Below are 72,089 nucleotides of genomic sequence, written 5' to 3'. Positions count from 1 at the left end.
AGTAAGGAATGTGGAAAAGTCTTCAGTTGGCTCATATACTGACAACAAATGCACACTGGACTGAAATTTCATTAGTTTTCAAAATGCAAGATAGTTTAAAATTTTCACAAATTTTTCAAAGTCATGTGAAAACACACTGCAGTGAAATCCCATAAATGTCAGTAGTGTGGAAAGCCTAATGAAAATTAATTCATGTATAATACTCTAGAAATTTTGCAACGTGAAAGAAATGTGAAAGTAATTACTATATTTATCCATGCCTTATATCTTAATGTGAATCTAAGAAACATCGAGTTGAAACAGTTCTGTATGTACTCTTAAGCCAATAGTACATGAGTTTAATAGTTTTATTTTTTGGTCAGTTAATAAAAATCTTTCCCTTTTCAATTTGAAATGTGTTGTATGTGTGGGAAATTGAAATATATTGTTTATATGCAGGTAGGTTTAATTTTTATATACATTAATTGTTCATTGAGCAATATACCGTTGAAAAAGAGTCTTTGTTAATTGCTGAGATTTTTCTATTGGCCAATATGGCAGGTAGTATATTCCACCTTTATTTCTTATGGGAAAAAGAACATTTAAAAAATATCAGACAAAAAGATTGTTATTCCATTTTCACTGCTAATAAATAGTTGGCATTAATTAATTTGGAGGTATGTAATGTTCATCATTGACTATATGTTCATATGAATTCTTATTTTCATTTGTTTCCCTACAGTGTATTGGACATTCTTTTCCAATAGTACCTTAGTTAAACTATATAAGTTCACTTATGTGGTGGTAGCAAACTATAGTAAATCTTCTTTCTGAGTCAACTGAGACCATTACGTTAAGTTAAATAGTCAGAATAGAAACCTAGCCACAGACAAAGAAAGGATTACTTTTCCAGTCAAAACTTCCTTACTCAGAAAGTATGCTCTCAGTGCTAATTTAACAACATTCCTCATATACCAGGCACTGTAAGCTCAGAGCATACAAAACTAAGGACAAATAATCCAGGTACTCTAGGCTCTGGATTCAGGGGCATGAAACAAAATTTTGAAGCTTGGGTGCTTACAGTTTTGTGAGAAAAAGTCGATGGTTAACAAATGGTAAAGGTTTGGTTTCTAAGACCAAAATAAGGGGTTTGAAGGAAAGGAAATGGTGACATGTGAGATAATAAGGCAGCTGGGGTGTGTGTATAACTTTTCTGTGGAGGCTAAGTGCGTCTGAGTGAGTATGTCTTCACTGATCATTTCAGTTTCCACATCTAGTATATCTTCAACACTTTTTCAGGAATTGCTCAGGTGTGGATGTAGACACAGGGGAGCAATACAGACAGTCCTGCATTCATGGGATGAGCAGTCATGATTTCCCATAGAGATCTGTATAAATGTGCTTATCTTTATTTTTGCCATGGTTTAAAGTTTTAGATTATGTAATATGTGACCATGAGTTTGGACATGGTTGTCTGTGTCTTCAGACTTGTCATTGATTTGGCCATGAGTATTTTTGGTTTTATTTCACATGATTTGAAAAGTTTTCGAACCACCTTTTTATATTTGGCATTATTAATAGTTTTACTCTATGGACTGACAAAATATATACTCCATTGTACCATGGAATCCCTCCCAATTTGAGAAAGAGTTAACAGTCATCTACACAATGCCAGCTCATCATCAGTGGAGCGGTAGCTGTGCAAGTCTACTGTGATTTTCTGGTTGAAACACCAGAAAGAGTGATTTTAGAGGTCAGTTACCCAAATGATAGAGGTGACCTGCAGATACTACGTTTTTAGTAGTGTCCTAATATTGTGGAAAAGGAAATACCTTACAACTAGGAAAATTTTAATTTATTTTTATAAGAACAGTAGCTGGAAGCTTTGTGTTTCGGTGACCCCCCAAATTCCAAAGTCCACTTTGCTCTTCAGAAGTATCATTACCATATGCTTAGATTTTTAATACATGTTATAGAAGGTGGAGGTGGGTAGGAAGAGCATTGTTTTTTGTTAAAGAGCATAGAAAATTTAGTCTTTGCCCATTTATTCAGTTGTAACTTATATTTCCTTCACAATGTACAAAGTATCTGGTTTTTAGTATGTCATTTGATCCTCACTGACCTACAAATTGTTCCATCTTACAAATGAAGGAAGTTAATTATGGGAAGTGCAGGTCCTTCTCCAAACTCAAATAGCTCATAATGGCATCTGTCAGTGTGACAGCTGAATGTGTGCTACCTTCTGTTGTGGGCACTGTCAAAAATTTTGCACTCAGAAGAACACTGTATAATTCTACACTTTCACAAATATAGCATCAAATTTTACAAAGGAGACTCATAAGGCAAAATGATGTTCCTGTATTAGTCCGTTTTGTGTTGCTGTAACAGAAATACCTGAGACTGGGTAATTTATAAAGGAAAGAGGTTTATTTGGCTTATGATTCTGGGGAAGCTGCATCTGTCATGGGCCTCAGGCTGCTTCTACTCATGGTGGAAAGTGGCAGGCAGCCGGCGGGTACAAGCAGATCGCATGGCGAGAGGAAGCAAGAGAGAGAGAGAAGGTGCCAGGGTCTTTTTAAGCAGTGAGCTCTCGCGGGAACTAATAGAGTGAGAACTCACTCATTAATCCATTCATGAGGGATCCGCCCCCATGACTCAGTTTCCAACACTGCCACATTAGAGATCAAATTTCCACATGAGTTTTGGAGGAGACAGCACGTCCAAACTCCATCATACCGCCCCTGGCCCCCCAAAACTCATGTCACTCTCACATACAAAATACAATCATTCTATCCCAATAGTCCCAAAAGTCTTAGCTTGCTCCAGCACCAACTTAAAAGTCCAAAGTCTCATCTGAGACCAAAACCAAAAGTCCTTCCAGCTGTGAACCTGAAAAACAAAACCAAATTTATCTACTGCCAAGATACAATGGTGGAACAGACATTGGGTATACATTCCTGAAAGGACGAGTCGACACCAGTTGACGATCCACCGGAGAGAGCTCGTTTATTAGGTGGCACACACACATATATACAGGGCACTTAGGGAAGGCTGATTGGCTTAAAATACAATCCCTACTTAGCGTACCACATGGGGCTTGGGGTGAGCTGATTGGTGTGCGATTCGCGCCGGCGGGAAGGAGAGTACGGAAGAGAAGGGCAACCAGCGCCATGATGGGGTGTGGCCAAGAAGGACTTATGTGATCAGGGTGTGATCCCTTGGGGCATTTGGGTTCTTACATTGCTCCCTTTTTCTTGTTTTAGGAAAGGGGACGTTGAAGTCATCGAGCTACTTCCTGCTGAACTGGGGCGTTGTGGGGGGGGCAAAGGGAGGAAGGTACATAAATACCCATTATGAAACCCCAAAGGAGGGTGGAGAAACAAGTAATTTCAAAAGGGGAAAAGTCCATAAACATTCCTTGAAGCCACAAGTCGAATATGCACCGGTTCCATTGGTAGTTGGAGACTGGAGGGAGCAGCCAGGCATCGGTGGCAAGGACGTGTAGGAATGCGTTCCCTCTGTAAGGTGGTGTCTCTTCAGCATCGGCTGAGGTGCTCACGAGATGAGGAGGGGGATTCATCGGTACCTAGAAGCTGGTAGTTTCTAAGCAAAAGCTGGTTAAAGGCCTGATTAGAGATTTTTTTCCCACTTGGGTTTGAAGAAACCTAATGATGCAGGGCAAGAAAAGGCAGGTTATGAGGATAATGATTAGAGGTCCCAAAATGGGCCAAATCCAAGTTAGGATAGGGTTTAAGATAAAAGAAGAAAAGGGGTTAGAACTGGATGTGGTTCGTAGGCTGGAAGCTAAGTTGGTGAGTTTGATGATGTTTGTTTCTACTAGACCGGATTCATTGATATAATAACAGCATTCTTCCCCAAGGCAGATGCAAGTACCTCCTTTTTCTGCAGTGAGGAGGTCTAGTGCTCTACGGTTTTGGAGGGTGACCTGAGCTAAAGAGGTAATTTGTCTCTGTAGAGAGGAAAGAGATTCGGCAGTGGAGGTCAGAGCCCCTTCAAGTTTAGCATTTATGTCTTCGACCGCCCATAAACCGTGTCCTAAGGCTCCTCCCGACAGGCCATCTCCGACCGCTGTTGTTGTTAGGGAAATACCGACCATGATCGGGAGGAAGGCGGCCCTTTTTTTGCCTTGAGGGGGGGATGAAGAAGATGGAACAGTTCTGAACTGGTGTACAGAGTGAGTTGAGGGACGATGGTGACAAGAAGGCATGGGGCAGTAAGATTAGGCAGGATGGAGGTAGAGAGGGTTCCATTGCACCAGAAGAAAGAGCCTGGTGGGGCGTAGGTGTGGGTATGAATGGTTGTGTTAAGATTACAATAAGACGGAGGAAAAGTTAGGGAGGAAGAGTTTCCGATGAAGCAGTGACGGGGCAACAAAGTGTTATTGTGTTTGTTGTCTGGCTCCCAGAGAGGGATGTCCGGAAGGTTAAGGGGTTCTGATGGTGGGGAGGAGGTAACATCGAGAGAAAGGGAAGCATTTAAGGGGACAGCCGCCAGGAGAGGTCGCATGAGAGAGGCGCAAAGAAAACAATTTCCAGGAGAGAGAGCCGGTGAGGTGTGGTTGAGCCATATATAGGAAGGGGTCTGAAGGCTCCCTGGGTGAAGTGAAAGGAACAGGAGAAGGCCAAGGAGAAGGTTCATGTCTCCGGAATTGGGGGTAGGGCTGAGGTCCGGGATAGGCAGAGTTTGAGAGGGTCGGTAGGATGAGGGATACACTTAAAAGAATGATGTGTTAAGTTCTTTTGCAGCTTGTTATTGGAGTTCTCGGTGGCCGAGGGCGGATCCTGAGTGTAAGGCTTCAGCCTGGAAATATGAATCCATGGAGTAACATGATTACCTGGCAGGGCAAGTTTAGCAGCAGTTGGAGTGCAAAGGATGACAGGACATGGGCCTTCCCACTTAGGGGTTAGGGGGGTTTTGGGTTCCGGGGAAGTGTAGAATACTAATTGGCCTGGGCTGAGTGAAAGGTTATTTTTGGAAAGTGATGGATCTGGAAGTAGCCAGTCCTGGTACTTCCATAGCTCGGTGCGAAGGTGGGAGAGCAAGGGTAAGGCCATGGTGGGTGGTATGGGTCCTTCAGTCGCTGTGATCCCCAGGGGTAGGAGGGGCCTACCATACAAAAGGGGAAAGATTGGAGGGCCTTTTTGGGAGAGCCCTGGTCTTGAGTAGAGAGAGAGAGGTAGAAAATGGACCCAATCAAGGTGTAATTCCAGAGACAATTTAGTTAGTATGTCCTTTAAGGTTCTGTTGGTTCTCTCAACCTTTCCGGATGCCTGAGGTCAGTAAGAGCAATGTAGGTGCCAGGGGAGAGAGAGTGACTGGGAGAGTTTTTGTATTATCTGGGCGGTAAATTCAGGTCCATTGTCAGATTGAATGGAAGTGGGCATCCCAAATCGTGGGATGATTTGGGAAAGGAGAGTCTGGGCTACGGTGGAGGCCTTTTTATTGGATGTTGGGAATGCCTCTACCCATCCTGAAAAGGTATCAACAAACACCAAGAGGTATTTGAGGCGCCGGACAGAAGGCATGTGCGTAAAATCGACTTGCCAGTCGGCCGCGGGTGTGAGACCCCTGGCCTGGTGGGAGGGGTATGGCCCAGGTTTGAGAGGGGTGTTAGGATTGGTACGCTGGCAGATTGTGCGTGAGGAGGAAATTTTGTGTAAGAGGGCTTTGTCAGATGGGGTGATTGAGAAGAAGGCTTGTAAAAACTGGGATAAAGCTTGGGGGCTAGAGTGAAACAGGTCATGGAGCAAGCGAAAGAGAGAGGACTTATCATCATTAGGCGGTTGAGGCTGAGAGGGTGTCTGTGAACCTTGGGAGCCGTAAGGAAGAATGGGAAGTTGGTTTTGTGTCTGTGGGTGCCGTGCCGCAGTGCCTGTGGCGAGGTCAGCCTTACAATTCCCGCGAGTGATTGGGGAATCGTCCCTCTGGTGGGATCTGCAATGAATGAATCCTAATTTACAAGGTCCTCAATTAATGTGGAGATTAAAGCTGAGTTGGTGATTGTGTTACCCTTGGTGTTAAGCAGACCATGTTCTTTCCATATGGCGGATTGGAGAGCCTTATAGGTAAGGAGGTCTTTAAGGTGATGTGGTGAGAGAATGGTGAGAGGTGCCCCAAATGTTAATTTGGATGCCTCCTTATGCAGTAACTGCCCCGCTGCCAGGGCTCTTAAACAGGGTGCCCAGCCTCGTACAGTGGGGTCCAACTGTTTTGATAGGCATGCTTCGGGGGCAAAGGAGGGGCCATAATTCTGTCCTAGAACGCCCAGAGCTTGTCCCGTATTTTCAAGAACATAGAGGAAAAAGGGTTTAGTTAGATCAGGGAGATGAAGTGCAGGGGCTGTTAGAAGGGCCTATTGAAGCTTGAGAAAAGGGCGCTGAGGTGAGGAGAGCAAAGGTTCTTCAGGAGGACCCTTGCTCATATTATAGAGACGAAAGGCGCCATTAGGTTTTTTAACAGCGAGTATGGGAGTATTGAAAGGGGAGCGAGTGGGACGGAGATACCCCTTTTTTAATAGATCCTGAATGATGGGGCTTAACCCGAGGAGGGCTGTTGTGGTTAATGGATACTGAGCCTGACAAATATATTTGGAGGGGTCTTTTAGTTTTATGTGTACGGGGGAACACTGGGCCAGAGCGGGGCTGGCAGTGTCCCAAACTGTGGGGTTAACAAGGTGCATTAGCATGGGTAAGGACTTCTTGGGATCTTGGGCTTGAACTAGTGCTAGGAGGAAGGAAACGGGGGAAGAGGAAGAGGACAGGGGCAAAGTAATGGAGACTTGAAGCCGTGATAGAATGTCCCGACCCAACAAGAGGACGGGGCATTGTGGCATGACTAGAAAGGAATGGGAGAAAACGGATTGAGTGCCTTGAAGGCAGCAGGTTAAAAGAGGGGTTTTTTGGGGAAAGATTTGTTTACCTCCTACCCCGACTATAGGAGAGCTCCTGGAGGTGGTGGGGCCTTTATATTCCCTTAAGACCGAAAAGGTGGCTCCAGTGTCCAGGAGGAAAGATATTGGGTGGCCATCCACAACCATGGATACCCTGGGCTCCTGCTTTGTTATAGAGATGGTCGGGAAGGGCCCAAGGCTCCTTCAGTCCTCCTCAGCAGGGTGCACCATAGGTGGTATCCACGGTTCGGGGGACTGTGGGGCAGTTGGTCCCTCACCCCTTCGGGCAAGAGGGCAATCAGATCCCCAATGTCCCTTCTTTTTGCATTTTGGACAAGGAGTGGTGGGTGGCCTGGGGGTGGGGCAAGCCTTTGCCCAATGTCCTTCCCTCCCACATTTAAAGCAGGCTCCAGGGGGAGGCTTAGAGGTGGAGGCTGTGGGAGGGCGCCCAGGGGGTTTGATAAGCCGGGCCAACATCTGGAAGTTGGCGTGGTCGGCCTTTTGTTTTCGACGTTCCTTTTCCTCCTCCTGATTATGAAAAACCTTGAAGGCCACTGACAGGATTTCGGTCTGAGGGGTTGCAGGACCCTGCTCTAATTTTTTAAGTTTAGTTTTAATGTCGGGGTAGGATTGGGCCAGGAAATAGGTCATAAGGACATGCTGGCCGTCTTCTGAGTTGAGGTCTAAGTTACTGTATTGTTGAAAGGCCTGAGTTAATCTACTGAGGAACTCGGAGGGAGTTTCCTCCTTTTTTTGGACAATTTCTTGAATTTTTTGGAAATTGATGACCTTGTGAGCCGATTTTTTGAGGCCAATTATTAAGCAAGAGGCAAAACGGTGTCGAGCCTGGATTCCCTGGGCTGTGTTATAATCCCAATTAGGTTCCTGTTCTGGGACTGCTTGGGGGCCTGGTGGGTGATCTGGATTGGTACGATGGGTGTCAGTGGCATGGGTTTGGGCTGTATCCCAGACCCTGCGGCGTTCCTTGGGGAGGAGGATATTGGCTAGGAGCATGAAGATGTCATGATGTGTGAGGCTGTAGGCCTGCAGGATCCATTGGAATTCTTTAATGTAGGTGGTAGGGTCGGTAGAGAAAGAGCCTAGTCTTTTTTCTAATTCTGTAAGGTCAGCTAGGGAAAAGGGAACATGGACCCTAACTACTCCTTCAGCCCCAGCTACCTTGCATAGTGGGGCGATTGTTAAAGGGGTGGGGGGTGGTCCTCGGGAATGGGTGAAAGGGGGGCTTAGTGGGTCAGGAGTAGGTGAGGGTAAAGACGGGGGAGTGGATGACGCAGGAGGTGCAGAAGGTGACGCGGATGACGGGGGAGGAGGAGCGGATGCCGGAGGCACTGGGGGAGGAGGAGGTCGGTAGGGTGGGGTTTCATCAGGGTCGAAGGTGGAAGAATCGAGGGGTGACTGTGAAGAGGGTTTACAGGCTAAAAGGACTTGAGAGGGAGCACAGGAGGAGCAGAGGGCGGGGTTCTGAGCCAAGAGGCGAAAAGCCTCGATGTAGGGGATCTCCTTCCATTTTTTTAGGTGCTGGCAGTAGTTAAAGAGGTCTCGTAGAATGTTAGGATCTAGGGTGCCCTCAGGGGGCCATGTGTTTTGATTATCTAAAGGATAATAATGCCAATCTTGTGTACAGAATTTGGTGAGGGGTTTGGGCTCAATATCCAGCCTGAGGGAAAGGTTGGTGAGGTTTTTCAGAAGGCATTGAAGTGGAGAGTCCTCTAGGGAGGAGGAGGAAGCGCCCATTTGGTCTCTTAATGGGAATTTAGACAAATTGGACAGAGATTTAGTGATAGGACAGATCCTTCGGCCGGTTGAGAAAGGCGGGATCCTAGAGGGCGTCCCCAGTAGGTCACGTCAGTCCCGGCAGGTTCAGGTACGAACCAGGAGGAGAGAAGCGGGATGTGGGTCGTCACTCAGACCTCCACTTCTCTAGGGCAAAAGCCCGGTGCCTGAAGGAACCTAGCGCCAGGATTTTCTGGTCGGGTCCCGGACCCGGGAAGTGGAGAGAAGAGAGTGGTGGACAGGAGAGTGAAAGAGAGAAGGAGAGAACAGAATGGGGCTTTTAACCTCCAAAAATGAAAGTAAAAGTTTACCGGGGCTTTGGAACCTGTTACAGTTTGGGAATTTATGGTGGTCGTGAAGACCGTGGTGGGGTGGGGTATGGGCGTTAGGGGCTACCGGATGATCACGGCTAGACTCCCTGTGGTAGCCTGAAAAAGGGCTGGTGCCCTTTAGGAAAGGGGGCTTACCTAATGATGAGACGGTGGTGAGTGGAAGGAGCCAGCCCCAAAAAGAATGGACAAGGGTGGACCGTCAGTGGTGAGCGGTGGAAGGGAGGCCGGTCCTGGTGGGACGGAGTTCCTGAGGGGCAACTCGAAAAGTGCTGCCGCTGCGATTTGAAAAGTGTTACAGCTCGAGGGAGCCCCGAGGGGCGGCTTGGAAAGTGTTGCCGCTGCGATCCGAAAAGTGTCGCTGCTCGAGAGAAACTCCGTCCCGGGTTTCGGCACCAAATGAAAGGACGAGTGGACACCAGTTGACGATCCACTGGAGAGAGCTCGTTTATTAGGCGGCACACACATATATATAGGGCTTTTAGGGAAGGCTGATTGGCTTAAAATACAATCCCTACTTAGCATACCGCATGGGGCTTGGGGTGAGCTGATTGGTGTGCGATTCGCACCGGCGGGAAGGAGAGTACGGAAGAGAAGGGCAACCAGCGCCATGATGGGGTGTGGCCGAGAAGGGCTTATGTGATCAGGGTGTGATCCCTTGGGGCATTTGGGTTCTTACAATTCCCATTCCAAAAAGGAGGAATAGGCCAGAAGAAAGGAGAAACAGGCCCCAAACAAGCCTGAACCCCAGCAGGGCAGACATTATGTCTTAAACTTCCCAAAATAATCTTCTTTGACTCCAAGTCCTGCATCCTGGGCACAATTGGGCATCTGGGCCCCCAAAGCATCAGACACCCTTGCTCCCACAGCTCTGCCAGGTGCAGCCCAGTGGGCAGCATTGATGCCTGCAGCTTTTCCAGGCCTGTGTTGCACATTGCCAGTGGCCCTGCAGTTCTGAGGTCCTGGTGGCAGCCCCACTGCCTTGGCTCTATTAGACATTTCCCTGGTGAGGGCTCTCTGTGGGGGCTCTGACCCCACTTTCCTGCTTGGTGTTGGTCTAGTAGATGTCCTTTGCAGTGGCTCTGCCCCTGTGGCAGGTCTCTGCCTGGGCCCCCAGGCTTTTCCATACATTCTCTGGAATCTGGGTGGAGGCTGCCACGCCTCCACTGCTCTCATGTCTTGCCGGCCTGCAGACTTAACACAACAGGGACGCCACGAGGTTTTGGACCTCTACTCTCCAGGGCTACTGCATGAACCACACTTGGGGCTGCTCCAGCTGGAGCAGCTGGGATGCAGGGAGCAGGATCCTGAGGGCAGATGTGCCCCAGGTCTGTCCTGCAGAATAACTTAGTCCTTCTAGGCCTTAGGGCCTGTGATGGGTGGGGAACCCTTCCAGACTTCTCAAATGCCTTTAGGGCATTTTTTCCATTGTCCTGGTTCTTAGCATCTGGCTGCCTCACTGCCAAGATAATGTCTTTAGCAAATACTTTATCAGTTTCACCCTTGCATTTTTCTCCTGCTCTCCACTTCTCTACTGCATGGCCAGGCTGCAAATTTTCCAAAACTTTGCCCTGCTTCCCTTTTAAATTCTGGCTTTACGTTATGCCTTTGCTGCCATAACTCAGAGTAGGTTCTTAAAAGCAACCATGCAGCGTCCTTAATGTTTTGCTGCTTAGAAATTTCTTTGGCCAAATGCTCTGGTTCACAACTCTTAAGTTCCAACTTCCACAAAGTCCAAGTGCATGGACACGTTGCAGCCAGGTTCCTTGCTATGGTGTAGAAAGGGTGATCTTTTGTCCAATTACCAATAAGTCCCTCATTTCTATCTGAGACCTCATCATCCACATGGCCTTTACTGTACACATTTCTATCAGCATTCTGCTCACCACCACATAAGTCTCTAAGACATTCCAAACTTTCCCTCGTCTTTTTCTCTTCTTCTAAGTCCTCCAAACTCCTCCAACCGTTGCCCATTACCCACTTCCAAAGCTGCATCCACATTTTCAGGTATCTGCATAGCAACACCCCACTCCTCGGTACCAATTTTCTGTTTTAGTCCATTTTGTGTTGCTATAACAGAAATACCAGAGACTGGGTAATTTATAAAGGAAAGAGTTTTATTTGGCTTACAATTCTGGGACAGCTGCATCTGGCACGAGCCTCAGGCTGCTTCTACTCATGGTGGAAAGTGGCAGGGAGCTGACAGGTACAAGTAAATCACATGGTGAGAGGATGCAAGAGAGAGAGAGAGAGAAGGTGCCAGGGTCTTTTTAAGCAACGAGCTCTTGTGGGAACTAATGGAGCGAGAACTCACTCATTAATCCCCCCTCCCCCAGGGAGAGCATTAATCCATTCATGAGGGATCCGCCCCCATGACTCAATCAGTTTCCAACACTGCCACATTGGAGATCAAATTTCCACATGAGCTTTGGAGGGGACAACGCATCCAAACTCCATCAATTCCGTTTATATCACAGTCTAGTAAAGTCAAAATTATAGGAATGTAACAGATCAGTGATGAAGGGTGGAGCAGTTCTGTACAAATGGGCACCAGAAGAATCTTCTTTGGAGGTAATTCAGTGTTTTCCATCTTTTTGGGGAGAGGGGGACAGACAACTGGCTGATATGGGGATTGTTCTTCATCCTATGCTTATGTTATAACTGTACATCTGTGAAAATTCACAATTATGTTTTAGTATGTGTATGTATTAAAAATAATTAATAGAAAGCAAATAAAGGTGCTTTCATGTACTAGGACAGTATTAAGCTGACCTGAACCTTGATTTTTATGTTGCAACACTTCTTTCCAGCACCATAGGGTCCTTTATAGGAAGAATTGAAGAACTGGGGAGGAAAGGACTTGGACCCTAGCAGGCCTTTTTTGGAACTCATCTCATAATAAACACCCTCTAGGGCCACACCTGCCTTCATCTTACAAATGCAACTGGTTGGAAGTGAGGGGGATCCTGGAGTGTGTCTTAAGAGTTTACTATGGGTTTTTCAGGTCAGATATGTGGGATGCTGGGGTTCTGAAACAAACACACTCTGCCCTGTTCTCTCCAAGTAGGATCCTCTTATGGGCACCCTGATGGTTGAGCACAAATACGGTGTGTTTCCAGGACCAATCTCTTAATAGCCATTTCCACTTCTAGGCTTTCCGTTTCAAGGCCCCTCTGTCTTCTCGTGAGGAAACATCTTTGAGAATGGACAGCTGACCTATTTTTTGGAAAATTTCTCTACAGCAGCCCCAGGTAGTTGTGAGGAGAGATGGTGGAGGAAGGAGTGGCAGAACCCACGTCATGGGACTCAGCCACTGCAGTGCGCTCTGCCCCGTAGTCATTGGCTCAGCTTCCACAAGCACAGTCACACGATAATAGTCTCATATCTGAAAAAGTTCCTATGCTATCAATTCCTCTTTAGTGCTGTTTTTGGTTTGTCCTGTATGTTTTGATGTTTTGTGTTGTCAGTTTTCTTCATTTATAATTATTTTCTGATTTTCCTTTTTTTCCATCCACTAATTCTTTGAGTGTTGCTTAACTTCTCCAAATTTGTGAATCTTTGAGTCTTTCTTGTTTGTAACATTATGTTAAGGTCAGAGGGGAGGCAGTTTGTATAACATCTATTTGTATTATTTTTATCTATTAATTAGCAGCTGGCCAGTATGGGGATCTGAACCCTATGTTCTTATTATTTTTGTAGAATTTTATATTAATAGATATTATGTTTATATTTTAATACTATAAAATTTGTATTTATATGTATATGTTCCTGTACCAAATGCTTATAACGTAGAAATGGGTTTGGAACTATATAATGGGTATAGGCTGGAAGAGTTTTCAGATGGGTGCTAGAAAAAGCTGAGATTGCTTTTATGGCTCACTAGTATTCAGTTGTACATATATACCATGTTTTCTTTATCCAATCATCTATCAATGGACATTTAGATTGGTTCCATATCTTGGCTCTTGTGAATAGAGCTTCAATAAACCTGGGATTGCAGGTATTCCTTCCATGGAAAGCAATGATGCTTTCCATTCCTTTGGTTATAAACCCAGCAGTGGGATTGCTGGGTCATATGGTAGTTCTACCTGTAGTTGTTTGAAAAATCTCCATTTGACTAAGTGCATATAATTGAACGTTTTATATTATGTATTTCACTGTACGTAGTAAGAAATATATCCTCTCGTCCAGAAAAAAAAAAAAATAGCTGAGATTGTGGAAAAGAGATAAATAGAGATGGTAGCGAAGGGATAGAATACAAATGTTTATTCTACGACTGTCCTATCATTGTACTTTGAAAGCATATAATGGATTTGGTTTCACAAGTTCACAGTTGGAGAAGTTCTTTGCCTCTTTTGAATCTAAACCTGAGTCTCACTCATATCTGATTTACATGATATTGAGATGACAGTTTGGACTTCAGAGTTTAGAGTTGATGCTGAATCAAGTTAAGACTTTTGAGCCTCTTGGGATAAAATGAGACTATTTTGCATGTGAGAACATGGGAGGCCAGGAGCTAAAAGTGATGGACTATGTGTCCCCTCTAAATTCATATGTTGAAACTTCCCATTCTGATGTGATTCTATTAGGAGATGGTATCTGTGGGTGGTAGTTAGGATTTGATAGCATTGTGAGGGTGGAGCCATTGTGAGTGAGATTAGTATCCAAATAAGGTTCTGAAAGAGCTTGCTTTCACCCTCCACGTCTGATGATATGAAAGGCAGAAGTCCACAAACTAATAAGCAGGCTCTCCCCAGACAGTGAAGCTGCGAGGGCCTGGATTTGGACTTTCCAGCCGCACAGATGTGAGAAATATTGTTTAAGCCACCTAGTTTATGGTATTTTGTTTTAGCAGCTCAAGCTAATTTCAAAATGGGCAAAGGACTTAAATAGACCTTTTTCCAAAGAAGATATACACATAGCCAATAAGCACATCATATTCAACATCACCAATCATGAATAGTATCCGTTAGAATAACTACTATAAAAACATAAGAAAATAAATGCTGGCAAGGATGTGGAGTGATTGTGACCCCTTTACACTGTTGGTGGTTATGCAAAATGGTGCAACCATTGTTGGAAATGGTGTAACCGCAGATCCTCCCCAAATTAGTAATAGCATAGAATCCAGCATTTTCACTTCTAGGAATCTACCAAGAAACATTAAAGGGGAGTCTCTGTGGTATTTCTGTACCCATGTTCACATGGAAGGAAACCAAGCATCCAGCCACAGATAAATAAATAGTGAAAAGGCAGTCTATTCATAAACGGAATGTTAGCTTGAAAAAGAAAAGAAATCCTGACATATGCTACAAAAGGATAAATTGTAAGGACACCATGCTTGGTGAAATAGGCCTTTCATATAAAGACAACTACTGTATAATTCAGCTTTTGTGAGGTAACTAGAATAGTCAAATTCATAGAGAAAGTAGAATGCTGTTTGCCATGGGTTAGAGGAAGTAGGTAATGGAGAGTTATCAAGTATGGGCATAGAGTTTAAATTCTGCAAGATGTATAGAGTTCCTGACATGGACAGTGGTGATGATAAACCTCCGAGGTTGCTCCTCAAGGCAACCCGGTTTTGAGGATGCCCACAGTAACCCTGAGTGGACAGTGATGGGCAGGACTCTCTTACTTTTTCCCCCGAGCACTCCGAAGGTTAGGCTCCACTGGCTGCTGGCTGAATGCTACATTGTTTTCAGCAATGCCCTGGGGAATAAATTGCTCTACAGACTAATCCAGTTCCAACTTCTTTAAAAGAATACTTTCTGAGCTCAGTTTTAATATTTATTCCCACCCCTAGAAAGCTTTTTCAAGCTCCTTTCTTCCCCAGGTTTTCTCCTCCAAGCTGTCTGACCTGCAATTAAGGGTTATCTTAGTCTGTGCTCCTGTAACAAAATATCTAAGACTGGGTAATTTTATTTTATTTATTTTTATTTTTTTATTTTATCAATATACAATGTAATTGATTTTCGATTCCAATTGATTTTACCAATTCCTCCTTTTCCCCCCTCCCTCTCCCACCTCCTCACACCATCAATATCATATCTGTTCACTTGTCTTAACAAGTTCAAGGAATTATTAGGAGTGTTGTCTCCCCCCCCCGCTGTTTGTTTGTATATTTATTTATTTCTATTAATTCATACATATAAGTGAGAACATGTGGTGTTTCTCTTTCTGTGCCTGACTCGTTTCACTTAACATAATTTTCTCTAAGTCCATCCATGTTGCTGTGAATGGCAGTATTTCATTCGTTTTTATAGCAGAGTAGTATTCCATTGTGTAGATGTACCACATTTTCCGTATCCACTCATCTGATGATGGGCATTTGGGCTGGTTCCAACTCTTGGCTATTGTAAAGAGTGCTGCGATGAACATGGCTCTTCAGGTATCCCTTCTACATGATGATTTCCATTCCTCTGGGTATATTCCCAGCAGTGGGATAGCTGGGTCATATGGTAGATCTATCTGCAATTGTTTGAGGAACCTCCATACCATTTTCCATAGAGGCTGCACCATTTTGCAGACCCACCAACAGTGTAGGAGGGTTCCTTTTCCTCCACATCCTCTCCAGCATTTATCATTCACAGTCTTTTGGATATTAGCCTTCCTAACTGGAGTGAGATGGTATCTCAGAGTGGTTTTGATTTGCATTTCCTGAATGCTGAGTGATGTTGAGCATTTTTTCATGTGTCTGTTGGCCATTCATATATCTTCCTTTGAGAAATGCCTATTTAGCTCCTTTGCCCATTTTTTAATTAAGTTACTTGGGTTTTTTTGCTATTAAGTTGTTTCAGTTCCTTGTGTATTCTGGATATTAATCCTTTGTCAAATGTATATTTTGCAAATATTTCCTCCCACTCTGTTGGTTACCTTTTTGCTCTGTTGGTTTCTTTTGCCATGCAGAAGCTTTTTAGTTTGATATAATCCCATTTGTTTATTTGTTAATTTTTCCTTTGGTTGCCTGTGCTTTTGGGGTTGTATTCATAAAGTCTATGTCCATTCCTGCTTCCTGAAGTGTGTCCCCTCTGTTTTCATACTGAAGAGGCAGTCTTCTCCCCAGTGTGTATTCTTGGTGCCTTTGTCAAAGATCAGATGGCTGTAGGTGTGTGGGTTGATTTCTGGATTGTCTATCGGAAAGCAGCAGGCAGATGTCAGGTACAAGCAGATCACATGACGAGAGGAAGCAAGAGAGAGAAGAGGTGCCGGGGTCCTATACACAACCGGCTCCCAGAGGAACTAATAAAGTGAGAACTCACTATCCCTACCTTCAGGGAGAGCATTAATCCATTCACGATGGATCTGCCCCTATGACTCAAACACCTCCAAACACTGCCACATTGGGGATCAGATTTCTACATGAGTTTTGGGGGGACAACGCATCCAAGCTCTAACACCCACCCTCAACCTGAGCCAGCACACACCCCTCCTTGATTGCCCTCCTAAGAACAGTCTGACCTCAGGGTGAAACAGTCTCTGATCCAGGATCTGATTTTGTCACCCCCCACCACACCTCCCCTGTGTGTTCTTTCTAACCCTGTTCACTCCTGCCTATGAACGCAAATTCTTTTTCTAGCTGAACTTCGAGAATCTCGTAGATCTCACACTTGGTGCTTTCCTCTCTCACAACACTCCTTTAGAATAAGGTCACTTCTAACTTAAATCCAGATTTGTTTCATTTAACAATGTCTACCAACAGCCCCAGGACAATAACAATTACAGTCTCAGAAAAGCGTCACACTCCCCCTTCCATTTCAAACCCCACAGCATCTGTCTGTGGGTACCCAGCTGTCCAGGGCCCTGCAGCTTCTCAGTAGGAAGGCTCTGTCCGTGGTCAGCGTGGGCAGACACAACCTGCAAGGGGAGGCTCCCGGGAAGAACCAGCCGGACTTCAGTGACCTCTCTTTGCAGGCTCAAAACTGGCCTTAGCTCACAGTCACTGGACTCAGGACTCTAATCCCCGGTCAAGACTATTCACATACTTTTATTTATTTATTTGTTCGTTCTTTTTTTTTTTTTTTTTTCTCTTTTTTTTTCTATTCACTGACTTTTAATAGAGAAAATATCCAGTGTTTGAATAATCCAGCAAAATTGCTCAAACTCAGTGTTTATGTTTATGAGAGGAAAGAAAATTATAAAGCACATGTATTTTATAGCTGGAAAGGAAAAGCACAAGTATCTGTCCCTCTCAGTAAAGATGTCATTTCATTATTATTTCCATGATGACAAATCATTTGACAAATAATAAAACACTTCGTTATTGCCGTGTCCCTTCTCATTGGATTAGCATTAATGTCTGAAGTCCAGATAACAGGAAACAGAGCAGTTATTCACTGTCACGCTCTTCACCCTGGGAAGGGGAGGAACTGATGTTTTGGTGGATCTTTTTAATTCACCAATTTATCTACTACACTTTTTTGTTGAAATGTATTTTTTTTTTTTTTTTGCAGCCGTTGTAAAAGCATAATCTCCCCTATTTCTCTGAGACTTTTTCCCCAGTAGAATTCTCAAGGCTAAGCCCTGGAATTTCATTTGACATGCAACATAAAGAAGAGACCTGAGAAACTTACTACACGTGCTCTGGAAAAGAGAAAAGTGAATAAGAATTTTAAACAGATAAAATATAAAGGTAGATGTTTATTTTTCTGAAATCCACCTCTTTCTTTTCTCTTTGGAAATATTTTATCTTATCTTTCAAGCTCTAATAATAAAATAAAACACACTTTACATTTAGTGAAAAGCTGAATCTCAGATAAGTGAACAAATCTCAAGGTGACGAAGCTTCCATTGTATTTTTCTCCCTCTCTGAACCTGCCTGTTTAAGCATCTCATGTAAGTGGACCATACAATACCAGTCCTTCTGTGTCTGGCTTATTTAACATAGCCCAGTGTTTTCAAGGTTCACTCCTGTTGTAGCACACGTCAGTACTTCGTTCCTTTCTTTGGCTGAATAGTATTTCATCCTGTGGATATACCACACTTTGTTTATCCATTCATATGTTGACAAGCACTTGGGTTGTTTCCACAACAGTCCTTTACTATCGTGAGTAAGGCTGTTATAAACAATGCTGCACTGCACATGTATCTGATTGAGTCCCTGCTTTTAATTCTTTTGGATGTATACCTAGGGGTGGAATTGCTGGGTTGTGGGGTAATTCCATGTTCAACTTTTTCACGAACCACCACACTGTTTTCCACAGTGGCTGCATCTTTCACATTCTCCCCAGCAATGCACAAGGGTTTCAATTTCTACACATCTTCACCAGCATTGGTTACTCTCAATTAAAAAAAAAAAAAATACAATAGCCATTGTACCAGTGAGAATTGGTATCTCCCTGTGGATTTGATTTGCGTGTCCCGAATGATCTGGGATGTTGAGTGTTGTTTCACGTGCTTATTGGCCGTTTTTTATATATTCTCTGGACAAGTGTCCCAATTTTCGAATTGGGTTTGTTCTTGTGTTGCTGTTGTTGAATTGTAGTAGTTCTTTATATATTCTGGATATAAATACCTTATCAGATATATAATTTGCAAATATTTTATCTTATTCTGTAGGTTGTCTTTTCATTCTCTTGTGAGTGTCCTTTAGTATAACGGTGTTTTTAGTTTTGATGTAGTCCTGTTTATCTATTTTTCCTTTTTCAGCCTATGCTTTTTGTGTCATTTAAAAAATGGCTATATCCAATGTCATGAAATTTTCCATGTTTTCTTCTAAGTGTTTTATAGTTTTACCTCTTAAATTTAGGTGTTTGATTCATTTAAAGTTAGTTTTCATGTAGACTGTAAGATCTGGGTCCAAATTAACTCTTTTACAATTGGATATCCAGTTTTCCCAGCACCATTTGTTAAAATGACTGTCATTTCCCCATTGAGTGACCTTGGCACTGTTGTCAGAAATCATATGACCATGTATGTGAACATATATTTCTGGGCTTTATATTTTATTCCAGTGGCCACGTCAACAAGTCTTCTTCCTCTCACCTCACTTACTCCTACTTCTTTTCCTGTGTATATTTTTTGCATTGTACATTTTAGAAACGGAAATAATGGCTCATAGGCTTTACTGCTTTTTAAAAAACCTATGAAGAGTTAAATAATAAAATCATAAATCAATAAAAAGCAAATTGAATAGTATTACCTTTACCTCTGTAAAGTGGAATCCCCTGTATAAAAAAGTCCTCCAGAAAACTGCTTTGAGCCATTTTCCAGAAAGGAAAAGACAGTGAAGCGCCCTCTTGTGGTGAGGGTGGCACTAACATCCACACACCCTCTCTGGGGTTTTTGCTTGAGACCTCCAGCATCTATAGCAGGTAATGGGCAGTTAATAATATTCTCTGTTTGCCCTCAATGAGCAGGTGATGTAACAGGTTAGGGAGAACAGAAGCAAATAAAATGGACATGGCACTCATTCAAGATAACAGAGTCTATTTTGGAGGACAATTTCAAGTGAATAATTTAAATCAAGAGACATGAGATAGCCACTGGTGAATTCAAGCTGTGGTCAGTCAGACTGCTTGAAACTGTGCAGTTTACACAATGCTTAGGATTTAGCTACAGAAATGACTGGATGGGCCAGTGGGGGTGGGGGGTGGGATTGAGCGAGAGTTTCAAATAGGTAAATTGGACATGTACATTCTCAGACAAAGCACTTGGTAACAACATGAACTGTGAAAACTAGAGAGCTGCTGAAGCAGAGGAAAAAGGGAAGAACTCACATTTGTTTAGTTATTTTACATAAAAAGTTGTTAATATGAAGATGGTAGTTTGCTGGCATCTTTGTTTTCTCAAGGGAATAATTAATTGCCAGTTTAAAAATCCATATAAAGTATCATGAAATATTCCTCTTCTGCTTTATACATAAGCACAGGGGAAGCAGGCACTCTGCTGATTTCTTATTCAAACTGGGATTGAGGCTCTTTGTCTCATTTAACTTACCACAGTTGGAGTGAAGCAGGTGCATAACCTGGAGTGGGGAGCAGAGGCCTGAGGCCAGTGACTCCAAGCTGAGGCCAATCTTGAGCCTGCAAAAGGAGGGAAATGAAGGCTCCCTTGGTGCTTCCTGGGCAGCCTGCCCTGCCCTGTAGCTGGCCTTCAGCTTCTCAGAACAACTGCAGAAGGAGGGTGATGATGAGAAACTGCAGAGCTCTGCAAAGTAGGAGATCCAGATGCCTATGAAGTTGGGGGGGGCGCGATCTGTCCTTTTTGAAGTTGTAACTCAGTTTGTTCTGGACAGCGTTTTGATTTGGGCACTCATAGAGTTGCTGGAGTCATAATGTATTTCGTATACATGAAGAAAATCTATGAAAGTCAGACTTCAAAAAGACCCATTGGGTTGTCTCCTGGAGAAAATGTTGATGAATTTAACTGTGTGTTTAGGTGAGAACCTTATACTGACTCCAGATGACAGTTTCCTGCTGGTGAAAAATGAAGGTTGAAGGAGGGAGCGTTTTCACACAGTTTGGGGGGAAGAGGAGCGCTCGTGGAGCTCCCAGAGTTAAATCCTTAGGTTTCCCTGCCCCATCACCGGGAACTGATGTACTGTCAGGCCCCATTTCAGCAGTTGGAGTCTGGCTCCCGCTCTTGGGAATATGTTTATCCTCTGAATGTGGGTTTTTTCTTGTGAACTGTGGCTGCAGCAGGCTGACTATCTGAGCCAGTTCAAATGTTTCCTTTTTATTGCTAGATACTATATTTAATTCATTTATACTATAATGCTGCCATATAACTTCAGTCTTTCCGTGCATTTAATACTTTTATTTCCCTGTTGGCATATTTTTATTTTCATGGCCAAAGATGAGATGAGGTGTGAGGACGTCTTGGCAATGCTGCCAAAAGCCTCATCCCAAATTCCTGACCCATCAGAACATCAGGCCCTCCCTCCTATTCCAGTCCTGCCTGGCTTGGCCTGGGCTCCTGTCCTGCTGTAAAGCGAAGGGATGGCTCCATTGGAAGCTGAGTCAGGAATTCCCTACGCACATCTGTGACCCCCGTCCAGGAGGAAGAATCAGGAATGGCCCACACAGTACATAAAGAGGCCAGTGTCTGCTTTGGAGAGCCAGGGTAAAGTTCCGCTGACATGCAAATATCGCCAGGGCCAGGGCAGGGTCAAGGGCGAGGAGGAAACAGGGCCTGCAAAGGGTTGTGGCTAGAAGCTGTCATTCTGGCTCCATTCAGCCACATGACTTATCGCTTCAGCTATCATTCAAACGGAAGGGGCGGGGCCTGGACCACTGTCCAATCAGGCACGCCTCGGGGCGTGGCAACGTTCAACCCTCTCCTGGGCTCTTTGTTTCTGGCGCCCGCTGTCTTAGGTTTGGCGTCTGCGCTGTTTCCCAGAGGTTGGGGTGCCCTGCCGCCATCGCCGTGTAACCTGCGCCGGCTGCTGAGCCGTAGGGGGGACGCGGGGACATCCCGGAAGTGGGACATGGTGAGTGTGGGGCGGGCGTCCCGAGACGGGGAGCGGGGCCGGTTCCAACCGGAGCCGGCCGTGGCCGCGGGACCCGGGCCTCCCGCGCTCAGCCCGGGAGTCTGCGGCCCCGAGTCCGCCGCCGGCGCAGCGCGGCCCTCGGTCCCCTCCGGCCGCAGGGTGGGGCGGGGCCGGCGGCCGGGACCCCGGGAGTCCTGTCCCGTCCCTGCGGCGGCGACCTCGGCCCGGACCCCTCTCTGGGCAGCCCCGCGTGTCCACAGAGTGTGCGGTGACGGCGGGGTCCTCAGGGGACACCCGACTCGGGCCGTGGGGCTCGGGCGGGGTAGGAGCTGTGGTCCGGGGGTCCCCAGTTTCTTTTTTCTCCCCAGAGGGCTAGTTTCTCCTTGAGTTTTCCAAGTGTCTGGGAAGCAGCGTCTCCAATCCGCGCCCCTGTCCCCCAGCCCAGCTCTTCCTAGGGCAAGTGATAAATCTGTGAACTTTCAGATTCGTCCCCTCATTCCCAGTCACGAACTTCCTCTCTCCAATTCGCATTATCAACTCTGTGGCCTTTATTTTGCATTTCAAACAGACATTGCGTTTTAATTATTTTTCCACAAAGCAATAGGTGACTCTTTCAGAAAGACTTTGTGCCTTTTTCCGTGACAAGAGAGCAGAGAAGAATCACCTGAAACTCCGCGGTAAAAAGTCTGTGTCTCCTCTTTTCATCTTCCTTAGGAACAGACTTGTTGTCAGGACGTCTTTGGGTTGAGGTTTCCCTTAGGAAACTTCGCAGGACGACGTCCTATTCATCGGAATGTCCCATGTCATAGGATGACCTGACTTGAAGTTGTCAACCTTGTCTGTGTTCCTGGTCAGCCTCCCTGGTTTTGTCACCTTAGAAAGATTTGTTCATTTATTTGAGCTTCAGTTTTTCATTAAATGTAAAATGTATTTTTTCATTAGAACTTTGAGAGATAAGATAAAATATTCCCAAGGAGACAATAAACAGAAGCATTTTAGAAAGAAAATTGAGTATCTACCCTTATATTCTATTTGTTGAAAATTCTTGTTTACCTTTTTTATTTCATAGAGCACGTGTAGTAAGTAGAGCATGTTTTGGAGAGTGGGTTTATTCTTTTATTTTTATTGAAACATAATTGATTATACGTATTTGTGGGGTACTGAGTTGAATATCATTACCTATGTGCAGTATGTGGTGATCAAATCAGGATAATTAGTATGTTTATCATTACAAAACGTATACATTCTTTGTGACCCTCTACCAATTTCACGTTATCCTCCCCTCTTCCCCCTCCGCCTGTCCCTTTCCCACCTTTAGAAACCACAGTTTCGGGCCGAGCCCGTGGCGCACTTGGTAGAGTGCTGCGCTGGGAGCGCGGCGACGCTCCCGCGCCGTGGGTTCGGATCCTATATGGGAATGACCGGTGCACTCACTGGCTGAGTGCCGGTCATGAAAAAATGACAAAAAAAAAAAAAAAGAAACCACAGTTTCGTTCTCTCCTTTTGAAAGTTCAACATGTTGTTGTGATTGTTGTATCTTTCTTTCTTTTTTGTTTTTTAGCTCCCAATTACGAGTGAGGACATGTAATATTTCTCTTTCGGTGCCTGGCTTATTTCACTTAACATAATTTTCTCCAAGCTCATCCACATTTCTGTGAATGGAAGATTTCATTGTTTCTTACCGTTTAGTACTAGTCCATCGTGTATCTACACCACATTTTCCTTATCCAGTTGTCTTCAGTGGATTAGGTTGGTTTCATCTCTTGGCTGTTGTAAATAGAGCTGTGATAAACTTGACGATTTCCACTCCTTTGGGTATATTTGCTGAGAAACCTCCATACTGATTTCCATAATGGCTGCACTAATTTACAGTCCCACCAACAGTGTAGGAGGGTTCTCCTTTCTCTGCACCCTCACCAGCATTTGTTATTCTCTGTCGTTTTGATAATAGACAGTCTAACTGGGGTGAGATGATATCTGAATGTGGTTTTGATTTGCATTTCCCTGATGTTTAGTGACGTTTAGCATTTTTTCATCTATCTCTTGGCCATTTGTATATCTTCCTTTGAGAAATGTCTATTCAGATGTTTTGCCCATTTTAAAATCAGGTTACTTGTTTTTTTCACTGTTAAGTTGTTCAAGTTCCTTGTGTATTCTGATATTAATCCCATGTTGGATACATAGTTTGCCAAATAATTTCTCCCATTCTATAGGTTGTCCTTTCACTCTGTTGATTGTTTCTTTTGCTGTGCAGAAGCTTTTTAGTTTGATATTAATCCATTTGTTTATTTTTTCTTTTGTTGCGTGTGCTTTTGAGGTCTTATTCAGATTGTCTTTGCTCAGTCCTACATCCTGAAGAGTTTCCACTATGTTTTCTTTTAGGAGTTTTATAGTTTCAGGTCTTGTATTTAAGTCTTTAGTCTGTTTTGAGTTGATTTTGGTATATGGTGAGAGGAATGGGTCTAGTTTCATTCTTCTGCATATAGATACATAGTTTTCCCAGCATTTATTGAAGAGGCTGTCTTTTCCCCAGTGTATGTTCTTCGTGCATTTGTCAAAGATCAGTTGGCTTTAAGTATGTGGATTGATTCCTGGGTTCTGTATTCTGTTCCATTGATCCAGGAATCTGTTTTTCTGCCAGTACCATGCTGTTTTGGTTACTATAGACTTGTAGTATAGTTTGAAGTCAGGTAGTATAATGCTTCTGGTTTTATTTTCTTTTTGCTCAGGATTGCTTTGGCTATACAGGGTCTTTGTTGTTCCATATGAATGTTACAATTGTTTTTTTCTATTTCTGTGAAGAATGTCATTGATATTTTGATGGGGATTGCATTGAATCCACAGATCACTTTGGGTAGTATGGACATTTTCATGATGTTAATTCTTCCAAAACAAGAGCATGTGATGTCTCTCCATCTTTTTGTATTCTCTTTAATTTCTTTCAGCAGTGATGTGTAGTTCTCATTGTACAGATCTTTCACTACCTTGGTTAAATTTATTCCTATGTATTTAATCTTTTTGGTGGCTATTGTAAATGGGGTTCTTTCTTGATTTTTTGTTTTTCCTGGTATCTTGTTGTTGGAGTATAAAAACTACTGTTTTTTGCATGTTGATTTTGTATCCTGCAACATTACTGAAATCATTTACCAGCTCTAAAGAGTTTTTTAATAGAGTGTTTATGTTTCTCTGTATATAGGATCATCTCATCTGCAAACAGGGACAATTTTATTTTGTCTTTTCCAGTTTGGGTGCCCTTTATTTCTTTTTCTTCTCTGATTGCTCTGGCTAATATTTTAAGTACTTTGTTAAATAGAAGTGGTGAGAGTGCACCTCCTTGTCTTGTTCCTGTTCTTAGAGGGAGAAGCTTTCATCTTTTCCCCTTTCAGGATGATTTTGGTGGTGGGTTTGTCATATATGGCTTTTACTGTGTTGAGATTTTTTCCTTCTATGTCTAATTTGCTGGGAGTCTTTATCATGAAGGGATGTTGAATTTTGTCAAATGCTTTTTCTGCATCTGTTGAGATAATCATCTGGTTTTTGTCCTTGATTTTGTTGATATGGTGTATCACATTTATTGACTTGCATATGTTGAACCATTGTTGCATCCCTGAGATGAATCCCACTTGATCATGATGTATACTCTTTTTATGTGCTGTTGAATTCCATTTGCTAATATTCTTTTGAGGATTTTTGCATCTATGTTCATCAAAAATATTGGCCTGTAGTTTTCTTTTTTTGTTATATCTTTGTCTGGTTTTGGTATCAGGGTTATGCTGGCCTCATAGAATGAATTTGGGAGAATTGGCCTCTGTTTCATTTTTTGGAATAGTTTGAAAAGCATTGTTACTAATTCTTCTTTATAGGTGTATAGGTTCAGCAGTGAAGCCATCTGGTCCTGGGCTTTTCTTTGTTTGGAGGTTGCTGATACTGCTTCAGTCTTGTTGCTCATTATTGGTCTGTTCAGATTTTCTGTTTCCTCTTGGTTCAGTCTTGGCAGTTTGTATGTGTCCAGAAATTTATCCATTTCCTACAGGTTTTTTAATTTATTGGCACACAGTTGTTTATAATAATCTCTAATGATTCTTCATATTTCTGTGATATTGGTTGTAATGTCTCCTTTTTCATTTCTGATTTTTGTTATTTGGGTCTTCTCTCTTTTTCACTTAGTCTAGCTAATGGTTTGTCTATTTTGTTTATCTTCCCAGAAAACCAACTCTTTGTTTCATTGATCTTTTGTATCATTTTTCTTGTCTATTTCATTTAGAAATATTTAATATTTTTTAGTTCTGCTCTTGTCTTAATTATTTCTTTCTGTCTGCTAATTTGGGAATCTTGTTTTTCTAGTTCTTTAAGGTGTAATGTTAGGTTGTTCATTTGAATTCTTTCTGTTCTTTTCATAGAAGCATTTATTGCAATATTCTTTTCTGTTATTACTGCTTTTGCAATATCCCACAGGTTTTGGTATGATGCATCTTCATTTTCATTAGTTTCAAGAAATTTTTTGATTTCCTGTTTAATTTCTTCTTTGACCCATAGGTCATTTGACCCAGGAACATATTGTTTAATTTCCATATATTTGTAAAGTTTCCAGAGTTTTGCTTGTTATTGATTTCTAGCTTTAACCCATTGTGGTCTGAAAAGATACTTGAAATGATTTCAATTTTTAAAAATTTCTTGAGACTTGATTTTTGACCAAACATGTGGCCTGTCCTAGAGAATGTTCCATGTGCTGAAGGGAAGAATGTATATTCTTAAGTATTTTGTTGGATGAAAATTAATCAAATTAAAGTATGTTGTTGGATGAAATATTCTGTAGATGTCTGCCAACTCCATTTGATCTAACATGTAGTTTAAGTCTTGTGTTTCTCTGTTGATTTGTTGTTAGGTAGGAGTGTTGAGGTCTCCCACTATTTTTCTGTTGGGGTCTGTCTCTCTCTTTAGGTCTAGTAGTGTTTGTTCTACATATTTGGGTGCTCCAGTGTTGCATATGTATATATTTATGATTGTTATGTCTTCTTGCTGGATAAGAACTCTTTATCATTATATAATGGTCTTCTTTGTCTCTTTTTATGGCTTTTGGCTTAAAGTCTGTTTTATCTGATATAAAAATAGCTATGCTTATTTATTTTGGGTTTCCATTCATGTGGTGTATCTTTTTACATCCCTTCACTATTAGTTTGCAAGGTGGGTTTCTTGTATGCAGCATATAGTTGGGTCTAGCTTTCTAATCCAATCAGCCATCCTATGTTTTTTGAGTGAGGAATCCAATCCATTTACATTTAGGGCTTTTATTGAAATGTATTGTCTTACGCCAGGCATTTTATTAATTTTCACTTGCTTGTTTTAAGTATCTTTGGTTCTTTTTCATTCTATTTTTTGTCTTTGGTGTTTGTTGTTGGGTTTTTTTGCAGTGGTAAGGTATAGTTTCTTTCTCTTTCTTATTTGCATATCTGTTCGACCAGTGAGTTTTGTTCTTTTCATGTATTCATGGTGGTGATTGTTGTATTTTGCATTCAGATGCAGTGTTTCCTTGAGGATTTCTTATAGGTTTGGCCATGTGGTGGTGAACTCCCAGTTTTTTTTGTGGAAAACTATTCCTCCTTCATTTCTGAAGGATAGCCTTGCTGGGTATAGTATGCTTGCTTGTGGAGTACTGAACAGCAAGCTGACAAAGTCCTTCCTATTCTAGGGAAGCCAGCAAGGCTGGCATCCCTTTTGCCTACTTCTCCCTTATCCCTCCCCTTGAGGTCTGACCTTTGATGGACCCAAGACCCTGGAAGCTTTGTAAATGAGAAATTTATGTTCTTATTTTGTTGATAAGTAGTTAGATATGAATCTTTAAGTGCCGTGGCAGCTGAAAATGTTCTATACATAGCTTGGTACCAGACATAACTGATTTAATCAGTACGAGTTGTTATTTTCACTGGCTTATAAAAAGCAACCTAAAATAAACTAATATGCCTGACAGATCAGCAGCCTGAAAGGTCCTCCTGATCCCATAAAGTGTGTCTCTTCATTTCCCACCATCTCTCCTTGGGGTATTGGTTGGTGATACTTGCTGACTATAGTATTCTTGGCTGGCAGTTTTTTTCTTTTAGTACTTTGAGTATATTATCCTGTTCTCTTCTGGCCTGTAGGGTTTTTGCTGGGAAATCTGTTAGTCTGATAGGGACTCCCTTATAGGTGACTTGACTCTTTTCTCTTGCTGTTTTTAAGAGTCTTTCTTTGTCTTTGAGTTTTGCCAGTTTGACTACAATGTTTCTTAGAGAGGACCTTTTTGGATTGTATCTTTCTGTCTGGTGATCTTTGAGCCTCTTGGATCTGAAGGTCCATGTCTCTCCTAATACCTAGGAAGTTTTCCACTGTTATTTCATTGAATAGGTTTTCAATGTCTTTTCCTTTTTCCTCCCCTTCTGGAACACCCATGATTTGGATGTTTGTGCCCTTAATGTTGTCTGCTAGCTCTCCTAGATTTTCTTCATTTTTTAAAATTCTTTTTTCTTTCCATTTGTCCTCCTGGGTTTTTTTTTTTTTATTTCTTTGAACTTTATTTTATTTATATGATTGCTGGCTGGTATGGGGATCTGAACCCATGACTTTGGCGTTACAAGGCTGAGTTCTAACCAGCTGAGCCACCCAGCCATCCCCCTCCTCCTGGGTTATTTTGAAAGGACTGTCTTTGAGATTAGAAATTCTTTTTTTCTGCTTGCTCTAGCCTGCTGCTTAAGCTCTTGGTTGTGTTTTTATTTTGTGGAATGAATCCTTAAGTTCCAGGAGTTCTGCTACATTCTTTTTAAAGGTATTTCTTTCTTTGTAAATTTCCTCCTTCCTATCCTGGATAGTTTTTCTCATTTTGTTGTGTCATCTAACTGAGTCTTCTTGTATCTCATTGAGTTTCCTAAAGATTGTTGCTTGGAATTCCGTTTCAGTCATTTCAAGAGTTTCCTGCTGTGTAAGTTCTCATACTTAGAAGTATTTTGTTCCTTTGGTCATGTCATATTTTCCTGTTTTTTGTATTTCTAATATTCCTACATTGATGTCTGGTCATCTGGTAGAGCAGTTGCTTTTTCTATTACTTTGTAGTGGCTTTTGAGGAGACAGATTCTCTCCTGTAGGTGTGTTTTATATTGACCATTGAGTAGGGTGTTTTATTGTTGGTTCCAGGTAGATGCAGTGGTGTAGTCTCCTTGTGTTTACTTTGGTTGTGTTCAATGTTAGAGTGTACCTCTGTGGCCTAGGATGGAGCACTTAGTGGTTCCTTGCTGAGGTTAGTGACACTGTGCAAGGCCATTGAAGATGTGGGCAAGCTCTCAAGTTCTTGGAAGAAGTGCATAGGTGCCCTGTCACTCTTTGGCTGGGAAGGTGACCCTGGGTGGGCTTGTTGGCACCCTGGGTGCACTGGGGTATACTGGAACTCCGCAGATTGAATGGGTGACTCTGGTTGGGGTTTCTCTTTCCTCATTCCTGCAAGGAGAGGTTCCTCCTGGGTCCTTGCTTCCCCTGACTGGGAATGGGTTGGTGGTGGCTGTGAATTTCCTTCTGTACTCTAATTGACTATCCTGAGTTTCTGCATTCTCTAGTGGATCTTTGTGTGTCTCTTCCTGGCTCCAGGAAGTCAGGTGGGCTACACACATAGCTCCCTCCACCAGGTGCATGACTGTGGGGCAGCATAATTTCCCCTGTGGGTTGTACCACTGAAACATGGGTCTGCACTTGCTCACCTCTTTCTTGTGGCTTCATTTGTGACCCTCCTTGTGTCAGTGCAGTCAAGTGGGTGGTGGTGGTGGGGCCTGTGCACAGCTAGGGTACCTGGTGAGGTGGCAGTGTTGGGGTTATGTGTGGTGTGGATGGCTGCTGGCAGCTGTGACAGCAGCCGTGGTGGGGAATGTAATGAACCTCTCTGCAGGAAGGCAGGTGATGGTCCTAGGACCAGACAGTGGTGTCAGCAGCTGTGGTGGTGGTGGTAGTGGTGGTGGTGGACCAGCTGTCATCTTCTGCAGAAGGAATGCACCCTGGGCACCTCTGGTTCACCATATTGAGAAGAAAATTTTTTAGAGAATGAGTTTATAAGTTTGAGAGTTTATTATGGTTTGATATTGGGGACTGAAATCAAGGCTGTTGAAGCAGAAATAATCTTATAAAGAATTTTATAAAATAAAAAAATAATTTTATAAATTTTATATTGGAAGCCAAACGTGAAGATTGACCTAGGAAACACAAGCCAACAGAGTTGGAATGTACTCTGAAGCCTATTACAGTCTGGAAAATTTTATAGGAAAGTTTGGAAAGGAGAAGAGGACTCCTCATACCGGAGTTATCCCATTTGTATTGGTGGGTAAACATACAGAAGTTACAATCTTTGATTAAAAGTTACATCATAAAGCTGAAAATATCCATGTGCATTTCTTAGTGCATTTTCGATTCTTTTTTTTTTTTTTTTTTTTACCTTTTTTTTGGTCAGCAAGTTATAAATTAGTTACTGAATCACAGTCTAAACCACATACAATTTTTACATGTGGAACAAGAGGTGGACACTGAAATCATGAGACTCATCTCAGTGCAAGGTTTATTTTAGAAATGTGGTTTGTTTCCATCATCAACGCATAATAAAAATATATTTGGCCTTTGTCCCCAGTTTCTGATGAGAGGTTCTGAAACCCTTGGTGTTTGCTGAGTCATAGCAGTATCTTTTGTTGTTTATAATAAGCCCCTTCAGAGCATACCTGAGTTTGCTAATGAATGACTCAAGGTTGGGCTCCTAGATAGCTTCAGGATGGGACAGTCCATCTGGAGGACCAAACACATAAATTCAAGTTGGAACTTTAAGCCCCATTCACTGACCTGTGGAAGTGGAGAGGTGGGAGAATGAGTTCTGTACAAATGGCCAAAGACATTTGAACAGTTTCCACATTGATGTGCTGGGCGGGTGATGGGCCCTCAGAGGGGAAGGTTTGTGCACCCTTCTCCCTGGGCCCCTTCCTTTGCTCTATACATGTCTCCCATTTGGCTGTTCCTTCATTATATCCTTTAAAATAAAATGGTAAACTTAAGTAAAGTGTTTTGCTGAGTCTGAGTAGTTTTGGCAAATTATTGAACCTGACGTGGAGCTTGTGGGAGATCCTGATTTATAGACAGTTAGTACCGGTCAGAAGTATGAGTGGCTTCTGGGGTTTGCAGGTGGCATCCTGAACTTGTGGAGTCTGTGATAATTCTGGGTGGTGTCAGATATGAACTGTTGGACACCCAGTGGGTGTTGGAGAATTGGTTGTTGTTCTGCTTAACCTTTGGGATCTATCAGTAACTCCAGGTAGACAGTGTAAGAAGAACTGAGTTAAATTGTAGAACACGTAGTCAGTGATTACTAGAGAATTTCTTGTTGTGTGGGTAAAACCCTGCACACATCTGAGTCAGAAGTATTGTGTTGAGTGACTTTAAGAGAGTAGGGAAACACAGTTTGTTTTTTCTTCAAATATGGTATTCGTCAAATACCGTACATTTGGTGTCGGAAGAAAAGACACCATAGGTCAGAACCTTAAACTGACTCCTGGTGAGAGTTTGGTCATTGGTGAGAATTGAATCTCTGGAGGGGGAAGCATTTTTATCAATGAGGAGGGGAGAGTAGGGTGTGTGGAACTCCCAGAATTAAATCTCCTGTCTACAGAAGTTTCCCTCACTGCCTGGGAGTGGGTGGAGCAGGCTGCTTACTTGAGCTGCTTCCCATCTATTTTCTCGGAAAAATCTTGCTGCCGCTGGCTGGTTAGCTCAGTTGGTTAGAACACAGCCTTATAACACCAAGGTCATGAGTTCTGATCTCCATTCCAGCCAGCTGCAAAAAATAAAATTAAAAAGTAAAAAAAATTAAAAAATAAAAAACCTTGCTGCCATATAATTCCAAAGCATTTAAGAATTTTATTCCATGATTTAGGTAAAAGATTTTTATATTCTCAGTTGGAACCTGAGTAGATTGAGTGATAAGTTCTGAAAAAGCAAGGAGAATTTTTGAAATAAATTATTTGTTTTATGGTACATTTAAATAATAAGAACATAAACACCCATGGGACTCATCACCCAGGTAAATAAATAGGCTGTGGGTAGATCTGGTGTGTCTGTCTGATCTCACCCCCTTCTATTCCCAGAAGTGACCACAGTCCTGATTCTTTTTGTTATTCTTCATAATTTTACCTACCATCTGCTTATCATGAAGCTGAGTTTTGCGTCTTTTGGGTTTTCAGTAAATTAATATTACCATTAATATGTCATTAATATTATGCTGAAAAGATTTTTCCCTGTTTTCTTTGCAACAATCTGTTGCTCACATGCTGCTGTCTGAGGCTGTGGGTCACCCAATTTACTCACCCATTCCACTGTTTATGAGACTTGGGTTATCTCAAGTTCATTTTTTGATCTTGTCGACAGTGTCATTTTTGGTTTTGTTCCCAAGTGCTAATGCATCATATATTTTTTTACACAGTGTGAAAAATTGCTGGATTGTAGATGATGAATAAATTCAAATTTATTAGGGAATACCCATAGAGTATATGGATTAGCCAGTGTCTGGCCTTTCATGCACATATGAGGGTACTTCAAAAAGTTTGTGGAAAGATTTGTATTATCTTTTAATTCTATTTTTTCATGAGCTTTTTGAAATTTCCTCATATGTGTATTCTTGTGATCCACCAACACTTGCAAAAAAATTAATGTATTTTTGTCCATCTAGCATTAAACGGAGTCTCTGTATCATTATATATTACTTTATACTGATAACTACTGGTGTTGACCACTTTTCCTTTGTGGTTCTTCATCTTCTGTGAAATAGTTTCCAGTCATTTTCTCTTATTTAATTTATTTGTATGTTTACTGTTTTCTTTCTTTCTTTTAAACATGCTCACATGCTCTGCACACTAATACTTTTTTTTTTTTTTAAGATGACCGGTAAGGGGATTTTAACCCTTGACTTGGTGTTGTCAGCACCACACTCTCCCAAGTGAGCTAACCGGCCATCCCTATATGGGGATCTGAACCCATGGCCTTGGTGTTATCAGCACTACACTCTCCCAAGTGAGCCATGGGCTGGCCCTTAATTCTTTTTTATTTATAGGGCTTGCCAATATATTTTTCCAGATGATGATGGGAAATTATTGATTATCTGTCTTCTATTAGTTTTTAGAAGTATTCTTGCCGTTCCCCCAGTTTGACAGTAAACAAAACAAACCTGGTTGTGAATGTCATGGAATTTAATAAAACATTAGATCTATTTGTGAGAGCTTACATCATGGCAATGTTCAGTCTCCTTTCTAAGGACATATGTCATCTCTGCATTTTTTTTATACTTTGATGTCATTCAGTGTATATTTTTCCATTATAATATTTCATATCCTTCAGTAGACATACTTTAGGAAAATTAATTAATATATAATTTATAAAATTAATTGTAATAGAAATTAATTTTAATGGCTGTTAGTTTCTGAAAATTTACTTTTAGAGGCTTTTTGGTAGCAATTCAAAATATACTTAGATTTATTTATGTATTGAGTTTGCATTCTGTAACTTGCTAAAAATTTTACTTATACAGAAAACACATAAAACAATTGCATAGTCAACTGAGGCATTTTAAAGGGGAAGTTCATGTAATGATAACCATGCACTCCACTTCAAATGATTCCTAAAGCCCAAATTAGTTAATCTCTCTCCAGATGGAGCCAGTATTGTGAATTATAAGCTAATGTATTTATAGTTTTATATCCTGTGTATGCATTCCTTCGTCAGTATATTTTATTTTTGTATGTTTTTATGCAACTGATATCATCCTGTGTATTATATTGTATGTCAGGTTTCTTTTTTCCATAGTTATAAATCTCCTATGGAATGGTAGTTCATTTGATTTTTTAAAATTTAATAGTTTTTATTTTTTAGAGAAGTTTTAGTTTTACAGAAAAGTTGAGCAGGTTCTTCAGAGAGCTCCCATATACCCTTCTCCCCAGCTCATAGTTTCTCTTACTTTAAATATCTTGCCTGTGTGGCGGTGTATTTGTTACAATTATGAGCCAGTTTATTACACTTGATGATAGTGAAAATTTATGAACCAATACATTATTAACTAAAGTCCATATTTTATATTAGGGTTCACTCTTTGTGTTGTGCAGTTCCATAGGCCTTGACAAATGCATGTGTTACGTATCCACCATCACAACATTATACATAAGAGTTTCACTGCCCTGAAAATTTTCTGTGCTTCAGCTATTGTTACTCCTCCCCTTCTCTATCCCCCACCCCCTGCATCTCTGGCCACCACTAATCTTTTTACTGCCTCTAGACACTGGAGAAAGAGCATCAGTCTGTTTCACGTGAGCTCTGTAAGCTTTTCAGCAGGGCACAGTGGAGATCATATAGCGCAGTAACTGGCAGACTTGGGGTCACAGAGAATAGTAGACATCATTACCTGCTTGGGAAGAAACGTCAGACTCTCAGCATTGCCCACACACCCTGTTTCCGTTTCTTTGAGGACATGTGATGAAGGACATTGTGGACAGCCTAACTGGAGTCCGACATGACCACGTTAAAAAGGTGCCCAGACAGCAGGAATGCATTCAGTGGCCATCCCTCTTGAACTTCAGTCAGATTCAGAAAAAGATCATTAGAAGCAAATGTAAGGTATTATTTCAGAGGACAATAGCTTCTGTGTATTAGAAGGGTTAAATTTAGAAAATATTTCTGACATGAAAAAAAAAGGGATGTCTTATGGAAAATACTGGTGGGAATCACACTCTGTGATCATGATCCACACCTTCCTTGTGATGTTTATTCCAGCTGTACTGAAGCTCATCAGGGAACTGGTGTCCACATGAACAATAATTGCATTGACATTTTCAATCGCAGTGTGTATTATATTTCTTATTTTGCTCATGATTGCCAGGTCAATGTTTGTTTCTTCTTTCCTTTTTTTCCTTTCTTCCCAGCTTTGTTGAGATATAATTAAAGATGTGTTACTGCTTCTATTTAAACTATGAAATTTAAGGTATATACCCTGTGAACCATCACCACAATCAAAATAGTGAACATATCCATTACTTGAAGAAAGTTACTCATGCCCCATTGTGCTGCCTCCCATACGCCCAGACCCTGGCACCACTGGTCTGTTTTTGGTACCTATGGCTTTGCGTTTTTCGGGAAGTCATATAAACGGAATTATTATATGTAGCCTTTTGAATTTGGTTTGTTCACTTCCTGCATCTGACCATACCATGGTGCTTCTTTCAGGCTTTTACAAAGGCCTTGACCCCCAAATCCCTCCTTGGGTCCGTAAATGACACTCCCAGAGTGAGTGCATCAAATTCCTTTGTGGGTCCTGCACCCACACCTGGGTCATCAAATCCCACCCTATGGTCTTGGAAACCATCCCCAGATCCACAAATGATTCCCTGGGACCTGGATGCCATCTTTAGACCCTCTAATCCTGAACTGGGACACTGGACACCACCCCAGACCTTTCAGGCCTTTTTGCATGTCTGGCAGATGTCCCAAGACCCAGAAGGCCCATGTCCTCAAACTCAGACTTGAGATTCAGGACTCCTCCAGCCACTTAAGGCCCCCGTCAGATCACGGACACCTTCTCCCAACCCTCCATGTCCTTCCTTGCACCAACCCCATAGGAACTCTTGTTTCACTGGGGCTTGGAGGTGGTGGCTCAGGGCTGGCTGGCCACCAGGGTGGTCTCTTCCCAGTGCATGACGGTGCAAGCAGGGGAGAGGTTCTGCAGGTAGTAGGATGTGCTGGCTGAGTGGGGGCAAAGCCAGGTTTCCCTTCTTTCTACTGTCTTGCTTTTCTCCCTTCTCGTCTCACCTCTGCTGTCCTCACTCACAAGTCTCAAGGTCAAGCGGGAGGTCAGATTGAGGCCCAAGTTTTACCCTCTGGTGAAATGGCTTTCCAAGTGCAGCAGTGTAGTTCAGAAAAGAACAAATTTAAGCTTATGTCCTCATATCCTCTTAAACCATTCTTCCAATCTTGGTAATAGCTCATTCCAATAAAACAGTTGTGCCTCCTTCCCCTGATGGAAAGTATTCACCTTCTATTTTAAAAGGTATAAATTAGACACAATTTATCCAGGCTGATTCATGTAGAAGCAGTAATTTCCAACAATGATTGCACACTCTCCTTTTTGCTGGGCCGTGAGTGTATTCAGGGTACAATGATTTCAGGTACAATGAAGGCTGAACTATGAACTTGTGGTTGGAGTGCTTTCAACATTCCCATAGTGGTATCAAACTCTTGTTCTATTACCATGGTGAGATTTAGGATTGCCTTTTCAAAATCATAAGTTCCAAAACTTGAGAATAAGGTCTTCATCAATGAAAAGAACTTGGAGTAGTGATGCACAAATAAGTTCTCTATGACGTCTCATCTGATACATTCATGTGACATTACGGATGAGAGCCCAAGTTTGTAATTTGGCTGGTTTAAGGTAGAGTATCTTGTGACAGACAGGTATGCAAGTCCACACCGTCCTCACCATTTAGATGGGTACCCATTATATACCTTGCCACCACATAAGATAAAATGAACAATGTTGTTGCCAGACAAGTTCAGAGTGGAACCTGCAATCCCAGGTCCAGTGTATAATCTGTTGGTTGATACTTTGGTATGCGTTCATGTCCTTCGGTCTTCTTCAGATTGTGGGACATTTGCCTGATAATTAATAGTACCAGTCAGGGACAAAGCTTCTCCATCAAGCTTTGTAAACTTGGTGGAGAAAGGAGAAGGGGGTCCCTATTTAGCTTTGTATTTAGCAACCATCGTTAGCTCTATTACTTCTTACAGGTAGAATATCAGTCTCTTTGGTGTGGACTGGACAGTGAACAATAACAATTTTAGTAGGGAGGTGAATAACCTGTAACAGGGCAGCAATTATATGTCCATTGGCAATAGGAGTACCAGCACTGGTTAAAAATCCTCAGGATGTCCAAACTGTGCCAACTGAATGACAGATTGCAGAAATGTAGCTAGAGTCCGTGTCAACAGTGGCAGTTTCCCCCTTTGTCTATGTGCAAGCTCTAGTAAGAGCTGTGACCTCAGTGGCTTGGGCTGAGTTTGCAGTGAGCAAAGAGTATGCCTCAAGTGTTTCTTGTAGGGAAACTGTGGCATAACCCCTTGGCGTGTTTCCCTGTCAGTTTCATTTACAGGAGCTGTGGCTTTAAAACCATTTCTCTACCTGCAAAGCAATCATGTGGAAGGAGGTGGAACTCTCTGTTGCTTTGCCTCCCACAGATTTGTCACCCCTTTTCCCCTGGGTGATGGAGCCACCAAAGATTACTAAAAGCCCATCTCTTCTGAGCAGTGAGAAGCCCCCAAAAGGGGTTAATCTCCTCAAACCCTCGAGTGAGGCATTCCTTCCATTTGGGGAATTAACCACGAATTGGGGTTCTCTTCCTGCATTTATTCTCCAGACCATGAAGTTATAGGAAGAGAACATAGGTGGGATTTTTGCCAAGTACAGTTTAACAAGTTTAACAATAGAAGCTGGTAACATGCAATTAAGCCGATCCATTAACAAAAGCTTGATTTTAGCAAACATTCTCTTCTTACAGCAGTTTCCCAGTATCTTTACGTATCAACCAGTAATCTGTCTGCCTTTGAGCCAGCAACCTAGCTGTGTTACAATTCTTTACCTTACAACAGAGAGTATATAGCCTGGGGAAAATTTCCTGTCCTTTGCAAGGTCAATATTTGAAACTGCAAGGCTTTGGAAAACCAGGCCCTGTGAAGTACATTTGCTTTATGCATTCTCTACAGCTCTCCATCTCCAGGGAGGGGTAGTCAAAGAGACTGATTCACTGGCATAAGATTAGACATACAGATCATTGGAAAATAATTGAGAGCCCAGAAATAATCCCCTTTACTTACACACAATTGATTATGCACAATTGGGCCAAGAGAATTCAATGGGGAAGGTCTTTCCAACATGGTGCTGGCATAAGTGGTTATACCCCTGCACAAAGATGAGCTGACACCCTTACCTCACACCATACATTAAAATCAACTCACACTGGTATAATGAAAAGTAAAAATATAAAGTTAGCAGTAGACATAGGAGAATATCTCAGTGTCTAATGGGTGGGGAAGAATCCCATTCCCTCATGTGTGAACTGTCGTCACCCAGCTCCCCACTAGTCTCGATAAAAATCCCAACCAGGCACCTTTATTTGCTCTCAAGCAGTTTAGCTCCTGGTTGAGCAGGCTGCCCTGCTCCCCTCAGAGACCTCAATTGTAGAAGTAATAAACCCTTACATACCATCTTAGTATGTGTGTTTTGTTATCAGTCTTGGCATCTGAACCGAACTTTGGGTGACAGGTCCACCTTCCTCTGCAGGTGACCAAACAGTGACACAAACAGTAAGTGGTGTATATATTGTGATGTACTTCACTTAATTGTTCTATTCATACATTCTTTAGATAATTTCATATCAATACATGCCACCCTTCATTTATGTAACCATTTTTTTCTAAATAAACAGTTGGCTCATTATCAATTTTTGCTATCACTTTACAGGGCAGATAAGCATGTACTAATTATGTTTTTTTCCCCCAAGCTTAGTTCTTTTAATTTTTATCATAAATTGTATTTATAAAAGAATGGATAAAATGTTTTGTGCTACAGTTTAGTAATAATAACAATATAAACATCTTTGGAATCATCATCAAGATTCATATCTGGGTCTTAGGTTGTGATAGAGTCTCCAACACTCTCTTCCTTGACCAATCTCTTGCCTGATTTGATTTTTTCCTAGCATTGTTACCACTTTTTCTTTTTTGCTAAGCAGTGTTGTCTTACTTTTCTCCCCTTTGAACTATCAATAAATGAGTGTTAGTGGAATTACAATGAAAATGTTTGCCTTTAGTCGTTTCTTTGCCTCAGTATTTTTTACACATGCTGGTGTCTCATGATGCCAGCCATACAGTTCATGCATCCATTCCAGTGGTTATGGTGTTTGGGCTTTTTCAAGTTTATTTTTTTCTCTTGTGAAGAATATTGTTGCTATATCATCTTTCTATCAGTGTGCAAGTGCCAACACATTATAAATTCTCAGATCATTAGAGAAAAATTGTTGGTCTAGATTGTGATCAAGTTCACATTTACAGGATATAGCAATGGAGAGTATTGATCGACTCCTCTTCCATTTGTGCCTATTTGTTAGCGATGGTCTTCCATGCTTGGGATTATCTAATTGACCAAGTTTTGTCCTTCTAATTAGTGGGACTTGAGATGTACTTGACATTTTATTTGGCTACTAACTCTACTAAAGATACGGACTTTTATATATATGTGATTTTTCATTTTCTGTTAAATATGTTTTCTTTATTTTTTCACTTTCTGATGTTTAATCATTGTCACTCTAGATGTAAATCCTTTTATATTGCATGTATCGTAGATATTTTCCCTCCACTTTATTGTCTTTTACCTTCCATAATGTTAATGTATTTGAATCTGTCAGTCTCTTCCTTTGTGGCTTACCCTTTTTCTTATATGAGAAAATTCTCCATGTTTTTGCATCAAGAAAAAAAAAATTTGCCTGTAACTTGTGTTCTGGTCTTATCTTTTGTTTATAAATCTACAGTAAATTGGTTATTGTTTATAGAATAGAAAGAGATACAGTATACTTTTCAAATTAGATACCAGTGTTTCTCTACTCCTTGTGTTAAAGTGTTGGTGATGTTTGCCAGTGCTGTACAATGCCTGTTCTATCATTAATCAACTTTTTATATAAACCCCAGACTATTGGAGACTCCAATGGTCTGTTGTTTATCTTGGGCTATTTGTTTATCTCCATGCTAAATCTGTACTCTCTATAATATTATATTTTTAGAATCCTTGATATATGTTAGACAACCCATTCCCTTTTTTGTAAGAAAATTTTGTATGTTGTTAGACATTTATTTTTCCCATTAAGTTTAGAGAGGTACTTTTTGTTGACTCTTTAAAAGTGTCTTTTTGAGATTTATAGAATTTTAAAAAATATTTTGTGTGTGGACATCTTGGGGACAGTGAATTCTTTCAAAGAACGTGTGTCATCTTTCCTCTTGTTTCATTTTGTTTTCACATTTACACAATGCAATGTAATCTGCTGGCTGGTCAGGAATCATTTTCTCCTGAAATTGGAGAAGTGGAGTTTTTTTTTTCTTTTGGAAAAATACACTTCTAAACCCTTCATGTATTTTCTAATCAAGGGCAAATTCACCGTCAAAATACTGTGGACGTCAGTGAAATGCTTTGGAGGTTGCAACTCCTAACCTGTTCAAGTTCAGAAGAGCTTCTCTGGAATCTTGTCTTAGTATGCTTTTGTATATATGAAAGTACTTCAAAATGTATGTGGCAAGTAGAATTGAAGGATGATATGAATCTTTCTCTCAACTTTGTAAAATACCTTCATATGCTAAAAAAATGGGCAGAAAGCTGCCTTGAGGCTCAGGAGATAGGAATTTTGCGTAGATCTCAGGTGCCGAGCCCTCTTTTTTATGCTCTACCTCTATCTTCCCAAGAACTTCCTAGCCCATAAAGTGGGACAGAGAGAAAAAGGAAAATAATCTGTGATAAATATTACACAAACAAGTTAAAATTAATACATTTGCAGAGGAAAATTTTAACTCATCCAGGTGAGTCTGACTACTTCTAATGGCCCGCTGTCCTTCGGGAAAATATGGTCAGCTAGACCTCGTAACAAGTAGGATTTCTGCAAGCTTTCTGACCTCTCATGCTTGGAGAAGGGAATACATGAAAAAGCTTTCACTTCTTCAGTGTGTATTTGTTCATTGAAACCTCATTCAGACTCCTCCCTGTGCCTCATGGAGTTCTGTGTGATCTGGTCAGTAGTAAGGAAAGAAATGGAAGAAATTTTCTCACAAGGAATCATGGTCTCAATATGTGTGTCATTTGTGTATTATTTCCTTCATCTTTCCAAGGTGAACGAGATGCTGCCATTAGAGAACAATAAGACTCATAGCGCCCACAGTAAAAATGTAAGGATCAGTTTCACGTTTTCATGGTGCTATGAAACTTATGAGGAAGTGAGAATGGACTCAGTTATGATTCTGATGACTGTATGTATTTATTATGAGAGATGTTTGGAGACTACAAAATTGTATCTGAACGTTTTTGAATTGAGTGTACATCCCTGTGTTATCTTCTCACCTTTGTCCTTGAAACATGTGGAATGTTTTAGGAGTCAGTGGCCTTTGAGGATGTGTCTGTCACCTTTACACCAGAGGAGTGGGCTATGCTGGATCATTCCCAGAAAAAACTCTACAGAGATGTCATGGGGGAAATCTATACAAGCTTGACTTCTGTGGGTAAGGATGACAACATTCCTTCACTTGTCAATTATAGTGCATACGTTTCTTACCCATCAGTGCAGTTCCACAGTTTGGAAGGTGGAAAGAGAATACTTTGGTGACTAAATCAGGCATGTTTGCAGTTCGTCAAAAACATAGAATCTAATATTATTTTATTATTTGTAACAATTCATGATTTTTTTTGGTTTTGCAATTTAGGAAAAAAATGGGAAGAGCAGAACATTGAAGATCAGTACAAAAATCACAACAGAAATTTAAGGTAATTTGTGTTCAGAAGATCTCGCACGTCCCACAGGAGAATCTTAATATGTCATAAAATTTTAAAAATAAATCACCCCAACATTAAATTTATTTGTAGAAAATGTTTACCAAAAATATATATTGAAATGTGACATAGTTGTTGAGTGATTGCAAAACAGGAAAACGTATTGAGAAACTGCATATATAAATATCACGGTTTTGTTTGATAGATGTGGTCAAACTGTCCTGCAGACCATTCAGTCCATTCATTTTCAAACAGTTCACACAGGGCAGAAAACCTACATTTTTTCTGATATTGGTAAATGTAAAATTGCCAACAAACAAACAAAATAAATAAACAAAATAATGTGCTTCTCATTTTTTGCAGCAATCATATTGTAGAGAAAGTCAGTGAAAATAAAGAAAGTCATCACTGTGGACAAACCTTCAGCCAGAATCCAACTCTTAACCTGAATGAGAAAAATTCTCCTGAAGTAAAACAATGTGCATGTAGATTATGTGAAAAAGCCTTCATGTGTCATTCATCCTTGAATAGGCACATTGCATCTCTTACTGGACTGGAACCATATGAGAATCAGGAATATGGAGAGAAGGCATATAATCGTAAGCAACTTGGGAAAGCCTTCGGTTATCTCCACCCCTTTCAAATTTATAAAAGGACTCTCACTGGAGAGAAACCCTATGAATGTAAGGAATGTGGGAAAGCCTTCACTTTTCTTTCAAGTGTTCGAAGTCACATGGTAATACACACTGGAGATGGACCTTATAAATGTAAGGTATGTGGGAAAGCCTTTGACCGCCACAGTTCATTTCACATGCATGAAAGGGCTCACAATGGAGAAAAACCCTATGAATGTAAGCAATGTGGTAAAGCCTTTGGTTGGTCCAGTTCCTTTCGAAGACATGAAAGAACTCACACTGGAAAGAAACCCTACAAATGTAAACAATGTGGTAAAGCCTTTAGTTTTTTTAGTTCTCTTCAAAAACATGAAAGAACTCACACTGGAGAGAAACCCTATGAATGTAAGGAATGTGGAAAAGCCTTCATTTCTCTCACAAGTGTCCGAAGACACATGATAGTACATACTGGAGAAGGACCTTATAAATGTAAGGTATGTGGAAAAGCCTTTGGCAGCCACAGTTCATTTCACATGCATGAAAGGGCTCACACTGGAGAAAAGCCCTATGAATGTAAGCAGTGTGGTAAAGCCTTCAGTTGGTTCAGTTCCTTTCAAAGACATGAAAGAACTCACGCCGGAGAGAAACCATATGAATGTAAAGAATGTGGAAAAGCCTTCATTTTTCTCGCAGGCATTCGACGTCATATGGTAGTACACACTGGAGATGGACCTTATAAATGTAAGATATGTGGGAAAGCCTTTGACCGTCCCAGTTCATTTCACATGCATGAAAGGACCCACGATGGAGAAAAACCTTATGAATGTAAACAGTGTGGTAAAGCTTTTGGTTGGTCTAGTTCTCTCCGAATACATGAAAGAACTCACACTGGAGAGAAACCTTATGAATGTAAACAATGTGGTAAATCCTTCAGCTGTTCCACTTACTTTCGACGGCATGAAAAAACTCATACTGGATAAGAATGCTAAATGTAAGGAATGTGGAAAACCCTTCCATTGGTCCATATACTGACAAAGACATGTACAAATGTACACTGGATTGAAACCCTATCAGTTTTAAAAATGCAGGATGGTTTTAAGTTTTAACAAAGCCATGTGAAAACTCACACCGCTGTAAAATTTTATAAATGTCAGTAATATGGAAAGCATGATGGAAATTCAATTATATAATGCTCTAAAAAATTTACAACATGAAATGTGTTGTAAAATAATAAATATATTTATCAGTGCCTTATTTCTTAAAGTGGATCTATGGACTATTGATTTCTGCTTTTGCAAAGAAACATTGAGGTGAGATAGTCCTGTAAGTAGTCTTTAAGCAATAGTACATGAGTTTAATAGTTTTGTTTTTATGTGAGTTAATAAATGTTTTCTCATTTTGAATTGAAGTGTATTGTATTTATAGGAGAATTGATGTATATTATTAATATGCAGGTATGTTTACTTTTTATATACTTTAATTGTTCATTGACCAGTGGACCATTTTTAAATGAGTCTTTGTTAATTACTGAGGTTTTTGAACTGGCCTATGTGGCAGGTACTAGATACCTCTCATCTATTATATATATTCTACCATTATTTCTCATGGGAAAAATAACATTTAAAAAAATGGAGCAAAAAGCTTTATTCAATTTTTCTTCCTAATAAATAATTGGCATCAATTTAGAAGTATGTAATGTTGATTATGGAATATAAACTCAAGTGAATTATTATTTTTGTTTCTTTCCCTACAGTGTATTGGACACTATTTTCCAAAAGTAACTTACGTAAGATATATACATTCATTTACTTAGTAGCAAACTATATAATATCTTTTTTAAATCACCTTTTTGAGTCCAGTGAGTCCAATATGTTGAGGTAAGTTGTCAGAATAGAAACCTAGCAAGGAACAAAGGCAAGATCACTTTTCCAGTCAAAGCTTTCTTGCTCAGAGAGTATGTTTCTGATGCTAATTTATCAACATCCCTCAAATCCCAGGCAGTGTAGACGCAGATCATACAATATTAGGCACAAAAAATCCAGGCACTTTAGGCCCTGGATACGGAGGTATGAAACAAAATTTTGAAGTTTGGGTGCTTATAGTTCTGTGCAAAAGGGAGATGGTTAATAGATGGTAAACCTTTGATTTATAAGACCAAATTAAGGGGTTTGAAGGAAAGTAAATGACATGCTATGTAATAGGAAGCTGGTATGTGTGTATATGTGTGTATGTCTTCTCTATGTAGGGTAGGGACATCAGTGAGGGAGGATTTCATCATTGATCCTGTTTCCACGTCTAGTACATCTTTAATACTTTTTCAGGAACAGCTCAGGTGTGGATGTAGACAATGGGGAGCAATAGAGACAGTCTTGCATTCCTTGCATAAGTCATGATTTTCTGTGGAGATGAAAATATACATGTCGTTAATCTTATTTTTGCCATGGTTAAACGTTTTGACATGTCAAATGTGACCATGAGTTTGGACATGGTTGTCTGGGTCTTGAGACTTTCCATTGATTTGGGACACAGGTGTTCATGGTATTGGGGGGGGGTTGTATTTTTTTTGTCAGCTGTCTGGCACAGGGATCTGAACCCATGACCTTGGTGTTACCAGCACCATTGTGGTGTTTTTGTTTTAAGTTAACATGATTTGAAAGGATTTTGAACAGGCATTTTATGTTTGCCGTTATCAGTTTTCTGCTGCTTGGACCCCCACAGTATGTACCCATGGAGTCCTTCCTCGCTTGAGAAAGGGTTAAGGTCATCTCCACGGTGCTAGCCCATCATGGGTTTTTCCTGAGTGGAGTGATTGCTGTTCAAGTCTACTGTTATTTCCCAGTTAAAACACTGAAAAGAGTTACAAATTTTAGAGGTCCGTTGTTCAAACAATAGAGGTGAGCTCCAGATAGACAGTAACATTTTCAGTAGTATCCTAATTTAGTGGAAAAGTGTGTATACTTGATATCCTGAAACAAGAAAACATGTTTTTTTGTTTTGTTTCGTTTTCTTTTAATAAAAGGAGTGGTTGGGAAACTCTGTGTTTCAGTGATGCCCAAAACTCCAAAATCTGTTTTGTTCTTCACAGGTATGATTACCATGTGTTTAGACTTCCAGCACACTTAATGGAAGGGGGGACGGAAACATAACAGTTTTGTGTTTTATGACAAAGCAAAGAAAATCTAGACTCTGCCTATTTTTTAGTTCTGATGTTTTCTTTGCAATGTGTAGAGTTCTGATTTTATGATTTTTAATGTGATTTGATCCTGCCTGTCAAATCATTCCTTCCATCTTACAAGTAAAGAAAGCTAATTGCAGAGAATGTAGGGCCATCCTCAAACTCTTATAGCTCATAATAATGGAATTTGTCAGTGTGATGGCCGAAAGTGTGCCACCTTGTGACCTGGGTACTGTCAAAAATTTTAAACTCAAAAGAACACTGGAAAATTTGCATAATTATGTACATGTATGAATATGGCGCCAATTTTACAAACAGGGCTCATAATGCAACAATAATATTTTATTTATATCATGTTCTATTAAAGACAAAATTATAGGGACATAATCGAAATCTGTGATGAAGGATGAAGGAGTTTAATACACATGGGCACCAGATGTGCCTATATATGAGGTAATTCAGTGTTCTCCATCTTGATGGTTTTGTTATAATTGCCCATCTGTGAAATTTTACAGTTATGTTTTAGCACATGCATGTATTAAAAATAATAGAAAACAAACATGCTTTCATAGACCTATGACAATGTTAAACTTTTCTGTTTCTTAGTTTTTATGTTGCAACACTTCTTTCCACCACCAGGGGGTCCTTCATAGGAAGAGTTAAGGGACCGGGGAGAAAAGAACTCAGACCTTATAACAGGCCTTTCTTGGGACCTTATCTGGTATTAAACACCCTATAGGGCCACACCAACCTTCACCTCATGAACACAACTAAATAAAAGTGAGGCAGCTCCTGGAGTTTTACAGTTCACAGTAGATTCTCCAGGTTAAATCTTAGGGATTGCTGGGGTTCTGAAACAAAGTCACTCACCACTGTTCTCCCCAAGTAGGATCCCCTTAGCTGTACCCTGATAATTGTGCATTATCAATATCATGTGTCTGTATGACCAGTCTTGTAGCTATTTTGATCTCTAAGCTTTTCATTTCAAGCCCTCTCTCTCCCTTTTTCATGAAGAAATGTCTTTAAGAATGGACACCTGACCCATTCTCTGGAAAATTTCTCTGCAGCAGCCCCAGGTGGCTGTGAGGTGAGATGGTGGAGGAAGCAGTGGCAGAACCAAAATTATTGGACTCACACAACCTCAGCTACTGCCATCCTCTCTGTCCCATAGTTATTAGCTCAGCACCCACCAGCACGATCACACCATTGTCTCAGACCTGAAAAAAATCATGCGGTAAGTTTCCTCCTTAGCACTGCATTTGTTCTGTAAGTTTTGATATTTTGTGTTTCCAATTTCCTTTATCCCTAGTTATTTTCTGATTTTCTTTGTTATTTCTTTTTTGGTGCAGGTGTTCTTTGAGTGTTAATTTTTCTAAACTTGTGAATTTTTGAGTTTTTGTTATGTTGAGATGAGAGGCACTTTGTATGATATCTATTTGCATTTTTTAATATTATTTTTCTAAAATTTCATATTAATAGATCTAATTGTTTTTATATTTTAATACTATAAAATTTACATTTATATTTGTATTTTTAAATACTTATTGTAATATTTTTATATTTATGATTATATGCTATTTTTATTATTTTTATGCAAAAATATCAATTGGGACTTAATTAACCCTTGCCAATGCCTTTCACATATTGCTACATGTTATTGCCAGTATAATTAGGTAAGATATAGACATAAAAGTCATACAGATTGCACTGGACAAGGTGTATAAGTATCCCTGTTCATAGGTTATATCATCTTATGTAAAACCAGATTGCACAAATAAAAGTTTAGAACTAATAAATGAATTTTGCAAACTAGATACAAAGCCTATGTGCAAAAATTATTTACAGCGTTATACACTAGCACTGAACAATGCAAAACCAAAAGTCAGAAAACAATTTTATTTGAAATGGCATTACAAAGAATACAACAGAAAATACACAACAATAAACAGCTACACTTGGATGATAACTAAAGGAGAGCCCTGGAGCACATCAAAAGAATAAGGGAAATACCAGTGAGCACGGAATCTCAGAATTGCCACATGGAGAATGGAAGGAAACACCTGGCCTCTATCATCCCATCCCCCAGCCAGGAGCAGCAGGGAACCAGGAAGAACTTCTTGCTGTGGGAAACAGTAAGCAAGAGGACCCCCGCAGCCCTCATTAACACCTTGAAAACCTACTGTCCTCATTACTAGGGACCCTGGCAGTCTGACAGCAGCCCTCATCAACCCCTTGAAAACATATCATCCGCATCACTAGGGACCCTGACAGTCCTGAGGACACTATTTGGAGTCCATACAGTTGTGCTCCCCCATAGGAGCTGACACTGTGCCTCCCTCTATGTGGCTCATGTGCCTACTGCATCATCTTGGAGCGGGAACTGCTGCTGGGGGATGAGTGATACCCATTCATTCCAGAGACTAAGCCACCATTTAACTGACTTCCCCAAGCAGAGGTGAGAGCAGCAGTTACAGCACTACCCTAAAGAACTAGGCAGTGATAGAACCACTCCACCAGTTTCTCTCAGTTGCAGCAGTGCCTCTCCCCCTCAGACTGGAATTGAAGCTTCAAAACTGCACACTCCTGCTTGGGGAATATTTAATTACCCCTTCAGTAATGGCTGTGCCCTGTTCCCCAGGACTGAGCTGAAGGGGTGCATCACCCCCTGGGTAATTGTTTAGTCTGAGAAGCTGCTTGGCTGAGCTGCATAGCTGTGCATCCCAGGACTGATCTGTCACAGTTCATGTTCCAGACAAACAGAGCAGTGGCTGAGCTGAGATACCCTGCCTTGGGGGTTGAACAAGTCTTGTACTCTGCTTACCTGGAGCTGGACTATTCTAGAGACTGAGCTGCTGAGACTCCCCTTCTCCCTGAGAATGAAGTCAGCACTGTGTTGCTCCCTGCCCCTCAAGGCATAAATAATAGTTGCACCCCACCATTCTGGGTTCTTGTTTCTGCTACATCTGCCCTCACAAAGACTGAGAGTTCCACCACTTCAGGGGCTAGAGGCACCACTACACCTCACCCCTTGGGAATCAAGCGACAATTGAGCCCCATTTATGGTGGTTCTCAAATTGCAGCCATACTCTGTTCCCTAGGCCCCAAACTCTAGAGCACCCCTTCTTCCCCAGAATTGTATCAGTGTCATGCTCAGCCTCCAGGGTCAGAGTCACAACTGTAACCCAGCCCACAGTCCAAGCTGCCTGGAGTGCCTCAGAGTCACAGTCCCTGGTGCTGAGGGTAATCAACATCCAAACCTGCTACAGAGAGTGAACCTGCACCCGAAACCTAGGTGTCACAATAGGTTTGTGAGACAGCCCAGGATCCCAGCTCCACAGCTGCTTTGAGTACCTGCACCTGGATCCCAGCATCACCCCAGCCATTTGTAGGTCAGAGCAGACCCAACACCAAGAGGAGTCCTCTGGACAAAGTTGCCCCATTGTGGAAAAATTGATAATAGAAGAACCCAAACAGTCTGTGTCCCTGAAGACCTTAATAACCTATGCCACCACCACTGCCACAAATTCCTACAGCCTAGGGCACTGAAACACCCACAGCTAATGTTGGTTGCAGCTGATCACAGTATATGACTACCCCAAGACTAAACTACTGCATCTGTGTGGAAACAGAACCACCACACACTTTCCAACCAGCACACTAAGACCCAACTGGGGGTGAAAGACTGTATGAATGCTATTCTTAAAGTTTGGAAGAAGCAATTGTTTCATCAGATGCACAGACATCAACATAAGGAGAGCAGAAACATGAAAAAACAAGGAAATATGACACAACCAAAGGAACACAATAACACACCAGTTGTAGACCCCAAAGAAAAGGAAATGAACTGCCAGAAATAGAATTCAAAATAATGTTAAGAAAACTCAATGGAAAAAAAAAAAAAAAAGAACAAAAATATAGGAAAAACAAAGAAAAATATAGGAAAAAGAAAAGGAAAACAGCAAGGTGCAAGAGAATACAGGCAGACAATTCTATTAAATTAGGAAAATAATTCATGGTAATGAATGAGAAATTTAACAGATTGATATCATTAAAAAGAGAACCAAATGAAATACTGCAGTTGAAGAATTCAATAAATGAAATAAAAAATACAATAGAGGGCTTCAAAAAGCTATACCCAGCAGAAGAATGAATCTTGGAAGTGGAAGATAGGTCATTTGAAATTACCCAATCAGAACAATGACAACAAAAGTTTTTAAATGTGAAGAAGGCCTATAGGAACTATGGGGCAACATTAAGCGAACGAATATTAAAATTATGGGCATCCCCAAAGATGTGAATGGAAAAGGCATTGAAAATCTAACGCAGTAATAGCTGGAAATTTTCCAAGACTTGGGAGATATGGCCAAGGCAGCTCCAAGGTTCCCAAATAGATTCAACCCCCAAAAGTCCTCTTTGTGGCACATTGTAGTCAAAATGTCAAAAGTAAAAGACAAAAAGAGAATTCTAAAAACAGCAAGAGAAAAGCATCAGGTCAAATATAAAGGAATCCATATTAGACTAACAGCCAACTTCTGAGGAGAAACCCATTAGGTCATTAGACAAATGAGATGATGTATTTGAGGTGCTGAAAGAAAAAAATATATATCCAGCAAAGCTATCCTTCAGGAATCATAAATAAATAAAGTCTTTCACAGACAAGCAAAAACTGAGGGAATTCATTACTACTAGACTGGCCTTACAAGAAATGCTCAAGGAAATCCTACATCTGGAAGCAAAAAGAAGATAACTACTATCAAGAAAACACGTGAAAAGATAAAGTTCACTGTAAAGCATGTACACTAATGAGAAAGAAAAAGGAATGAAAGCTTATCACTACAGAAAAACACCAAACTGCAATGATAATAAGAGAGGAGGAAAGGAACAAAGGATTTACAAAACAACCAGAAAAGTACTGACATAATGTCAGGAGTGAGTCCTCCCCTGTCAATAATAACCTTGAATATAAACAGACTGAATTTCCCAATTAAAAGATACAGACTGGCTAAGTGGATAAAATACAGGATCCAACTATATGCTGCCTTCAGGAAACTCACTTCACCTGTAAAGACATATAGTGACAGAAACTGAAGGAATACAAAAACATATCCCATGCAAACAGAGACCAAAAGCAAGCAGGAGTGGCTATACTTATATCAGATAAAATAGACTTTAACTCGAAAACTAAAAAGAGTCAAAGGCTGTCCTGTTGGCTCAGTTGGTTAGAGCGTGGTATTATACCTAGGTCAAGGTTTTGGATCCCCATATCATCAGCCACCAAAACAAAGTAAAAACTAAAAACATATATAGAAGGTCATTAGCCAATTTTAAAGAGGTCAATTAAGCAAGAGAATATAACAGTTGTCAATGTTTATACAGCCAACATTGGAGCACCCAGATATATAAAGCAAATATTAGATCTAAAGGGAGAGATAGACCCCAATAGCATGGTAGTTGGGGACTTCAAAACTCCATTTACACATTTTACTCAACAGCTGCAGAATACACATCCTTGTTATCAGCACATTGAACATGCCTCAGGACTGACCATATGTTAAGCCACAAAAAAAGTCTAAACAAATTTTTAAAAACTAAAATCATACAAGTATTTTCTCTGCCCCAATGGGATGAGACTAGAAATCAATAGCAAGAGAAAAATCTCAAAACCATACAAATACATGGAGACTAAAGGACATGCTCCTGAAAGACTAGTGAACCAAAGAAGAAATTAAGAATAAAATAAAAAGTTTCTTGAAATAAATGAAAATAGAAGCTATATCATATCAAAACCTATGAGATACAGCCAAAGCTGTACTGAGGGAAGTACATAGCAATAAACATCTACCTCAAAAAAGTAGAAAAATTTCAAATACGTAACCTAACAATCCATTGTTAGAAATTAAAGCAAGAACAAACCAATCCCAAAATTACCAGAAAGAAAGAAATAATATAAAGATCAGAGCTGAAATGAAAATAATTGATAGACCCCCCCAAAAGATCTACAAAACATAATGTTGATTTTTCAAAAAGCTAACAAAATTGACAAGCCATTAGCTAGACTAACCAAAAAAAAAAAAAAAATCAAAATCAGAAATGAAAAAGGAGACAACACAACTTATACTACAGAAATACAAGATCATTAGAGATTATTAGGAACAACTATATGCCAACAAATTAGAAAACCTAGAGGAAATGGTTAAATTTCTGGGCACATAAAATTTACCAAGATTGAACCAAGAAGTATAAAACCCGAACAGACCAATTACAGATAACAAGACTGAATCAGTAATAGAAGTCTCCCATTGTAGAAAAGCAAAGGACTGAATGGCTTCACTGCTGAATTTTACTAAATCTTTTAAAAAGAATTAATAACAATTCTTCTCAAACTCATCCAAAAAAATAGAAGCTGAGGAAACTCTTCCAAACTAAAGCTGCAAAGCAAGCCAGCATTACCCTGATGCCAAAACCAGACAAGGACAGAACAACAACAAAAAACTATAGGCCAATATCCCTAATGAAAATAAATTAGAAAATTCTCAACAGAGTATTAGCAAACTAAACCCAGCAGCATATTAAAAAGACCCTTTACTATGATCAAGTGGGTTTTATCCCAGGAATGCAAGGATGGTTCAACACATGCAAATTAGTAAATGTGATAAATCATATCAACAGAGTGAAAGACAAAAATGATAGGATCATCTCAATTGATGCAGAATAAGCATTTGATAAAATTCAACATCCCTTCATGATAAAAATCCACAACAGTGTAGCCGTAGAAGGAATATACTTTGACACAGTAAAGGCCTTGTGTGACGTGGGCAGCTACTAACATACTGAATAAGGAAAAGCTGAAAGTTTTTCTAAGAACTGGAACAGAAGTCAGATGCCTATTCTCTCCACTCTTATTTAACATAGTACTGAAACTCCTAACCAGAGCAATTGGGCAAGAGAAAGAAATAAAGGGCATCCAAATTGAAAAGGAGGAAGTCAAATCATCCCTGTTTGCAGGCATATAATATTATATATAGAAAAATCCAAAAGCTCCACCAAAAAGACTCAGAACTGATAAATTCAGTAAAGTTGCAGCATACAAAATCAACAAAGAAAAATCAGTAGCATTTCTATACACCAATAACAAGCAAGATGAAAAAAGAAAGCTATTCCACTTACAATAGCTACCAAAGAAATCAAGTACCTAGGAATTAATTTAGCGAATGAGATGAAGGATCTCTATAAGGAAAACTACAAAACACTCTTGAAAGAAATTGAAGAGGACACAAAGAAATAATGTCCTCTAGGTTCATTCATGTTGTCACAAATTACAGAATTTCTTCTTTTTTATGACTAAATAGCATTCCATTGTGTATATATACCACATTTTCTTTATCCCTTCATCCATTTGATGGACACTTAGGTTGATTCCATATCTTGTCTATTGTAAATAATGCTTCAGTAAACATTGGAGTGCAGATTTTTTTGACATTTTATTTCCTTTGAATGCATACGCTAGATCATATGGTAGTTCTATTTTTAATTTCCTGAGGAACCTCTGTACTGTTTTTGATAATGTCAATACTAATTTACATTCCCACCATTAGTGTACAAGTATGAGGAATCCCTTTTCTCCACATCCTTTACTACCCTTGTTATTTTTCATTTTTTCAATAAGAGGCATTCTAACAGGTATGAGGTAATATCACAATTTTGATTTCATTTCTCTGATGATTAGTGATTATGAGCATTTTTTCATATAGCTGTTGGTCATTTATATATTTTCTTTGAAAAGTGTCTGTTCAGGTTCTTTGCCCATTTTTAATATGGTTATTTGATTTTTGCTATTGGGGTGAGTTCAATTTTGCATTTTATATAGATATGTTCTCTTTGTACTGTGTGAGCACAGGAAGTGTGAAATCCCTTCCCTATCAGCTCAGGCTGAAGGACCCTACTTTGGGAATTGTTTTGGGAGCTTGAACACACCACTCTGCCACATGGCATGGGGGTAGGAACAATGTAGTCTGTGAAGATCAAGTACATGTGGTCCTATGATGTGCTGTGTAAAATGCCTGTGAGAGTGCGTGTGTGTGGAGGCCCAGTGATTCACTAAGTGTCAATCTCCTCCTGTGTAACAGGCTTTCTAGTAGCTGCTATAGGATATTGAATAGCAGGCTGACAGAGTCCTTGCTATTGTAGGGAATAGGCCAGCAAGGCTGGCTTCCCGTTTTGCCTGTTTCCCCCTTCTCCCTCCCTTTGAGGTATGACCTTTGAATCCAAGACCCTGAGGGCTTTGTAAATGAGGAACTTATGCTGTTATTTTGTTGATAAGCAGTTAGCCATGAACCCTCAAGTGCCATGGCAGCAGAAAATATTCTATAAACAGCTTTGTAACAGACATGTCTGACTTAATCAGTACAAGTTGTTATTTTCACTGGCTTATAAAAAGGAACCTAAATAAACTGGGATGCCTTACAGGTCATCAGCCTGTATGGTCCTCCTGATGCCATAAGTGTGTCTCTTCATTCCCCACCATCTCCCCTCGCGTACTGGTCAACAAGCTGCCATGAACAAAGCCAAGTAAATATCCCTATTCATTTGAGCCTGATATTCTAGAGGGAAAAAAACAAGAGATACAAGTAGAATATACAGTATGTCAGTTGGTGGTTAGTCCTAAGGAGAAAGAGAAAACTGGGGATGAGTGCAGAAGCCTGAGCTGTGTATGTCTGGGAGCATCTGTTGCTGTCTCTTGGTCATCATCTCTGAGAGTTTGAGAGTTTGTGTGTCTCTGCCTGAGCATGTCCACGCATATGTGCGTTGACAAAGTCTGTTTGATTGTCTGAGTGTTTATGTGTGTATGTCCTGTAAAATCTTGAATGCTTGTATTTTATTTCCTTCCCTGGTTGACCTGGTAGCATATCCCTTACTTACATTTTGAATAGAAATGGTGGGAGCAGACACCCTTATCTTGTTTTGACCTTAGGGAGAAGGCGTTCAGTCTTTCAACATCAAGTAGGATGTGAGCTGCGAGTTTTTCATATTTGCCTTATATCCAGTTGAGGCACTTCCCTGCTATTCCATTTTATTTTATTTTATTTTATTATTCCATTTTATCCTCTTCATCGTGGAGAGGTGTTGAATTTTGTGAATTATTTTTCTCCATCTACTGGGATGATCTTGTGGTTTTTGTTTTTGTTTTACATTTATTATACTAATATGGCATATTGCATTAATTGGTTTTCAGATTTAAAATGTTGCTTTCCTGGATTAATCCCACTTGATCGTGGGGTATTTTTTTTTTTTTAATCTATTGCTAGATTCAGTTTGCTAGTAACTTGCTGAGGCTTTTTAGATGTATTAAAAAGAGGTATTTGTGGACAGTATAAGAGTATGGCACTATCTAGTATACAGTGTATAAATATGTATATACATATATTGTGTATATATATGCAATATATACTTACTATACATAATTAATATATATTATATACAACCTATATATGTGTATACTAGATATAATTAACATATATAAATTGTGTTATGGTATAGTATGATACTATTACAGTATACTGTCATGGTCTTACTCTCCATTGTAGAGTGCATTTCAGTTCCTTGCCAGTCCACAGAATTATTCAAACAAGCTAATCACTTCCTCCTGTGTCAACTAAGGGGCACCTTAACGTTTTGATACACAAAGCCTACCTCCCAAAATCTTTATAACATTGAATTTGGAAACAAATATTTCTGTATGACATCAAAGCACTAGGAACAAAGAAATACCTAATTTGGACTTCATCAAAATTAAAACTTTTGTGCTTTCATGGACATTACAAGAAAGTGAAAAGAGAACCCACTGAATGAAAGAAAAAAATTCAAATTCTATATCTGGTAAGAACTTTGACAGAGTTTGGATGTGTTGTCCCCCCAAAGCTCATGTCAAAATCTTGGCAATGTTGGCAGCAGTTTGGGTCATGGTGGCAGATCTTTCATGAATAGATTAAAGCGCATGGCAGGGGAGGGCTAGAGAGTGAGTTCTCCCTCTATTAGTTCCCATGAGAGCTGGTCATTTAAAGGACCCTAGCACCACCATCCTCCTGCTCTCTCTTGCTTCCTCTTACCATGTGATCTGCTCATACCCCACTGCTGTTCTGCCATTTTCCACCGTGAGTAGAAGCAGCAACCTGAGGCCTGCACCAGATGCATCTGTTCCAGAATTGTAAGCTAAATAAACCTTTTTCTAAATTACCCAGTCTCAGATATTCTGTTATAGCAACACAAAAATGAACTAATAACAGACTTGTATATTGAACTGCTCACATTTCAATCCCCTCTGTCATATAGGGTTGAGGGCACTTTTTTCTTTCACTGCATGTATTGAATTTGACCCTGGAGCCCCATCTGGGTAGACCTGAATCTTAGTCAAATTATGAGGTGAAAACGGGAAGATCATAAAGAGAGAATCCTGAGACTTTCTATGAGGTTAGTGGATAAGAAAGTACTCTCAGAAACCCCTCACTCAGTTTCACCCTCCAGAGGGAAAGGCTGAGGTGAGCCCTGCCTGATGGCCTGAGAGGTTCCCAGCCTTTTCTGTCTCCCGACAGTCTGTCTCTCCTGAATATTCCAAATCCATATAAAGCAGGGTTCCAAGTTCCTGGCCCTGTCCCCTGTCTAATATAAATTGCACTGGAAACTTGTTGAAAATGACAAGGAAGACTTTATTCCACGCTATTGCTCTGGGGTTAAGAATACTGCAATAGGGGAGAGAGATTAAACTCAACTCTTAATACAACAGGGACATCTGTAGATTTATAGGCAATGGGCAGAGTGAAGGAGAGAATGGAACTTGTTAGGTATCAAGGATGGGGAAGAGAAACTTGGTTGGATATTAAAAACTGGCTCAGCAGAATTTTTTGCTCCTACTGGAATCTGCAGGCCAAGGACAAGGCTTTGTCCAAAAGAAGACTCAGAGGAGCCCAATTAAAGTTTGGTCAAGAAGGTAGTCCTTCTCATGACCCCAGTCTAGCTCTTCCTACTGATGAGTTAATTCCCTGCATTTCTGGTTCCCTCCCCACATTCCCAAAGCCAACATTTGTTCCTGAACTTACAGCACCATTATCGACTCTTTGTCCAATGTGCTACATTTCGAACAGACTTAGTATTTTAATTGTCATTTTTCACAGACCAGTAAGTGCTCATTTTTGTAGACCATTGTGCAAACTGAAGTTGTCATATAGCTGGGTTTTTTTGTTCCTGTCATTGTTTTACTTCTTATTTTTTAAATTGTGTAGCTGTTGTCCATCAAATGTTTGCAGAAACACAGCTCCTAACAAAGTGATGTTGGCCCTTCATCTTTAAATGACAGCCAACACCTATGAAAGAGACAAAATGAAACTTAATGATGAAATCCAGACATACTAAACCAGAGAGCTGCTCCTTCCAGCCTCCTTGTTCAGAATGCCTTAAAGAGTCTTGACACTGACTTCCAGCTGTTGATCACCTTCTCCTGACATGAGACAGGACCAGCTAGCCAGGACAGTTTGTCAACACCGAGGGACACTTAAAACCTGACTGCAGGCTGATTGATCAGCAATGGTGTTGGAGAAAGATCAATCAAAAGGTGAAAATGCGGAAGTTGCACGTCCCGGGATGAAATCACTCTTGACAGACCATAAAACAAAGAAACCGAAGTGGAGAAGGCATGGAGGACAGCTCATGCTTATGTGTCTGAGCATAACAACTGTCTCAAGGACTTTCTAAATAAACCCACAAGGAAATCCTTTTTTAGGAGTGCAATTCAGATAAGATGCTTTTGAAAGAACACTTTCCAGTAATAGCATATCCACCAATTAACTGATGCAAGCTGTCTCTTTGAGTCTCTGGAACCAATGAACTGTTTCCAAGCAGCTTTTAGGAACTTTTTTTTTTTTTTTTTTTAAACCAGATAAAAACACCCCCTTGCCCTGCCCTCTACAGATGCATCTGTGTCTTGCTGGAGTGTGCATCTCTGATTACAATCCTTTTTGCTTACTCCTGAATAAACTCAGCATATTGGAAGTTATTTTTTGCTGATTTTCTTTTTCTTAACAATGCTACATGGATATCCTTTGAAAAACCTGTACTAACTGAAATGAGTTAGTCACAAATTACACAAGATGTAATTCCATTAATATAAAAGTCAACAATAGAAAAATCTGTAGAGGCAGAAGGTAGATTGTTGCTTATCTAGGGTTGGAGTTTGGAGGAGGAAAATGGGAAAATAGGGGAGTGATAGGTAAAGGGTACAGAAGTATGTTCTTGAGGTGCAGAAAGTTGACCATGGTGATAATTGCACATATCTGTAAATATACTAAAAACTACTGAATTGTACACTTTCAATGCTATATTGTGTAATATGTGCATATCTTAATAAAGCTGTTCAAATGTGTTTGGAATTTCAATCCAATCTGTTAAGAGTATTAAGAATTTCTAGGTTCATTCTAAATTTATATAACCTGTTATTATTTTACTTATATATATCAGTGAGAATAGGAATTCAGTTACCTTACAAATATTGTAGCCTTTTACACTTCAAAATGCTCTAGGGACACACTCAAAGGGAGATCAGAAACAAATACCTATTCAACGTAAAATGTACACCTGATAATTTTAATGAACCCGTCTTATAGGTTGTAGTTGGCCTGAGAAGATTCCTGAGCCCAGGTTCAGGCACAGGGTTCAGACTTCCTGCCACAGCCAAAATGCCAGGTGTTTGTGGGTGAGGCAGGGACGGATGCAAGCCTCAAGAAACTAAGATCAAAACGGAGGCAGAGTATTACATATGGCGATATCACTTTTAAGTTTATGCGTGTTCCATGAGTGGCCTCGCAGCCTGTGTCAAGCCCCTGATGTCCGGAGGACAGGCGACCCACCTGTTCCAGTCTGGCCTGGCCTGGGGTCCCTCTTCCTCTGCACAAGGGGGTCGCTCCACGTGGAAACTGAGCCTGGGATTCCTGCACCCCGGTACCGGTGTCCCCTCCGGCCTGGGAACCAGCTCTTAAACGCAGCGTGCCTGGCCAGGGCCGATTCCCACAATCTAGGACGTTGGCTCAGCCACGTGACCTGTGGCAATTCCGTCGCTCAGGCCGTAGGGGGCGTGGCTGTAGGAACTGTCCAATCAGGTGCGCCCTGGGAAGGGCAGGCGAATCCTCTGGGGAGACGCCTGTGGGTCGGTCCTTGTTCCTGCTTCACGTGGCGGCCGTCTGAGCTGCCTCCGGTGACCGCAGGTGGCTCTGGTGCATTCTCCGTGCTCTGTGCCCTGCTCTGCGCGCGGGAGCCGTAGGGAGGACGCGGGGACACTCGGACATGGTGAGCGTCGGGCGGGCGTTCCGAGACGGGGAGCGGGGCCGGTTGGAACCGGCCGGAGCCGGCCGTGGCCGCGGAACCCGGGCCTCCCCGCACTCAGCGCCGGAGTCTGCGGCCCTCGGTCCCCTCCGGCCGGGACCCCGGGATTCCTGTCGCGTCCCTGCGGCGGCGACCACCTGCATCTCGAGAATAAAGCAAGCTCCCTTTTTACTCGGTTGAAAAAATTTTTTTTTTAATTTTTTTCCATAGAGCCATGAATGGCTCTTTTTATTTTATTTTATTATTTTTTTCTAAGCGTGTATTTTATATGAGAGCAAACCAGAGAATAACCACCTGGAACTGTTTTGTCTAAGGTGCATGTGCATCTTGTACTGTCTTTCCCGGGCACAGACGTGCCATGGGAACTCCTTTGTTTTCTGGCGACTGTGCTGGAACGGGCCTGACCTCTGACCTTGGTGTTTTAGGGCTGTGCTGTAACCAACGGAGCTAACCGGCCACCTCCTATGGGAAGTCCTTTGGTTGTAGGTGTTTCTTTGGAACTTTTTCTGGGTGATGTGTGCTTTCACCACAGTTCCCAGTAAACACTATCCCTGCCAGGCAGGGGGTAATCAGGCTTGTCACCTTGAAATGATGTTTTCCCTTAATTGAGCCTCAGTGTTTAGTAAGTGGAAACAGTATTTAATCAAGAGAGCTTGAAAGTAGAAAATATTTCCAAGCAGGCAAAAATAAATAATAAAATGAATTTCAGGGCCGGCCCATGGCTCACTTGGGAGACTGTGGTGCTGATAACACCAAGGCCACGGGTTCGGATCCCATATAGGGATGGCCAGTTAGCTCACTGGGTGAGCATGGTGCTGACAACACCAAGTCAAGGGTTAAGATCCCCTTACCGGTCATCTTTAAAAAAATAAATAAGTAAATAAAATGAAATAAAATAAAATGAATTTCAAAAATAAATAATACATTGGTCTAAATTACATTCCATTTGTTAAACATTCTTTTTTCATATTTTTCTTTCTCCTGAGCATATATAGTAAGTTTCTCAGGTCTGTTTAGTTTGTTGGTTTATTTTGCATGATTTCAAATGAAAATCCAACGCTTTGACTTGTAAAACCTAGAAGTGTTCAAAATGGGTAATTGTTTAATAAAACAATTTCATGACATGAGCATAATATTTAGCTGACTGCTTCACTTTCTTAAAGGAGCAGATAGTTGTGGGTTTTCTTGTTGAGTTGGCCAATATGCCTTACACTTTTCTTTTCATAAACACTGCGTGTGACTGATTTTGATGAATTCTTTAAACACTGGGTTTGTGTTGTTTAAAATATTAATGGTGGGACTGGCCCCGTGTCACTCGGGAGGTTCAGATCCTATATAGGGATGGCTGGTGCACTCACTGGCTGAGCGTGGTGCGGACGACATAGAGCCAAGGGTTGTGATCCCCTTACCGGTCAAAAATAAAATAAAATATTAATGGTGGTCCGAAGCCACTTACTGGGGGGAGATGCCTGAGGCCAGTGACTCATGCTAAGGCTACCCTTAAGCCTACAAAGGGAAGTCACTGAAGGCCCATTTGCTTCTCCTGGGGAGCCTTCCCTGCAGATTCTACCTGCTCACTGCCACCAGGGAAGGAGCCCTTTGTACTTGTTACCAAGACCTCAAAGGTCCTTCACTTGCCGCTCAAAACCCAATAACTGAGTGACAAGAATCGGTGTAAGGAGAGGTAGCCTTTAATCAGGAAGCCGGCAGCCTGGGGAAGTGGTGAACTCATGTCTCAAATACCATCTCTGCATTTCCCAGGCTTGCCAAAGGGTTTCATAGGGATGAGTGGTGGGAAGCTGGTTCGTAGTGACTAAACGGGGATGTGCAGGTATGCTCGATAATCAAAAAAAATGCAGAGAAACATCAGGGAACTTCCCAGCTGGGAGCTGTCCAATTTCATCATTCTCCATGGGCTCAAGTCATGGGTTCAGTTCTCAACAGATCAAGTTAGTAAGCTGATAAAGAATGTCCATCTAGGTTGATAATTATTCTATAACGATTTTGTGTACCGCTTGAGCAGGAGTCATGTTCTGGCAATCGTGCGAACAAGAGTTACTGTGCTTGGCAGCCGGCTGCAAGCTATGTGGTTTAGTTTACAGAAACAAGAAGCTTTAACTTCAGAGGTTTAACAAGATGGAGTCACTTCTGCTCAGGCGGTAACATACTGAGAAAAGCTCTGAGCCCTGGAAAGCTGGAGACCCACCTGCACGTGCAGGAGTGAGGGGAATGACTCTCGGTGTTCTGTATAGACATGGGTTTGAGTTTTGTATCCTCAAAATTGGTACACCTAGAGTATTGAGAAAATCTATGAAGGTCAGGATTTCTGTGTTCTGGAAAAATAATTATAAACATAGCAGTTTATTCGAGTCAGAACCTTTCTTTGAATCCAGATGACTGTTTCCTCACCTGTGAAAATCAAGGGGACCATTTTTATGCTACCAGAAGAGAGGAGGGTGTGTGGAGCTGCCAGGTCCATTCCTGTGGCTACTAAGGCTCCCCCCCGCCACCCCTCCCGTCACCAGGGACTGACTCACTCTAGGAATTGTTTCAAAGATGAACATCTGGGCCCCAGGCTTGGCAATATGGTTAACCTCAGGGTGTTTCTTGTGAGCTGTGGGGAACAGGCTGCTTGCTGGGGCAGGTTCAAGTGTTTGCGTTTCTTTCCTTTGATATCCTATTGAGTATTGATGCCCTTTAACCAGTTTCCATAAATATTTTGTCATTTTTCCCCTTTCTGTATATAAACGATTTTCTGGGTGAAAATGTAAGTTCATTGAGAGAAACGATATAAGTTAAAATTCTGAAACCAAACACAACTTTGGGTTTTTTCTTAAGAATGAAAAATCAGGGCATGAGATGGGTGTTTTTAAGCTGTCAGGGGCATTCTTTTTTAGATCAGTTGTGTATGTGTCTTCTCTAGAGTATTTGAAAATTAAAGGCTTTACTATTCCTGAATATTTGCCTGTTTTAATTATTAAGAGAAGTACTAAAAGCTTATGTAAATCATTCAAAATCTTAATACACATAATAAGTGAGAACTAAACCCCTAATACATTTTAATGTGCTATATTTTCCCAACATCTAGTTAGAAAGATATTTTAAAGGTTCATTTTTTAATAAATAGTTCAATGTTTAATACATTCCTCATCATTATGAATAAAGGATGAAATGTTATAATGGTTACTTATGTAGAAAAATTTTGCTATTTAAAAGTTAAATTTTAAAAAGCCAAAGTAAGTACATAAAATAAAGACTATTAAAAATTAAAGCACTGTGTCTATAAATTTTTGTTCACTTATAATAAATATTACAGGCAAAGTTTTCACAAATCTGCCAGACAGGAAAGTCCGACTTGAGATGGCTCCCTGCCAGCACATCCTGGTCCCCTCCTGTGCTCTTGCTCCAGCTGCCCCAAGTAACCGGTTTTGATAATTCCTTGTGCTTCTGTCACCATTTGTTTATAGAAAAACAAGGAATTAGAAATGCATCTTGTTCTTTCCTGTCATCGTTATGATGATGACTAGTCACGCTGACATTTTTGATATTTGCTGAGAGCTGAAGACTCACCCTTCCCTCTTCCCCTTGTGCCACACCTGGACCAGCTTTCCAGAATAGCCTGCGGCTCCCTTCTCTCATGGTCTTAACATTTGTTTCATGTGTATAGTGTTTCCATCATTTCTCCAAGGTGAACAGGAGCTGCCATTAGAAGGCAGTAAGACTTGGAGTGCCCACAGTAAAAATGTAGAGTTGAGTTCCATGTTTTCGTGGTGCTGTTAAATTTATGAGGAAGTGAACGGGGACAGAGCTCTAATTCCAATGACCGTATTCATTTATCATAAGATAAATAACTGGAGACTGCAGAATTGTGTCTTACCTTTTTTGAATTGATTATATATCACTGTGTTGTCTTCTTACCCTTTCTCCTTTAAACACGTGTGGGATGTTCTAGGACTCAGTGACCTTTGAGGATGTGGCTGTCAACTTCATCCTGGAGGAGTGGGCTATGCTGGATCCTTCACAGAAGAAACTCTACAGAGATGTCATGTGGGAAATCTATACAAACCTGGCTTCTATAGGTACGGATGACACGTTCCTTCCCTTAGTCAATTAGATAACATGTGTTTCTTATCATCAGTGCTGTTCCACAATTTGGAAGGTGGAAAGAAAATACTGTGGTGACTAAATCCGGCATGATTGCATCTCCTCATGAACGTGGAATTTAATATTGTTCTGTAATTTGTAACAATTCATAATTATTTTCTGTTTCTACATTTTAGGGAAAAAATATGAAGTTCAGAACATTGAACATCAGTACAAAAATCTTACTGGAAATCTAAGGTAATGTGTATTCAGAAGAGAAAGCATTGTCCAACATGAGAATCTTAATGTGTCATAAAATTTGAAAAATAAGCAAACAGAACTGATAAACCCAACTTTATTTATTTGGAGAAAATATTTACTAAAATGCATATTGAAACGTGACATAAATGTTCAGTTTTTGCAAAGTAGGGAAGAGTATTAAGAAACCGCATATGTGAACATCACTATTTTGTTTAATATCTGTGGACAAACCCTCTTATTGAGCATTCAGTCCCTTCACTTTCAGATGATTCAGGCAGAGCAGGAGACCTGTACTTACCCCAGTACGGTCAAAATGTAAGCCCAATATATACCAGTAAATATAAAATTGATAATAGGTCGATCATTAATACTGTGCTTGTCATGTTTTGTAGCAATCATATTGTAGAGAATGTCAGTGAAAGTAAGGAAAGTCATCACAGTGTACAAACCTTTAGCCAGAGTACAAATCTTAATCTGAATGAAAAAAAAAACCTTTTGCAGTAAAACTATGTGAATGCAGTTTGTGTGAAAAACTCTGTACATATCTTTCATCCCTTACTAGGCACATCGTATCTCATGCTGGACACAAACCATTTGCACGTCAGAACTGTGGAGAGAAGCCCGTGTAAACATCAGCAACATTGGAAAGCCCTTACTTACCTTCACTCCTTTCCAGTTCATAAAAGGACACACACCCAAGAGAGACCCTGTGAATGTAAGGAATGTGGGGGAGCCTTCGATTCTCTGACAGGTGTTCGAAGACACATGATAGTGCACATTGGAGAGGGACCTTATAAATCTGAGCTGTGTGGGAAAGCTTTCGACTGTCCCAGTTTATTTCAATGTCATGAAAGGACTCACACTGGAGAGAAATCTTAGGAATGTAAACAATATGGTAAAGCTTTCAGGTTTTTCAGTTCTGTTCATAAGCACGAAGGAACTCACGCTGGAGGCCCGGCCCCGTGGCTCACTTGGGAGAGTGCGGCGCCGACGCCCTGGGTTCGGATCCTATATAGGGATGGCCAGTGCGCTCACTGGCTGAGCGTGGTGCAGACAACACCAAGCCAAGGGTTACGATCTCCTTACCAGGTGGAAAAAAAAGAGAAAGAAAAAGAAATAAAGATTTCACACTGGAGAGAAACCCTATGAATGTAAACAGTGTGGGAAAGCCTTCACTTGTTCCAGTTCTATTCAAAGACATGAAAGATCTCACACTGGAGAGAAGCCCTATGAGTGTAAGGAATGTGGACAAGCCTTCATTTCTCTTGCAAAGGTTCAAAGACACATGTCAGTGCACACTAGAGATGGACCTTATAAGTGTCAGATATGTGGGAAAGACTTTGAGTATCCCAGCTTATTACAAAGGCATGAAAGAAGTCACACTGGAGAGAAACCGTATGAATGTAAACAGTAAAGTCTTTGGTTGGTCCAATTCCCTCCAAATACACAAAAGAACTCAAACTGGAGAAAAACCCTATGAATGTAGAAAATGTGGTAAAACTTTAAATCGTTCCAGTTCCTTTCAACAGCATGAAAAAACTCATACTGGCTAAAAATGCTAAATGTGAGGGATGTAGAAAAGCTTTCAGTTGGTTCATACACTGACAAAGACATATACGAGCACACGTTGGATTGAAAACCTCCTAGTTTTAAAAGTACAAAAAGGGGCCGAGCCCGTGGCGCACTTGGTAGAGTGCTGCGCTGGGAGCGCGGCGACGCTCCCGCTGCGGGTTCGGATCCTATATAGGACTGACCGGTGCACTCACTGGCTGAGTGCCGGTCACGAAAAAACGACAAAAAAATAAATAAATTAAAAAATAAAAGTACAAAAAGGTTTTAAATTTTAACAAAACTACATTCTTGTGAAAACTGACACTTCAGTGAAATTCTGTAAACGTCAGTACAGAAAGCCTGATGGAAATTAATTCATGTATAATGCTGTAAAAAATTTTACAACATGAAAGAAATGTTGCAGAAGTAATAGATATATTGTGTTTCTCGGGGCCTTATTTCTTAATGTGTCTCTATGGACTATCGATTTCTACTTTTTCAACAAAGAAACACTGAAGTGAGATAGTTCCGTAAGTACTCTTTAAGCAACAGCACGTGAGTTTAATAGGTAGTTTTATTTTTAGGTGAGTTAGTAAAATTTTTCTTTTTTCAATTTCAAGTGTGTTTTATCCATGGGAGAATTGAAGTACGTTGTTCTTGGGCAGATAGGTATAATTTTTATCTATCCTTCAGTTGTTCATTGACTACTTGCCCATTGCGAATGAGTCTTTGTTAATTGCTGAGATTTTCCTACTCGCCCATGTGGCAGGCACTAGATAACTCTTACCTATTATGTATGTTCCACCATTATTCCTTAGGGGAGAAATGACACTTAAAAAACATGGAGACAAAAAGCTTTATTTCATTTTCCTTGCTCATAGTTGGCATTGATGTGGAAGTGTGTGCTGTTTGCCATAGAGAATACTTTGTGTGAATTGTTTTCGTATCTTTCCCTACACTGTATTGGACACTATGTTCCAAAATCTCTTAGTTAAAATATTTAAACTCGCTTATTGAGTAGCAAACTTTATATTTTTTAAATCTCTTTTTCGAGTAAAATGAGGGGAACATACGTAGGTAAATTGTCGGAAGTGAAACCTGGCAAGAGGCAAAGACAGAATCACTTTATCAGTGAATCCCTCTTTTGCTCAGAGAATGTGCCCGTGATGCTAATTAATCATTATCCCTCGTATACCAGGCACTGTAGACTCAAAACATACAATGTTAGGCACAAATAATCGAGGCAGTTTAGGCTCTGGAAACAGAGGCATGAAACAAAGTTTTGAAGTTTAGGTGCTTATAATTTTCTGAGAAAAGGGAGATGGTTAACAAATGGTAAAGCCTTGTTCGTAAGACTGAAATAAGAGGTTTGATGTAAAGTAGATGATGACATGTGAGCTAATGAGAAAGTGGGGGGGTGTCATCTCTGTGGGGGTCGGCGGGTCAGTGAGAGAGGGTGTCTTCATTGGCCATTTCTGTTTTCACTTCTAGGACATCAGCAACTTGGGGGGAGCTTCTGAGGTTTGGACGTAGACAGTGGGGGCCAATACAGACAGTTCTTCATTCTTGGGATGACCAGTCATGATTTCCCATAGAGATCAATGTAGATGTGGTTTATCTTCGTTTTTGCCACGATCAAAAGTTTTGGCTTATGTAATATGTGACCATGATTTTGAATGTGGTTGTCTGGATTTTGAACCTTCCATTGATTTGGGCCACAGGTGTTTGTGGTGTCTTTGTTTTTATTTAACATAATTTGAAATGATTTTGAACTTTTTTTATATTTGGCATTAACAGTTTTCTGCTGTATGAACTGACTCAGTATGTACCCCATTATACCATGGAGTTCCCCCTAGTTTTAGAAAGGGTTAAGGTCACCTGCACAGCGCTAGCCCATCATGGGTTTTTCCTGAGTCATGTGATGTCTGTGCAAGTCTGCTGTGATTTCCTGGTTGAAACATCAAAAAGGGTTAGGAATTTAGAGGGAAATTATCCAAATAATAGAGCTGAGCAGCAGACAGGCATTTGAGTAATATCTTAAGTTAGTGGAAAAGGAGGTATGCTTGATATCCTAAAACTAGGATACTTTAAATTTCTTTTTATGAAAGGAGTAGCTGGAAGCTTTGCATTTCAGTAATCCACAAAACTCCAAAGTTTATTTTGCTATTCACAATATCGGTCTTATAAACCAAGTTACCATATGCTTAGATTTTTAACTCAAGTTATGGAAGGAGGAGGAAAAATAGCAGCTTTGTGTTTTGTTACAGAGCAAAGAAAATCTAGTTTTTGTTTATTTTTTCAGTTTTAACTTACTGTTTCTTCACAGTATGCAGAGTATCTGGTTTTTAGGATGTCATTTGATCCTGCTTGCCCTGCAAATTATTTCTTCTATCTTACAAATGAAGAAAGTTAATTCTAGGGAGCATGGGGCCTTCCCCAAACTCACATTGCTCATGAAAATGGAATCTGTGAGTATGATGGCTGAATGTGTGTCCCCTTCTGTCCTGGGCACTGTCAAAAATTTTAAACTCGGAAGAACACGGCATAATTATCATGTTTACAAATAGGGCATCAAACTTTACAAATGGGACTCATAAGCCAACATGATGTTCCATTTATATCACGTTTTAGTAGAGACAAAATTGTAGGGACATAGATCAGTGATGCAGTTCTGTACTAATGGGCACGAGAAGAGTCTTCTTTGGAGGTAATTCGGTGTTGTCCATCCTTGATGGTTGTGTTATAACTGTACATCTGTTAAAATTCACAATTATGTTTCAATATGTGTGTATATTAAAAACAATTACTAGAAAAAAATAGAAATGCTTTTGTATACCAGGCCAATATTAAGCTGATCCTAATCTTGATACTTATGTTGTGACACTTTTTTCCACCACCCTGGGATCCTTCATAGAAATAATTGTAGGACTGGCAGAAAAAGACACTGACCCAACAGGCCTGTCTTGGAACCCCACCCCACCAGGGCCACGTCTGCCTTCACTGTACAGACACAACCGAGAGCAGTAAGGGGTTCCCAGAGTCTGTCTTAGAGAGCACAGTTGGTTTTTCTGGTCAGATCTTTGGAATTCCTGGGGTTATGAAGCATAAAGACACTCCCCACTGTTCTCCACAAGTGGGATTCTGTGGGGGCACCTTCATTGTTGAGTGTCAATATCATGAGTTTGCAGGATCAGTCTTCTAACTATCTCCTGTAAGCTTTCCATTTCAAGGCCTCCCTGCCTTCTTAGGAAGAAACATCTTTGGGAATGGATGCCTGACCCATTCTTTGGAAAATTTCTCTACAGCAGCCCCAGGTGGCTGTGAGGAGAGGTGGTGGAGGAGGCAGTGGCAGAACCCACGTCACTGGACTCACGCCCGAGCCACCGCAGCCCCCTCAGCTTCCTGCCCCACAAGCACCATCACACAACAGTCTCAGATCTGAACATGTCCCCGTGCCGTAAATTGCCTCTTGGGCACTGCTTTTGTTTTGTCCCATGAGTTTTGATGTTTTCACTTTCCTTCATCCCGTTATTTTTTTATTTACCTTGTTATTTCATTTTTGATCCAGTTTTCTTTAAGTGTTTAATTTTATCATATTTCTGAATATTCAAGTTTTTCTTCTATTATTGCTAAGGTCACCATGTTGAGGCTGGAGGTGGTTCTTTGTATAATATCTATTTTTATTTATTATAGTTTATTGGTTATTTTTATATTATTTTATGTTAATATATCATATTATTTTTATATTTTACTATTTTAAAATGTATTTATACCAGTATGTTAAAGTCTACGTTATAATATTTTATATCATTTATGATTATATTTTATTTTTATATCTATCTCTAAAAAAATCAATTGAGAATTAAACCTGGCCAGTACTATTCACATAGTGCTGCATGTTCTTGCCAGAATAATTAGGTAAGAAACAGAAATAAAAGGCATTTCAATTGGACTTGAAGAAGTAAAATGATCTCTGTATATAGATTATGTCATCTTATATGTAGAAAACCCAAGTGATTGCACAAATACATGTTTAGAATTAATAAGTCCTGCAAAGTAGCAGGATACAGAACCAACACACGGAAATTACTTCTGTTTTTATACACTAGCATTGAACAATCCAAATGTGAAATTCAGAAACAATTCCATTTACTTTTTTTTTTTTCATTTAAAATGCACTAGAAACATTGCTATTTAATCATTGTGCAGTATATGCATGTATTCAAACAACACACTGTACCCCACAAATAAGTACAAGTAAATGTTAAAAATTTTTTTAAAAAGAAATATTGAGACACAATTCCATTTACAATAGCATTAAAAGAGCGACACACTTAAGGTGTAACTTAATCAGAATGCTGCAAATTTTAACCTGTCGCCAAAAGGAAAGATACCAAGGTGAATAAACATCTCGTGCTTATGGAATAGAAGAGTTTTTTTTCTTTTTGTTAAGATGTTTGTAATCCCCAAAGCATTGTACAGATTCAATGCAATGCCTATCAAATTCCTAATGATGTTTATTGCAGAAATACAAATAACCTTCCTAAAATTCATATGGAATCTTGGGAAGCCAAATATAGAAAATAATTGTAAAACATAAGGACAGTGTTGGCAGGTTTACACTTCCTGATTGCTAAACTTATTGCAAAGTTACAGTAATAAATACATTTTGGTGCAGACCTAAAGACAGACGTAGAGACCAATGGAACCAATAGAAAGCAAAGAAACATTTGAGGGCAAAGCAAGAAGGACACGTGAGGAACCAGCTGTGCATAACTAGACAGCTGCCCTCACCAGACTTCAAATCTGCCAGCGTCTTGATCTTTCACTTTATACCACCCAGAACCATGAGAAATAAACGTTTCTTATCTCAGCCACTCATCTATGGTATTTTTGTTACAGCAGCTCAAACCTAAGAATTTGGTTCCGAGAACTGGGGTCCTCCTGTACCAAATGCTTAAAAATGTTGGAACAGCTCTGGAACTGGGTAATGGGTATAGTCTTGAGTTTTCGGGTGCATGCTAGAAAAAGCTGAGATTGTGGTGGAAAGATAGAGATTGTGGTGAAGAAATAGAATAGGAATGTCTATTCTACGACTGCGGCATCCTTGCATTTTGGAAGCACACGATGAATTTGATTTCGCAAGTTCACAGATGGAGAAGTTTTTGCCTCTATGAATCTTCACTCTCACTCATTCCTTATTTATGCAATAGTGAGGTGACACTTTGGACTTCAGAGTTTAGATTGATGCTGGAAAAAGTTATGACTTTTGAGGCCCTTGAGATGAGATGAATGTATTTTGCATGTGAGAATGACATGAATATTGAGAGACCATGGGCCAGATGTTATAGACTGAGTGTATCCCACCAAAACTTATATGTTGGAACTCTCTCCCCTAGTCAGATGGTATTGCTGGGGCTAATTAGGATTTGATGATATCATGAGGGTGGAACCCTCAAGAATAAGATTAGTGTCCTTTACAATAGCTCCTAGAGAGCTTACTTTCCTTCCCCATATGTGAGAGAAGACAGCTGTCCATGAACCGGGAAGCAAGCCCTCACCAGACCCTGAATTTGTCAGGGCCTTGATTTTGAACTTTTCAGCTTCCCACACTCTCAGAAATAAATGTATGCTTGAGCCATCTAGTTTATGGTATTTTGTTTTAACAGCCCAACCTGGCTAAGACATAAGCCAGTTAAGAAATGGGCAAAGGACTTAAGCAGACGTTTTCTCAAAGAAGATAGATAAATGGCTGATAAGTACATAATGTTCAACATCACTAATCATTAGTAGCACACCTATTAGTATTACTGTCAAAACATAAGGAAATAAATGCTGGCAAGGATGTGGAATGACTGTGACCCTTGTGCACTGTTGGTGGTTATGTAAAATGGTACAACCATTGTTGAAAAAGGTATGGTGGATCCCCCCAAAATTAGAAATAGCATGGGATCCAGCATTTCCACTTCTAGAAATAAACCCAAAAGAGTTGAAAGTGGGGTGTCAATGATGTATTTGTACATCCATGTTCATGTGGAAGCAACCCAAGCATCCATTGACAAATAAATAGATGATCAAAAGGTAGTCTAGGGAGTTGGGGCAGGATGGCTGAGTACAGGAGCTGGGTGCATCCCTCCCACAGAGAAGGACCAGAATAACTAACAGAGTTAAACATGGACAGAAACATCTGTGGGAAAGCACAGATGTGCAACGGGAGACTGGTGAGATGATTCTGGAGCACTAAAGCCGAGGATGGCAGCATAGAGAGGAGAGAGAGGCATTTGGTCTCAGCCACCATGTCTCCACCACCAGAACCAGCACAAGAGGAACTTTCCCTTGCAAGATCAAGGTAGGGAGAGGGCCCACACCAACCCCATCCTCACCACAGAGGCCTGCAGTTCCTTTTGCAACAGGACTCCACAGCCCTTGCAAACCTTGAACCAAGTGTGTGGCGCTACCTAGAATATACGCTCTGCGTTGCTCCAGAGCAGGAGCACATACTATACACTCCCCATCCTCGTAACCCAAGATGATGCAGGACTGGGCCATCTTCGTACCAGAGCCACTGCAGGAGCACGCCCTGCTCTTGGGCCAATAGCTATGGCATTTCCCCAGCCTTAAGGCTCCACTGTTATCCCAACACATGAGAGACTACAATAACCTGATCCCAAGTGTCTTGAAGCCTGGACCCCCAGTGGCTGTGACTCTAGTCCTGCAGTCTGGGAAGCCAGCCTCAGGCCTGCTGAACTGATGCACCCCAACATCCCCAGCCAGAGATCACACAGGCAGACCTGCCACTGCCCCCTTTGTCCCCCCTACCTCTCCTGTCTCCACTGCCAGCTGGCTGGGTTTTGTGTGCCTAAGCCCCAAACCCAGAAAAACAGCTCATGGGTCTCTATCCTATGAACATGCCCTCAGGCCAGTGGAAATAAAATGCATCTGTGCCCTCCTGCAGAAGTGGCCAGATGATTTCACCCTCAACAGTCCTGCCTAGCAAATTTGCCTACTGCCCAAGATACCTGGCTGGGTACCCCCCAGCAGGCCAGCTTCCCAACCTTGCCTATCACCTGAGAAGCTGCTGACAGTGCCCCCTTTCCACAGCCATGCCTTGAGGCCAAGCCCACTACCCCAGAAGCAGCTCACCAGGCTCTCTCTCAGTAGGTCTGTTTCCCAACTTTACCCACTACCTGAAAATCTCCTGGCCAGGTCCCCTCTCTGTAGCCCTGTATTGAGGACTCACCCACCACTCAAGAACTGTCTGGCAGGGCCCCTTCTCTGCAGCCCCACCGTGAGGCCTTGCTCATCACCCCAGAGGCAGCTGGCCAGGCCCCATGTCATTAGACTCTTCTTCCTTATCTTGCTCACCACCTGAGAATTGTCTGGCCAGGTCATCTTCCTGCACCACTACCTAGGGAGAGCTGGCCCTCTGCCTGAGAAGCAGCCTGGCAGTCTTGCCCTTGGCAGACCTGCTCCGAAACTGCTGAGGGAAACACAACTTCACACTTGGCCCCCAAAATTGGCACAGTGAACAAGCCACTGGCAGACTGCACCCACCTAGCTGAGCCAAAGCATGTCTATGTCTCTGGCTTAGACAAACAGCCCAGCTGTCATGCCCCCGAAAGATTCATCTGAGTCTTTGAGCCATCACATATACATGCATGCTGGTGAGAAACCACCCTGGCAGGCCCACCCTGGTCAAAGAAGCAGCATAATAACCCTGCCACTGGTGAGCCAGTCCTAGAGACCCTGACATGCCACATGCCCACACCCCCAGACTGAGAATCAATCCAGCAGCCCCATCTTCAGTGAGCCAGCTTCCAAGATGACTGACCCACAGGGTGCACGTGCACACCCCTAGCTGGTGAACCAATCCAGCAAACTCTCCCTTGGCAAAGTTAAGCCACCACTGCCAAACAGCTCCAAAGTTTAGGCTGCTAATTCACTTGCAGACATAGAAAAAGTGGCTTATAGCTGATTTAGTGATTATAGAAA

General features: G+C 40.9%; 1 protein-coding gene across 1 annotated transcript; it reads left to right on the top strand.

The window, feature by feature from the left end:
- The first annotated feature begins 21,088 nt into the window (after nt 1-21,088).
- LOC134387598 (zinc finger protein 709-like) lies at nt 21,089-64,151 on the top strand. The gene is given in 9 exon segments (XM_063110023.1): nt 21,089-21,761; nt 33,942-34,090; nt 40,651-40,777; nt 40,979-41,039; nt 41,409-42,628; nt 63,238-63,402; nt 63,671-63,956; nt 63,958-64,089; nt 64,091-64,151. Coding segments are annotated over 9 exon segments (2,874 nt in total).
- The last annotated feature ends 7,938 nt before the right edge of the window (nt 64,152-72,089 follow it).

Source organism: Cynocephalus volans, chromosome 10 (genome assembly GCF_027409185.1).
Source record: "Cynocephalus volans isolate mCynVol1 chromosome 10, mCynVol1.pri, whole genome shotgun sequence".
NCBI lineage: Eukaryota > Metazoa > Chordata > Mammalia > Dermoptera > Cynocephalidae > Cynocephalus > Cynocephalus volans.
This window is presented reverse-complemented; position numbering and strand designations above follow the sequence as displayed.